General features: G+C 39.9%; 1 pseudogene; it reads left to right on the forward strand.

Moving 5' to 3' along the window:
- Window positions 1-3,877: 3,877 nt before the first annotated feature.
- LOC148017992 (uncharacterized) lies at window positions 3,878-36,629 on the forward strand (annotated as a pseudogene).
- The last annotated feature ends 35,460 nt before the right edge of the window (window positions 36,630-72,089 follow it).

Below are 72,089 nucleotides of genomic sequence, written 5' to 3' on the forward strand. Positions count from 1 at the left end.
AAAATCATGTTGCCACTTCTAACTAACAATAGTGTCCTCAAGACTATATCCACTTCCCAATACCATACTATCAAACGTGCTAGATCCAACCTTATATTTGTTATATTCAATGGCAATTGAAGTAGGAGATGGGACATGGGATTTTATCCCACCTCCTACTTGTGTAGACACCTCCCTCATTCCCACTCTAATGACATTGAAATCAAAGAGTGTTGGCATTCTATCCATCCAAGAACATGCTAACAACCCCTGGCTCTGATTATAAGCAAATCTACATTCTAACAGTCTATCCAAGAACATGCTAACAATCCCTTTCTTTCATCATAAGCAAATCTACATGCTAACAATCTATCCAAGAACATGGTAACAACCCCTTGCTTTCATTGTAAGTAGATTTACATGTATCTCATGGTTCTTGAAAGATTTACATGTATCCCAATTCAAGGTTTCAAGCAAGAGGGAAAATGAGGTTAATAGTAGGAATAACAATAACAATACTAAAAATGATAAAAATAAACAAAACAACAACGAACGTTTTCTGCTTCTTGCGAGAGGGATAGGGTTTAGAAAGCTATGCATTTCTACTGTGACATATTGGACAAAAAGTAATGCAGTGTCGGTAGCTATAACTGCCTTCCCTATGCAACCATGAAGATCGAGGAAGTGTAGGTCCACAACCAAGAAACAGTGGGTGGCTTCCCACACACACATCAAAGGCCTTGGTTTGAAGGTCGCCTCTCCCATCCCATTCTTGTTTCTGTTTCCTTATAAACAAATGTTCAACAAGCATACATACGTTTAGACTGCAAATTGTCATTCTATTATGTCCTACTTTGGAGTTCTAATTGTAGAGCCAAGCCATAATAGCAACCTTATTTTGCAAAAATTATGCACATGTCAGGCTTCACACAAGACATAAACTATTTTTTTCATTTCATTGAAACAAACGTTCAAACAAGCATACACGTGTTTAGATTGCAAATTGTAATGCTATTAGCCTTGCTTTTGAGTTGTGATCATAGAGCCAAGCCATTACACCAATATTATCATATAGGAATTATGCATGGCTGGTTTCCCACACAAGAAAAGACATAAATGTTCAACTATGTACAGACATTCAGACTGCAAGTTGTGTCCTGCTTTGGAGTTTTAATCATGTAGCCAAGCCATTATAACTATTATCATGTAAAGATCAGCACATGGCAGGTTTTTGATGCAAGGGACATTGCATGCATGTTTTGTTCCATGTTGCACGCTTGTGTGCTTGACTATCAGATGGACATGGCATGTTCCCCACACAATGAACGTTGGGTTTATCTTGCATTCTTGTGTGCTTGGATTATTGGCTTGGTTAGCCACATTTTCTTGCCAATGCTTGGTGCTGACATGCTAGTTGGTTTCACATGTTCTCAAAAACTCTTGTATGTTGCATTCTTCTAGTCCAGTTTGTCTTGCATACAAATTTTCTACAATATGCAGACAATTACATGTTCATAAGTGGTGCATGGCCTGAGTAACATGGTGTTTGGCTTGATACAAGCATGTGCGAAGTGGCATCACTATGTTGTCTTGTGCACTTTTGTTAAAAAAAAATCCATGTTTTAATAGTTTATGTCAATCTCATATACCCTTTGCTCAATCAAATGAGTTGATAGGATGGAGGGCTTGGTTTTTATGCATGTTGGCCCTTGCAAGTCATTTCTTTAGCTTTGATGCATGTTGGCTATTTTCAAGTTATTTCTTCAATGGTGCATGTCTTGAAGCTCTAAGGACTGGCTACCCATACCTTGTCTGCCGAGGCATTCGGCTTGAAAATTGGGTTCTTAAATGGTTCAAAAATTAGTTTTCGTATTTCACTTGAGTGAGGGGGTTTCGATAAGTCATCCTACAGCATTTAGTAATATCTAGAAGTGGTACTCTAACCTACTAGACCTGATCAATATAAGTTTAATTTCTCAACCTTAAGAGATTGATGTTGCAATTTGGCCACTGGTGCATTTGTGTCAAGTCTCACCACTTTACTATTGGGTCACTTGCATGCAATGGTACTTTGTGCAATCAGTATGCTCTTTTTACATGTAATGTGCTTATGTATACTGGTTGCTTGTATTATTGAAAAGCTTGTTTTTCTCTGTAATTCTCTTTAGACATCTTTACTTCACATGCCATATGGATGAATTTTGACATCTCTTTGTGTAGGCACAACTTAGATCAGTTGGTAACTATAGCAACAACTAACAAATTTGTAACATGCAGTTTAACAAATTTAATAGCCATGTAACTATTGTATCAAAGTTGAATGACTAAAGAGGTTGATGTTTCTTACAATCAGGAAGATGGAACAACTCTAGATCAAATTTTTTGGTTAAGAACAAGCTAGAGAAGCAATAGGGTTGGTGGTTGATATGATCCGGCAAAAAAAGATGGCTGGACGAGCACTACTTACTAGTGCTCTAGGCACACAAAAGACCACTCTTGCTTTGGGAATATCTTAGGACCTTGGAAGCAAGGTGAAGAATTTTTATTTTTGGACATTACAGAGTGGGTTTTCTACAAAATTTGTGTTATGGTAGGATGTTAGGGCTGACAAAATTAGTAAGAGTGCTTATTAGACTTCTATCTATTGAAAATTTGTTAGGTAGAATTTATGCAAACTTGTTACAAGAACTATTTACTTGCCAAACCTCTGTTTTGTAGTCACAGAAGTTAAAGAAAAAAAGGTTTGATGGCTTGGAATACATGTTCCAAAATGTGTTAGTTGTGTTGGAGACTCAAGAGTTGCGTTTTGAGGTGCATGGCAGGAAAGTTTCAACATGCCTTTGTTAGAGATCATTCCTTAGACACATGCATTTTCCTCTTTTAGGCTGTGTACATATGTATTTTCCAGTCAGGCAGCCATTCAAGAATCTTCCAAATCCGTTAGGGTCAGTTTGAGTGCCACATTAGCAGTAGGGTACCATGTCATCATTTTTGCGAGGTCAGCAGTCACACGTGTGATGGGAGATGCTATCGCAAATGCCACATGGTAGAGTTTGTGCAATCAAACAAATTTTTGGCATTTTTTAATGTAGTCGATTACATTTAATGCAGTATGCTGGGCATTGTTTTTTCCTATGCTATATATAGCCAGTCTCTTGCACACTCTCATTCATTCACAAGCACTCTCATGAGATCATGGAGATCAGATCGTGATCAAACCTTGTTGTCCTTGAGGTGTGCGTGTGTGATAACATCATCGATGAGGGGATACGCAGACATACACACTCTGCCCATGTACATATATGCATTCCTTTGTATTCAGCATACTTCCTACAGCAGATCTTCTTGTTGTACTATCTCTTTCTCTCTCTCTTTCTTCTCTCTATGTTCACTCTCTCTCTTACTCCTAGTCCCATGCTTTCGCATTGCTGCACTCTAACATGGTCTGAGAGCATTGAAGGCAGACTAATTGAGCGAAGAACCTACCTAAAGAGGAGATTTCAGCATGACACAATGCTACATTTCTAGCGTTTGAGGGTGAGCGAAAGGGTTGCACATCAGAACAAGGCTGAAGCAAGCGTGGGCGCACGAGAAATGAGCCCAATTGGTGAGTTTACTATTGTTTGTTGTTGTTTGAAGAGGAGGAAGGCTGCGTTTTTGGCCTTCAAGTGTAGGTTTTACCTGCTGAAGAAGGTTTGGGAAGTGGAGAAAGAGCCCTAGCAGGCTGCGTCTTCACAGTTAAGGGGACTGATTTTGTGTTTGTGGAGGCATTGTAGATGAAAATGTCTACAAAGAGTGATTTGGAGTTCCAGGCGATCATGGACCAGAAGGTACTTCTGTTACTGGCTCTTCCATCAGATCAGAACTCAATGGTGACAATTATTCCATTTGACGCGTGATGATGTTGGCCATCCTAGAGTCTTACGATTTGGCAGAGCTTGTGATAGAGGAGATTGAATGGTTACTGGTGAGAGATGAGTCTGAATTCTCTACAAATGCTCGTGCGGAGTTGACTAAGGTCCGGTCTCATTAGGACAAACTGAATGCCAGGATTGGTTCTTTTCTTTTTCTATCTTGTACTACAGCCATGATAGCTCACATTGAGCACTTAACAGTGGCTCAAGAGATATGGCTGGAGCTTGACTAGATGTAAAACTAGATAAACCTTGATGAAGAGGGTTTCTTTGGAGGTGCAAATACGGACCCTGTCCGTGAACAAGTCTTCTTCACTACAGGAGGACATCAACAAGTTGAGATAGCTTCAGATGTAGATTCACAATGCGGGGAAGCCGATCTCCTCCAAAGACATGGCAATCACTTTATTGTCCCAATTGTCACCATGATTCAGTGCCTTTTATTCCGCTCTTATTGCTTCAGGGCGGGAGTCAACTCTTCATTGGGAAGAGTTAGTTCCTATGGTCTTGGACCAAGAGGAATAGTTGAAGGGACATAATGCTTCCAAATCGAAGGCATTGACAAGTCAAGCCTCTCAAAAGAAGGGGAAGGAACAAACGAAGAAGAAGAAGGACAACAAACCAAAGAAGGAAAAGGAGAAGGAATTGACATGCCATATTTGTGGTAAGATCAACCATTGGAAGAAGGATTTCCCCAACAAGGACAAGAAGGACACTAAGAAGAATGACCTGAAGGATTCTACAACAGTGGTTGCACCCTCATTAGCTACTTTTCTTCACTTAGCAATCATTGAGGAGTCTACACCAAAGACTTCTAATGCTGTGATGATGGCCCCCTAGGCTTGAGAGTGGATTGTTTACGGTGGTGCCTAATGGCGCATGACTCCTTCTACCGTTGGTGTCGCCCATTTGTGACCTTTGCATGCGCAAATTCTCATAGGAGATAACTCTTCAGTGTCCATTACTACACGGGGTGAGATGAAGTTGATTCCAAATGGACGTGATCGTACCTGTTGAGAAACACTTCACCCACACTTTGCATTTTTGTGTTTCTGTGTTTTGCATTTAGGGTTTGCAGCCCCAAAAAGGGGCTCCATCCTACACTGACTGTGCCTATTTATAGGCCACTCTCTCATTCATTCCTTAAGGCTGATTCATTTAGTTCGTCACCTCTTCTCTCCAGCCTCTCCACTATCCGCACACCCCCTCAGGACGACTTTGCAATTCGTGGTTCATGGCTATCTTCATCATCTTCCTTGTGCTACAGCGCCCTTATTTCCTTGTATCACATTCACTCCATGATTTAGGTCTTCATCATTCCATTCATCATAGTTTCTTCTCTCTTCCCTTCTCTTCTCCACATTTACCGAGTTCACTCTATGTTCCTCCCCGCAAACCCTACTATCTCATTGGTACATCATCTTTTGACATGGTATCAGAGTAGGATCTACTCACCTAGCAAAACAAAGATCCTCCACTCCAGTCAAGGCAAAGACCAGTGGTGGGTTTGGCATCCCCTTCTCTTCTTCTTCTACACATCAACATCTCATTTTTGTAGGTTTCAAGTGTTTTCAGCTTGATGCCGACACCCCTTTCGTCGCAGAGGACATTAGAGTTTTAGTTGTCCCTTGATGTCATCTATAGTCTAGCGCCTATTTCTAGCCTTCCGTCCACATTTTGCAACTTTTTATAGCAAAATGATTGTTGTTGATCACTCTCCATTCAAAAAAAAATCTCGTTTTTCTAGATTTTAGGTATTTTAGCTTGCTGCCCACACCTCGAACGTAGAGGACATCGCGGTCCAAGCTGGCCATTGCTGTCTACAATAGTCTGGCACCTATTTCTAGCCTACCACACACTGTTTGGAGCTGATTGCAACATACTCATTGCTACTGCTAGTTTTTCCTACGTTTTTAGTCTTTCTCTCTCCTACAGCCTATGTTTTTAGTCTTTCTCTCTCCTCACTTGCATTTTTTGTGTTTCTCTCTCCTTCTCATCAGAGAAGGCAAAGACTAGTGGTGGGTTCGACATCAACATTTGATCATTTCCACTGTGCATTGGGAGATATCATTGTTTTCCCTACCACCCTCCCTTATCCAGTTTACCACACCGGTACTATGGCGTCTCCCCCGATAGATTGCTCTTCTACTAGGTGTTCCTACTACTGTGGCATGAACGATCATCCCACTAAAGACTGTCGACATCAACCTTTGCTCCCCCCCTTATGGAGCATATGCGTTTTCCACCACGCAGTCCTTGTGCCACGTCTCCTTTCTGGGCCACGGAGATCGTTCTGCATCGGCTAGTAGAGTATTATGCTCAAGGCAATAAGCTGCACCCAACGTGCATTAAGTCCTTTTGAGCACACGGAGGCTCTAAGACCTTACAAGGCAATAAGCCCTCATAGAGACCACTCCTCTGTGCAGAGGTTTCCCCCACCCACTTCTAGGTACGATGGCTTCCACGGCCCACATCTCCTCCACAGTCCACTTTCCTTAGAGCCCGCAACTGTTCCCCACCCTTGGCTCATCCTGAGCCTCCTCCTTCTCCACCCTCTTCTAGGTGCTTTGCGGCTTCTTCTTTCAAGCCCCATATACCTTCTTCGGCACAACGGGTAGCACTTCCTTCGTCATCAAATGCTTTTCAGTCCATGAGCCATGAGTGGTTGGGCTCCCTTTCTCTCTCAGACTGGGACTTAGAGGGGGATTTTCTTACTTCACCCTTAGAGGGGGATTTTCTTACTTCACCCTTAGAGGGGGACTTCTAGTTGTTCTTTGGCTTTAGAGGAGGCTCCTACTTCTCTTCCTTCAAATTCAGAGAGGCACCCTATGTGCCATGAACTTCTTCACATACCACCACCTTTCACTTTTCGAGGAGCGGCTCTCCTTTGAGTAGTCGTTTCCTCTACTCATACCCAGGATCTAGAGGATCTATTTGGATGGGGGCCCTTGGGTCTTCGGCAACAACTTGGTGGCTAGGATTTCGTATTCCTTCTAGCATGGAGTCATGGAGCTAGTGGCTTCTCTCTCGAGATTGATTTTTGGGTTCTACAGCTCATCTAGTCTCCTGACTATCTTCAAAGGTCTCCTTTCACGTGGTATTCTTTGATTACATGTAGGATCTTCTTTGTCCCTTGGTCAACATGGAGCCATCTCCCAGGAACAAGTCTGGGCATATCCTTATGGTTCTCAGCACCACATAAAGTTTGACATTCCTCCTATGCATTACATGTTTTCATCATCTTTGTACTAGGGCACTTGGGAAAGTGAGCAATTTCCCCACCAGGGACACTAAATGGCACTTGTTGCATGAGAATTCTTTAGCATGTAGCATTGTATCTCCACCTCACTCTTCTCTTATTTCCTTTCTGGGCCTAAGAGGGGGTGTTGAGAAACCCTTCACCTGCAATTTGTATTTTTGCATTTCTGCATTTTAAATTTAGGGTTTGCAGCTCCAAAAAGGAGTGCCATCCTAGACTGACTATGCTTATTTATAGGCCACTCTCTCATTCATTCCTTACAGCCGATTCATTCAATTCGTTACCTCTTCTCTCTAGCCTCTCCACTAGCCTCCACCCCTTTAAGAGGACATTGAAGTTCGTAGTTTGTGGCTGTCTTCATCATCTTCCTTGTGCTACGGCACCCTTGTTTCCTTTTATCACATTCACTTCATGATTCAGGTCTTCATCATTCCATTCATCAAAGTTTCTTCTCTCTTCATTCCATTCATCACAGTTTCTTCTCTCTTCCCTTCTCTTCTCCATGTTTATCAAGTTCACTTTGTGTTCCTCCCCACAAACCCTACTATCTCGCTGGTATGTCATCTTTTGACAACCCATACTTTCCAGGTGTTGCATGTACCAAGTTTAGGGTATCATTTACTTTCGATACATAAGATTTGTTCGCTTCACCTTTTGGTGAAGTTTGAAAGTGATGCTATCTGAGTCCTTGATCATTGATTAAGGAAGGTTCTCTCTCAGGGTATGAGGAGAACGGCATTTACAAATGAAGTCTTCTACAGCTCTTACTTCTATTCTTCTTACCTCTTAGACACAATCTGAGATATGGCATATCATTTCTTCACACCCCATGCATGCCCCTCTCGCTAATAGCATCCCATGTCACCCTGTAACGAGATAAAAGAGTACTTATTATGTGTGGATCATCATGGTCTTGTAAGCATTTAGCATACTTGATTGAGCATGATTTATTACTTGATTCTTCTTCGTCATTCTTTGGCTTTGTGGTGTTTACCTGGTTCACTTTCAATAGCGAGGCTTTTCCATATAGAAGACTTTCCTTGGCACATCCGTGTGAAGATACGCTGGGGTTTGCAAATAAAAACATAAAATGTATGACCATGATTGAAACAAAGCCTCTATTGTAACCTCAAAGATGCCTTATGCTCAAGCAGCATGGAAGATATATATGTAAAATTAATTGGTGTCCATGATGTTTGGGTATGTAGAGCGTTGGCTACTCTATCAAATTTCAAAAAGAGCTTATAGAGTGTAGTCCCCAATAGAGGCACGACTGTATGTGTTGAAGATTATCCTATACTGATGTAATATGAAGTATAAAAGACTTAATAGTATCCTTCACCTCAAAGTTCATTTTCTAGAGTTGATCATAGAGAGTCATAGCTCAAATGATCGATGGAGCCTTGTACAATACCTATAACTTCTCTCACACCTTCAAAGCTATATTGTAGGAGGCAATTGTTGGAAAGACCTCTTTAGAAATGCACCAAAGAAGCATAGAATAAGCATAGACATCATGTGTATCCCAAGTAAGAACTACTTCCTCATAGTTGTTGTAGTCCCAATCATTTGGAAGAGGAGTTAGAATCTAGGGATGGACAATAGCTCCTCAAACCATGTACCACATGCATTTCTGTACAAACCAAGTTGTCATGATGGAACTCTAGGTTAGATAATTAGGATCATAAAGCTTATCATAAGTTGAGCAACACGGAAGTGCCATTGGAGAGGATAAGATGTGAAGGTGAAGAAAAGAAGAGGTAGAGAGAGAGAGAGAGAGAGAGAGAGAGTATAACCAAAACACATCACAGACTACACTTGGCACGAGTTCATACGTAGTGAAGAGAACAAATGATCACAAAATGATTGCTATAACATCTGATAAGACATGAGTATCTTGTAATCCTTGTGCTAGCTTTTCATCTGCATCCTCACATTCTATAGTATCCATATCCACAAACTTTGCATATGGCATTTCTAATTCTAGTTCATACTTAACATTTCTAGGTATTTTACTATGGCCATTATGATGTTTATTTGGATATTTTATGCTGACTAAGCTACTCCATTTAAGGCATATTTTTGTTCTTTATATTCAAGCTCCTCCTCAGTCAATCATCATCACCTACAGGTTATGTTGGAGAGAGGGGGCCAGTGCCATTGCCTATGCAGCTAGTGACTCATTATTGTATGCAACTGTCTCGTGTTTGGTGTATGGATTCCATTTTTTGAACATTCTTCTAAGTTCTCTTCTTTGCAGTGTTCTTTTGTGTTGTTTTCTCTTTTGTCCTTGTGTTCAGCAATTTATCACAACATTTTTTAATCCTTCCATTGCTACATCCACTTTTGACAGGGTATCAGATTTTAGGATCCAAGTTTGTATTGTTGTTTTCTACTATTTCAGGTATGCATTTTGGCTTTTTTGTAGCTGATTGGACCTGTTCTTGATTGTTGCAACTAATTTTCAGCCTAGATGACCATCTTTTGCTCATTTTTGGCCTGGTTTCTGCTCTTTTCTTAGTGTTTTGTAGTCCACCATTTGTGTTTTAGGGACAATAGGCTGAGGCGACCTGCTTTTATGCTGGATGACTACATTTATTGTAGTTATTAACTGTGTTTTGACTCTAGCCTTTGTATTTTCATTGCTTGTGCAAGGTTGGGCGAAAGTATTTCAGGTTGATTTTTGCTATGCTTAATACGCATTTTTACCTTACCCATTGCGTGTGAACTCTGTCATATAGTCTGTGCTCTTGGTTTTCCTATACTCTCTTTCTCCTCCTCTTCTTTTTGTTCTTTTCTATTCCTATTGTCTCCAGATGGCTCCCCCCCTGTTGTTCCACTGATGAAAAATTACATGGCCATGATTATCACACATGGAGTGCTATTATGAAAGCTTGGTTTGTGAAAAAGCAGTTATGTTGCGTTGTATCTAGAGCTTGTGAGTGTCCTACTCCTCTTCGAGCTGATTTTGACTAGGAAATTTATGAAAAAGTTGTGCTCACATGGGATACTAATGATGCTTGTGCATATTCGACCATTCTTCGCTGCATTTCCAAATACGTTCTTCTAGCAGTCACCACCTACATGAATTCTCCTGTAATTTGGGCAAAGCTTCAAATATTGTATGAGGCTACCTTACCTATGCATGACATTACTCTTTATGGACAACTCAGACAGACGAAGGATATGATTTGGTCTTTCTTACTTCATGTCACATTGCTATTGGACTAGCTTCAACATATGCAATCCGCCCTTTGAGAGGATCATCTTGTGGGAAATGTGCTCTATAAGCTCCCTCTAGAATTTAATGGAGTGTCCAATGCTTTGTGGGCTCAAACAACATTGACACTTATCAGATTTCTATATATGTCCTCAATGCTACTTGAGCATGAGACGTCTTTGCGGTTATAGGAGAGGCTTCCCTCCTTGTCTGGTGGATCTAGTGAGGCCTTTATAGCTTCAGAGAGGAGTGATAGGAAGAAGAAGTTGAAGGCCTAGCCTAGTGATATCATTCTGGTAAGAAGGGACATTTGTGCAAGGATTGAAAAGAGTTAGCGGCTTCAAGGAAGGCAGAGATGAAGATGAAGTAGGATCTTAACTCCTCTGCTCAGTCATCCTCTTTCCCTGACTCTAACTCTGATCTTGGCCAAGGCCAAGGCCAAGGGGTAGACATGATCATCTTGTTCAGACCACAGAAAGGGCTTGGTAGCGCTTCCTGCTTTCTAGTACCGGTGATGCGGTCATTCCTCATGACTCTCTAGTGTAAGAGAGGGAGTGTGAGCGGGTGGTGAGATGGGGCAAGTATGTGAAAGGGAAGTAGAACCCAGGAGGAAGAAGCTTGGTAGTGAGAGCTATGGCAGATGGAGAGTAAGAGCCAAAAGAGAGAGAGAGAAAAAAGTGGAAACTCCAACAACCACAATATGTGGCCGGGATTTCCTTTATTCAAACTATCACTAAAAGAATAAAGAATAAGTGACTGTGACGGGCGCCCGCTACTTGCAGTGAGCAGTGGCTAGTATAGTAATACACGGGTGGCTAGGCGGAGGTGCCTTTACCCCCAACAACCTCCCAGTTAAAGGCGAATCTGCCCTAGTGAGAGAGAAAAAAGAAAAGACAGTACAACATGTACACATGTACAATAGGATGAGGAAAAAAACTTCATCGCATCCAATGCCCATCAATGTCTTAAGGAAGGCAAAGCACTCGGTAGTAAGGCTTTTTGTAAGCAAGTCTATAGGATTATGCGCAGTCGAAATCTTGACAAGGTCAACAAACCTGTCCTCAACGACCTTGCGAATGAAGTGATACCTCACCTCAATATGTTTCATCTTCACATGAAAGACCATATTCTTGGCCAACTGAATGGCACTTATAGAATCCGAATGCAACGTAGGCATAGCATCTGTCATACCAAGGTCTAAAATCAAATGGTCTAGCCAGATAGCCTCCTTGCAAGCCTCTGTGGCTACAATATACTCGGCCTCTATAGTGGAAAGAGACGTACACTTCTGCGCCCTAGACATCCAAGAGATAGCCCCTCCAGCATAAGTAAACACATAGCGAGAAGTGGACTTCCAACTATTTGCATGTCTTGCATAATCAGAGTCAGCGTACCCCACGACTCCTGTATCATGGCTGCCATAACAAAGACACATATCTATTGTGCCCTTCAGGTACTTCATGATACCCTTCACGACATCCCAATGTTTCTTGCCAAGTGTAGCCATATAACGTGCCACAACCCCAACTGCAAAAGCAATATCTAAACGGGTGGCTATCATGGCATACATAGCGCATGGCTGATGCACAAGGAATCTTGGCCATTTCGGCCCTTTGCTCATCGGTCTATGGACAATTGGCCTGTTAAACCTTCACATGAGAAGGTAATGGATAACCAATAGGCTTAACATCCTGCATGCAGAAGCACTGAAGGACTTTATGAATGTACTTTCCATGTGACAAATAGAGTAGTCCTTGAGATCTATCATGCAGAATGCCAAGTATTTGAGAGGCTTGTCCCAAATCTTTGCATCTCAAAGCTCTTCTTGAGCTGAGCCTTAAGAGCATCTAGCTCCTCATGAGCTATCCCTGTTAGAAGCATGTCATCCACATAGAGTACCAAAATCAGTAAAGAACCGTTATGGGCTTTCTACGTATATAAGCACGGATCCATCAAACTTATGGTACCATTCCCTAGGTGTTTGCTTCAAGCCATATAGACTCTTCTTTAGTTTGTACACTAGGTGTTCCTTGCCAAGGTCTGCAAAGCCCTTAGGATGCTCCATGTAAATCTCATCATGCAAGTCCCCATGTAAAAAAGCCGTCTTGACATCCATCTGGTACAAGTCTAGGTCAAGCTGTGTAACCAAGGCCAAGACTAAACATAGGGTGGATCTTGACCATAGGAGAAAAGACTTCATCAAAGTCAACACCATGCTCCTGCTTAAAACCCTTAGCAACCAATCAAGCCTTGTATACCGGCTTGGGGTATCCAGGGGTACTTTTCAGCTTGTATATCCACTTGCATGGCAAAGACTTCTTACCTTGAGGCAAGGAGACCAAATCTCAAGTGTGATTCTTATGCAATGAGTCAAGCTCAGACTGCATAGCCCTCTCCCAAGAGTGAAAATCACCCCTATGCATAGCCTCATCATAAGTGAGAGACTCTCATGCATCTATAACGAGGACATAATCCATAGTGGATGCAAAATGGTTAAGAGGTCATCTATCTCTAGTAGAATGCCTCAATCTAGGCTATGTTGCCTGACCAACATCCTGTCTAACATCAACATGTCTAACATCTAGGCCATGAGCATCAAGTGATGATGCGCGGTGTCTAGCTGGCCGTGGAGCCGGGCTGAACGGGAGTAGGTGGCTCCTCCTGAAAGATAACTTTGTGTACCTCAACCACTTTCTCAGGCTGTATATGCATTTTTTCCTCATGAAAGATGACATCATGGCTGTAGATTACTTTCCACGCTTGTGGATCATCCCATAGATGGTAACCCATCTCTTTTGCATCTCCATAGCCAATGAAAATACATTTGACACTTTTAAGATCCAGCTTATTGCGTTTGTCCTTGGGCACATGGCAGAATGCCTCACATCCAAAGACACAGAAATGATCGTAAGAGGGGGGCTTTCTTGCCCATACCTTCTCTGCAACCTGAAAGTCAATGCCACTCTAGGCGACCAGTTAATGAGATGCACTGCAGTAGTAACTGCCTCAGTCCAAAAGTGTTGCCATAGGTCAGCCTAGCTAAGCATGCTACGGACCCTTTTCTAAATGGTCATTTTCATGCGCTCAACCATACCATTCTCGGGATGGGTGTAAGGGGCGGTCAATTGATGCTTAATACCCTGCATTACAAAACTTCTCAAAAACACGTGATACATACTCACCCCCACTATCTAAACTTAGGCATTTGAGCCTTTTCCCAAACTAGTTCTCTGCCAATGCAAGCCAATGCTGAAATTTGTCTAAGACATTGGATTTTCTCTTTATGGGATAAGCCCAAACCTTACGTGAGTAATCCTCTATGAAAGTAACAAAGTACTTTGCCCCACCAAGTGACTAACAGGGTATGGGCCCACATACATCTAGGTTCACAAGAGCTAAGGGCTCACCCATGCGTTTCTTACCAGACTTTTTATGCGTATTTCTTGTCTGCCTACCATACAAACAATGATCACATGAATCAAAATGTGAAGAGTCAAAAGGCGGAAGATACTGTAAAGCATGGAGCATTTTCATTCCTTTAAAAGACATATGCCCCAAATGAGCATGCCAAAGGGATACATGGGGAATAGAACCCACAGACAAAACATGATCCAATGTAGCTCCAAATACAAGTAAGAGATAGAGGCTGCTAGACTTGGCACCTCTTGCAAGCACAAGCCTGCCATGAGTAATCTTCCATGTAGAGTCTCCAAAAGACACAAAATACCCTGCATCATCAAGCTTTCTAATTGATATAAGGCTGCAAATCAACGCAGGTACATGGCGTACATCATGCAAAAAAAAAAAGCTACCACAAGGAAACTGTAGCCTAGCATCTCCAATGCCCACAATGTCAAGAGACCAGTCATCACCAAGGCGCATAGAACCAAACATAGTATGATAGGTATGAAACCAATCTCTACATGGTGTCACATAAAATGACGCACCCAAATCCAAGAGTTAGCACTGCACATAAATAGAGTGTATCTCAGAAGTCTGTAAGGCATCACATGAAGAAGCTGCAAGTATGTATGTCATCTAAATCAGTGGCCTACATGACATTAACCTCTTCTATATTCACACTAGACTTTGCAGGTACTATGCTGCACTCAGAAGACTTTTTCTACACTTTATCTTTTTCCTTTTCCTTGTGCTTATCATCGCGCATTTTTTGGCACTACGGTCTAATATGTCATGCTTTCCCACAATAATGACATGTAATATCAAACTTCCATCCACGGGACTTAGTGCAACCATGGACCTGGACTTCTGAGAGTCCGTGCCCTTATGATCATTATTATGCCTACCATTTCTGCCACCTCTAATGGTCAATGCATATGAAGAGCAGGAAGAATCATTGTTTCTCCTGTTGATTTCCTCAGTCAATAAAACACTCTCAACATCTTTGATTTTCAACCCATCAAGCTTATTCGTGCATATGGCAGTACGGAATACATCCCATGATTTAGTAAGGGTGCCAAGCAGAAATAACGGGTGCAAGTTATCGTTGAAATCAATACCCTCTCACAACATATTCTTTATGATAGCATGAAATTGACTGAAATGAGATGATAGGGATGACCCCTCCTTCATGTGAAGGTCCATTAACTACTTCAGCCAATACATCTGTGACGTAGGACTCTACTGCGCATAAAGCTCCGGAATTTTCTCCCATATGTCCCATGCACTCTGACTCTCATCTTCAACAACATTATGATGGTTGGACCTCTTCTGAGAGTGAAAAAATAATGGTAGACTTGCATAGCTCATCAACTTTGATCGAAACATCATCATCCATATCCTTAGGTTTGATACCCTCAAAACGCAAGGGTTTAATATGCAATTTTTGCACCAAAACCTGCCATATTTGGGACTTCCAATAACCATAGTTGGTACCATCCAACTTAACAATATTAAAGAGAGTTGTATCTTTCAAATGACCAACCATACTGTCCCAAATCAATGCAAAATAGTAAAATTACATGTTGATGTAATTAGCAAAAAATGCACTAAAACCACTGGTAAAAATGGTTGAAAGAGTGGATTTCACCAAGAGAAGCACCTGTCCACCAAATATGACCAAGATAACATCAAATAGAAAGCATTACCCTCATAGAAGTGCTCAAAATCTACAGATTTTAGCTTACTGTAATAAATGATAGTAGTATGTAAAATTGTCCCGAAATGAAGCAATCACTGATACATATGTCACTACAACTAACAAGATACCTCCAACAGTGAGTTTCCAGGGGCAAGAAGGTACCAAGAACTGTCAAACCAATAACTTGTCAAGCAAGAGACATCTCATAGGTCCAGAAGTTATGTATGTAATGGGTCTCGGGGTAAGAGAAGAGACTGAGCACAAGCACAATTGATAGAGCAAGAAGCTTAATACATAACCATCCAAGATGCATACAAAACTAATAAACCTGTGACAGAGATAGGTTCTTGCCCCAATAGTCAAATCAAATCAGCCCACTATAGGCAGACTACAGACATAAAGCTCTCAAGAGAGAAAATGCATGTAATTGTCCCACAAGCTCAAGCTCATCTGTAAATAAGACTCAGTGTACATCCAAATATACCAAGAGGCTCCCACTGGAAGTGAAATCAGATGTAAAGAGAGCAAGCAACTCTCTAATATATCAAATACATAGCATTAGACATGCCAAATCCTAGTAGGGTACATCCGGAGCATAAATTCCAAGCTATCTCAGACCCATAAAACATAAGCCTGAAAGCATTCAAAGAGCATGTAACTAACAACCAAATGTAATGCCTAGTAGATCCAAAATGCTCAAATACATTGGAAGATGAAGCTCCAAGTAACTGTCAAGCATGGGCAAACCAAGTGGCATCCATATCTGACCAAAGCATAAATGTAGGAAGCCTAAATGTCAAGCTGTGAAAATAGGCATAGACTGGTCCAAAGCATGCCAATTGAAGCCAAATGCTAGTGAAGAACAACCAAGTCAGAGCTTAATACAAGCTCAAAAGCATTCCAAAACTAAGAAGAAGCATTTGACAACCTCCAAATACATCGGTATGATCATTCAAACCTCTAGTGAGCAGTGCGTATCCATGGACCAATGCATACACCAAGTAAATGAGCTTCAGCCCATCGTATTACACCAAGCAATTTAGTACTATATGAAGCTCAAAAAATGCTCAAATTTTCTCCAAATCAGTTCTAAAGCATAGACATAGCATCCCATAACATTCGGGCATCACCGGGCATCAATAGGCATCAAACGAGCAATGCCAAGAAGCATTAGACTGTAAATGATGCCAGGAGGCATATTCCACGGTGGATTCCGTGAGGTTTTACGGTGGATTCCATAAACTTAGATGATCGGGGCTCATACACAAAGAGGATTCTTTGTGCGAGAAGTTGATGGGGACGCCTGTCCTTTTCGGGCGTTTCATTAATTTAGTGTGTACATGGGTGATTCCATAGCGGGTGATTCCGCAAAATGCATATTAAATTAATAAACGTTTATGAGTTTAGAGTGCGCACTCGTAATAAATTAAGGTTAGGATTTATTTCTAACCATTTGATTTATTTATGTAGCTGAAGACTGCTAGGTATTCACTTTTGTCGGTTTAATTGTATTATTTTACTAACGATTGTGAATGCTTCAGTTGATGTGTAGAGATAGTAGCAGTGGCGGAGGAAAGCATTGGAGTCTAGCGGGTATTCGACATTTGGACTATATTTTGATAGGCGCCACGCCTATATTTTGTTATGTCTATTGAGACATCGATTATTGATTATTATTTTGTATGCGCTTATGCGCCCGGATATGTTATTTCTAGTTGGATATTGAGATTGGGCGTGCCAGACTCTATGGGCACCGTCCATTAGCTTTATTTTCCTATTTTTGTAGAAAGCAAACTCAAAAGCTAAAAAGCTTGTCATATTTTTGTAATTGGGCTATTATTGAGCATGAAGATTGGAAATATACATAAAATACATGCTTTGTGAAGCGCTCACACAAGGCATGGGGGAGATTGAACCCAATTTGTCTCTTGCCTCTTGTCGTGCATGCTTTTACATGGGTTTTTGTGCAAAAAGGTAGAGTACTTTGTTCTTGGGGACCTTCCGGGATTCACCACGTGAGCTATCTGCGACCGATCTGCACACCAGTGGTATCAGAGCGGAGCAGAGATCAAGGGCTTCCAATCGCTACCAATCTCGGGCGAAGGCGGAGCTCCAGGAACAAACGGGCTCTACAGTCAATCTCGTCGCGAACCGTCGATACAGGCAGACTTCTGGCGATCAAGAACCTCTGTTTCCACTGTCAGATCGCGAAGGACCAGGCTCTGTAGGCGGAGGACCACTCCTACATCTCCATCAATAAGTCGTGGTTATCCAGTGAGCAAACTCTTAAACTATCTTTATCAAAGCTTAATTGTTAAGCTTATAAGCTTAAGAAGAGGCTTAGTACCTCAAATTTCTAATCGTGAGGTCTCTGAGGACCTCCGATTTTTCCGCGCGGCCAAAAAACGGCCCCCCCCCCCACGAAAATCAGGCGACAGTCAGATTAAGCTCTCCAAGCTTAATCCCTTAAGTCAAAGCTAAATTACTGCAGTCACACAGGGCAGACAAGTCCATAAACTCCAGGTCTCGCACTTCTGAAGTCAAGTTCAGCAAGTCAATTGAAATCAAGTTCTGCAAGTTCTGCAAGTCGGCCTAAGTTCATCAAGTCAACAACTCTGCAAGTCTGCTAAGTCTGCAACTCTGCAAGTCAAACTAAATCAGAACTGACTAGTGCTTAAAACTCATAGAAGACTTGTTCGTATGCAAAAACTCTGAACTGGAAAGTTGTTCGCAGCAAGCTGTTCTACCTATCTACAAGTTTGTTGAAGTACTTTCAGCAAACGGAGACAGAAATATTGCAGAATTTCTGAAAATTGAAGAAGAAATACCCAAAAATATATAGCCTTGTAACCCCAAATTTGAGCTACGCTCATCCCGCTAACTGATTTTGAGTGAGAAAGGTTTGTTGAGTTTTACAGGATGACTACTCCACATATGGATGATCCTATGGCTGAAGATGATCTACCCGAGCCTACCATGGAACAAAAGCTGGATCTAATCATGCTACAATTGGAAGAAGAGCGAAGAGCTAGGCAAGCCTTGCAAGCGCAATTGACAAAGCTACAAAGAGCGTCCACCGATAAAGAAGAACCTCAAACTGAAGATTTGATTCGATGTACCATCGACGCCACTCTTGAAGCACAAACCATTCGCAAGGAATCCAAGATAAGTAAACGAAGTTTCAAGTTTCGCACTTTCAATGGCATAAGAGAAGGAAAGACTATTTTATCATTCATTCGCCAGTTTGATGACTATTTCCATTAGGAAACTTATCCCGAAAAAGATAAAATCAAGTGTGTTACTAATCATCTGATAGACAGAGCATCACTTTGGTGGACTGTAGTCCGCAAGAGCATAGAATGTCTTGCTACATGGGAAGATTTCAAGAAGAAGTTCATGCAAAATTTCCTTCCACCACAATTTCATGAGAAGGCTATCAAGCAATGGGATTTACTACAACAGCGAGATCGTGAGCCTATTCCACAGTATATAGAGCGTTTTTGGAATGCACTCTTACAGTTACGCATGCTTGAAGACGTACCAGAGACGACACATAAGCGAAAGTATATGTCTGGACTTCTTGGACATTACTACGCTGAAGTGAACATGTTCAAGCCTGCTACCCTTGAAGACGCCATCTCCTTAGCTCACGACACTGAAGATAAATTACACGGAAGAGATCGACGACCACAGCCATTCCAAGCCAACGGTAATTATGGATCTAAACAATTCAATTCCAATTTCAGAAGGTTTAATCCAGGTCGTTTCTCATCACCATCTTTCCGCAAGAATTGGCCTAAACCACCTGCATTACCATCCACTCTCAATCCTAAGCCTATTCCATAAGCAAATCCAAATATACCCAGACTCCTAGCCATTGCAAATAATGTAACCAAAGCCAAGCCAATAGTATGCTACAAGTGTCACTAGCCAGGGCATCTCGCAGCAAATTGTCATTCAAAGAAGCCACCAGCACATATCAACTATCTTGGAGCTATGGATGAAGACGAGCATGAGGATATGTTAGATTTCACTGAAGAAGAAGATGATCCTACTACTACTTCCGACACTTTACCAGGTATGCCTACTTCACATTCATTGTTGACTATGAAATGTATGGTGCATGGAAAAGAAAGAACTATATTGCATGATGACGGTAGTACCCATGACTTTATTTCAACAAAATTGGTAAAGGAATTGAAATTGCATACTGTACCTATGCATTATTACATAAAAGCTGCATTTTTAGGCACTAGGTACAATGGCACACAAGAAGTACAAGATTTAGAAATTCAAATTGGTCCATACATTGAAAGAAGAAATTTCTTAGTTGTCCCATTACAGTCAAGCGACATTATTCTAGGAATGCCATGGAGACACCAACATAAACCCAATATAGATTATTCCACGCACACAATGAATATTAATTTTCAAGGAAAATCTATTACATTATTTGGTATGCATGCATCTCATATTTTTCCACTGCTTTTGCATACTCAAGAAAAACGTGCACTACGCAAGAATACTAAATCATATCTCATTTGGGTAAATGAATTGCACGCAAAGGAAAATCATATGCACCCTAGGCATAAGGAATTTCTTGCATATTTTAAGGATTGTTTTGCAGAAGACCTACCACCAAGTTTACCTCCATCACGTCCAGAAGACCATAAGATTGATCTAATTCCTGGCACACAACCACCTTGCAAAGCACCATATAGGCACAATCAAATAGAGCAAAAAGAAATCTAGAGTCAAGTTGAAGAATTACTAAATAGAGGCCTAATTCGACCTAGCAGTTCTCCATTCGGTGCACCTGTGCTCTTAGTCAAGAAAAAGAATAATACTTATCGTATGTGTATTGACTACCGAGCATTAAATAAGATCACTGTTAAGAATAGGTATCCTATACCTAGAGTTGATGACCTTATGGACAAACTGCAAGGATCTTCTATATTTAGTAAAATTGACCTTAAGTCTGGATATCATCAGGTGAGGTTAGATAGATCCGACATATTTAAGACTGCATTCAGGACACAGTTTGGCCATTACGAATTTTTAGTCATGTCATTCGGATTGACCAATGCACCTGCTACTTTCAGTAGAATGATGAATCGTATTTTTCTGAAATATCAGTATTGTGTGATTGTTTTCTTTGATGATATTCTAGTGTTCAGTCAAAGTGAAAAAGAGCATTATGAGCATTTATCATTAGTTTTTCAATTACTGAAAGAAAATCAATTGTTTGTAAATCCTGAAAAGAGTGAATTCTTTAAGACAGAAATAGAATATCTAGGTCATATTGTATCAAAAGAAGGAATTAAAGTTGATCCTAAGAAAATTGATGCAATATTGCATTGGCATGTTCCTAAAAATGTACATGAACTATGCTCGTTCCTTGGTCTTGCTAGTTTCTATAGGAAGTTTGTACGTAATTTCTCATTACTTGCTTTATCATTAACAAAACTTCTTAAGAAAGAAATTGTTTATCAATGGACTGAAAACCAGCAGAAATCCTTTGACTTACTGAAACGTGCATTAACCAATGCCCCTGTTTTACAATTGCCTGACTTTAATAGACCATTCTTTCTAGTTGTGACCGATGCTAGCGGATCAGGAATAGGAGCCGTATTAATGCAAGACAACCATCCAATAGCATATTCTAGTTCTAAGCTGAAACCCTCTGAGATGAAATATTCCACTTATGACAAAGAACTATTAGCAGTTGTACAAGCATTAAAACAATGGAAGCATTATTTAATGGGTTCAGAATTCATGATAAAGACTGACCAGCAAAGCATTAGACATCTACTTAGCTAACCCCAAATTTCTGACCGTCATATCAAATGGGGTTCCTTCATTCAAAGTTTCCATCCTATCATTCAATACCAACCTGGAAAAGAAAATGTAGTTGCTGATGCATTGAGTAGAAGACCTGCAATTCATAATATATCTATCATATCTTTTGATTCTTTTATTGCTATGAAAGACACATATCACCAGGATATTACTTTTCATTCTGATTGGCAAAAATTAGTTCAAAATAATTTCATTCCTGTTGATTCATTGTCATATAATGATGGATTTATGTTCTTTGAAAAGAGACTGTGTGTTACTATTCCATTCTGATCTTTTGTTTTGAATGAAATTCATTGTCCCCCATATCAAGGTCATAGAGGTATCATTTCTACATTACGCATGTTAACTGAAGATTTTTATTGGCCGCATATGGATGCAGATGTATCTAACTTCGTTTCTGAATGTTTGATTTGTCAAAGAATAAAGAGACATCATGGTAAACAGTATGGATTATTAATGCCTTTGTCTATTCCATCTAAACCTTGGGAACATATATCTATATATTTCATTACTGGTTTACCAAATACTAAATCTAACCATGACATGATTTGGACAATTGTAGATAGATTTAGTAAGCAAGCATATTTCATTGCATGTAAGAAAACTTTAACAGCATCACAAGCAGCACAGTTATTTTTGAAAACTGTTTTTACTAACCATGGATTGCCAAAAGTGATTATTTCAGATCGAGATTCTAGATTTTGTAATAATTTTTGGATTACACCGTTTGCAAATCTAGGCACAAAGATTGATTTCTCATCTACATTTCATCCAGAAACAAATGGACAAACAGAAGCCACAAATAGCACCATTTTAGATCTTTTACGTGCATACACTATCTCTAAACCTCAGACTTGGGATACTCATTTACATTTATTACAGTTTTCTTACAATAATACACCGCACACATCTACAAAGAAAGCACCTTTTGAAGTTATTTATGGATATAGATTATCTACACCTATTGCATCTTTGTCTAATAGAATACAGAGTGCTGATGATATTGCTGTTATGCATAATAGTATTTTTGATGAGGTAAAGGATATGATTGCTAAAGCCCAACAATCATATACCAAACAAGCCAACAAGAAAAGACAAGCTATGAATTTCAAAGTTGATGATTATGTTTGGCTTAGAATAGAAAAGCGTAGACTGCAAAGTGTAGATAGACATCCAGTTGTCAAATTAGCTCCTAGATTCTATGGACCATTTAGAATCATTCATAAGATTAATGATAATGCATTCAAGTTAGAATTGCCATCTCATTGGAAAATTCATAATACATTTCATATTAGTTTATTGAGACCATTTAGAGGCTAATTACCTATCCACCCTGTCTATGAAAACCCACCTTTATTAGAGGAAGAGACTGAAATACTTGAACCAGAAGCCATCATAGACACTGACTACATGACCACTAGAACTGGCCGAAGCTATTCTAGATATCTAGTGAAATTTAAGAACCATCCTGTAGAGGAAGTACAATGGATGCACGCTAGAGACTTAAATGCTTTCCCCACTCTGTTAGCTCCACATTGAGCTAATAGCAATTGAGGTCAATTGCTATCCCACCCCGGGGGTATGATGCCAGGAGGCATATTCCACGGTGGATTTCGTGAGGTTTTACGGTGGATTCCGTAAACTTAGATGATCGGGGCTCATACACAAAGAGGATTCTTTGTGCGAGAAGTTGATGGGGACGCCTGTCCTTTTCGGGTGTTTCATTAATTTAGTGTGTACATGGGTGATTCCATAGCGGGTGATTCCGCAAAATGCATATTAAATTAATAAACGTTTATGGGTTTAGAGTGCGCACTCGTAATAAATTAAGGTTAGGATTTATTTCTAACCATTTGATTTATTTATGTAGCTGAAGACTGCTAGGTATTCACTTTTGTCGGTTTAATTGTATTATTTTACTAATGATTGTGAATGCTTCAGTTGATGTGTAGAGAGAGCAGCAGTGGCGGAGGAAAGCATTGGAGTCTAGCGGGTATTCGACATTTGGACTATATTTTGATAGGTGCCACGCCTATATTTTGTTATGTCTATTGAGACATCGATTATTGATTATTATTTTGTATGCGCTTATGCGCCCGGATATGTTATTTCTATTTGGATATTGAGATTGGGCGTGCCAGACTCTATGGGCACCGTCCATTAGCTTTATTTTCCTATTTTTGTAGAAAGCAAACTCAAAAGCTAAAAAGCTTGACATATTTTTGTAATTGGGCTATTATTGAGCATGAAGATTGGAATATACATAAAATACATGCTTTGTGAAGCGCTCACACAAGGCATGGGGGAGATTGAACCCAATTTGTCTCTTGCCTCTTGTCGTGCATGCTTTTACATGGGTTTTTGTGCAAAAAGGTAGAGTACTTTGTTCTTGGGGACCTTCCGGGATTCACCACGTGAGCTATCTGCGACCGATCTGCGCACCAGTAAATGTCAAGTGTTGCCCTATTTTGACAGTCCTGGAACTATGTATATAGCAAAGGGCTGAAGGGGGAAGCACTTGAATCGATCACCGAGAGCCAAGATCCAATGTCGAGGAGTTTAAAGAATATCTGGAAGGTTGCAAACAATGCCGGGAAGCCGGGGAAGGAGCTGGAACTTCCAGGAGTGGATTAGCTCAGCCCCCTAAAAATGCATCGCATTTTGTGCTGGCTGCTCTTGGGGGTTGGGGGATCTCCTACAGCCCTTGGGGGCACTTGGCAATGAGGAGGTGGCTCCGATGCAGCCCGGGAAGAAGCTGTTGAAGGTTCGAAAGCTTGGAGAGGAGGTGGAAGATCAAAACATACTTGCAAATGAAGATGCAATGGCTGCCATTGAAGCTCGGGTTGAAGCACTTCAAATCCAGACTGAAGAGAATGCCAAGCAAGCTCCAACGCCTTCGCTCTGATACCAGTTGAAAGGGAAGTAGAACCCAGGAGGAAGAAGCTTGGCAGTGAGAGCTATGGCAGATGGAGAGCAAGAGCAAGAGAGAGAGTGAGAGAGAGAGAGAGAGAGAGAGAGAGAGAGAGAAAAGTGGGAACCCCAACAACCACGATGTGTGTCCGAGCCTTTCTTTATTCAAACTTTCACTAAAATAATAAAGAATAAGTGATTGTGACATGTGCCTGCGACTTGTAGTGAGTAGTGGTGGGTACTGTCAATGTAGTAATACAGGAGCGGCTAGATGAAGGTGCCTTTACCCCCAACAATACGCCTCATTTATATAGGTATATAGGTGTGAAGGTTCCAGAAAGGGACGTCCCTGACACATAAACTAAAGTCTAACAGGTTTTGAAATCTTGGAGTTAGGGTTGATGTCTAGGTTCATGATGGGCTGTTATTTGATAGAGAGCGGTATTGGCTCCTATTTCGAGCTCATATGAGGTGACACTTTGGCGGTCTTGACCAAAGGCAAGAAAATCATGGTCACATATGTTTAGAGAAGTTTTTGATAGGATGGTCTTTTATTAGACACTTGACATCGATACTTAGGTTCTCTTTGAGGCACCTTGGTGGTGGATTCATCACCCAATACTTGGGTCTCCATGGTCTTATTTTGGTGGTCTTTGTTGTATGGACTATGATGAGTCATTATCATTGTATCATTCTATTGTATCATATCACCCATGACTTGAGAGAGGGTGTTAGCAGTCTGGTTAGCTCGTATGAGTCTAGTTCATACTTGATATTTCTAGGTATTTTGGACATTTTATTGTGACCATTATGATATTTATTTGAGCATTTTATGCAAGTTGATCTACTGCCATTTATGGCATATTTTTGTCCTTTATATTCAGGCTCCTCCTTCTTGGTCAATCGTTATCACATACATGATCTGTTAGAGGGAGGGAATATCCATCTTAGATCATAGTGAAAATTCCATGGCTAAAGTATTGCAGCATCATGCTTTAATTTGAATTATATAGAAGGGTCCATAAAAATGCACTCTCTTTGAATTTTAGATTTATAGAAGGGATATAGCTATTGCCTCTGAAATTCAAAGAAGGGGTATATAAGATGGTGTAAAAATTTTAAAAAGGGGTTTTTAAACCATCATTTGAACACATTTGATATAGAGGGATTCTATACGGTAACCTCCCCTATAATAAAGGGTACCTCATCAAGAACCACACAACAATGATAAATCTCATCCACACCTTTCTTATATAAAAGAATTGCTATTATTGAAAACTAAAATACTTGCTGCTTAATCTTCCTCTTCTTAGATTTAGAAAGAGTTTTTACCAGGTTACCTATTGATAGATAATGCATAATGGATGTATACCATGATGGAATAGAGGCTCTATTAATTTTGCATAAGTTCTCGCACTCATTAGTATAAACCAAATCTTACTTAGGCTCACCAAAATCTACTAGACACTCTAGAATACCATGTAGCTTTGGTGGCTTACTCCTAATGTCATAATTGAACTCTTGCAAAAAAATCAACCACTTGGCTAGGCAATCAACGTGTTGAAGCTTATTTAGTAATAAGTGCAATCCCTCTACCTTAGTGAGAAACACCACCTTCTCATGAAGAATATAATGTCTCAACTTCTTCGTGGCGAATACCATAGCCAAGAAAACCTTCTCCAAATATTTGTAATGAAGTTTCGAAATTCCCAACTTTTGGCTTGCAAATGCAATAGGATGATAAAGCTGTACCTCCCAATGGATAATAACTAGTACTAGACCTTGTCACAACTGTGACTATATAGAAAACCTCACCCCTTTTTGGAGCTTTCAAAGCTAATGCTTTGGATAATTCCATTTTAACATCTTTGAATGACACTTTGCATGCTTCTATCCATTCAAAAACATGGCTGTGAGATAATGACAACACATACAACCAATGCTACTATTGCAAAAAAAAGAGAGTAAAATTGTACACAATTGGCACATTGTTACCAACTTTTTCCATTAATTTAATGTAGACGCGGTGCTTGTTGTTGCTGTTTTGGGAGACTGTCTTTGCAGTCTCGCAAGAGATGTCGATACAAGGAAGCTTTTGTATAGGAGAAAGGTGGTGTTGTGGATAAAATCTAATCCATAGTATCCTTGTCCGAGCCACCAAGCCAAAGTGTTATAAGCTATGAGTTCATTGTGAGGATCATTTGACACACCCTTATTCTTTTAAGGATTTGATGCATGAACCCTCTACAGATACCTCGCACCTAGTCTACTCACAACTATATATAAATCTAATGACTCTATGTGATTTGATGGTCAACAATGTGGGATTGTACCATTAGATGTCAAAGCCCTTAAAGACGTCCATTCTAAGATTTAGAGGGAGGGGGAAAGGAAATGAATTGGAGGAAAATTTGGAAATTAGGAAAGAATGAGGCTGTCGCATGATGTCAAGAGCAAGAATGGGAACATGTCATGGTTTTTAAGACAATATTCTTTAGAGGAAAAGTTTTCAAGCAATGATCTATCTAGATTATTTTGCTAAAGCCAATGCATGATTGTTACAATAGATTTGGAGTGGTGAGTTCGTTGATCACATACCACATGGGCATGGAGTTTCTAACTATACAAATGGGGACACATTTGAAGGTACATATGACATGGGAAAGAAGCAAGGGTATGGTGTCTACAAGTTTGCAAGTGGGGCGATTCATGATGGACAATATAGTAGCAATCTTAAGAGAGGTCTTGGAGTACAAAAGAAAATAGCTCATATGATGGATCTTGAAAAGTTGGTTTAAAAAAAAGGGGATATGGGATTTATACATATGCGAATGGTTATAAGGGCCCCTTTGGCTTACAACTAGCTTAATGACATTTGGAGGAGTTAGAAACAAAGGCACATTTTACATCATGCTTCTCTACCATTGAAGTTGGTCATAGAAATACTAATCACACCTTGATCTCCACTTACCAATTCCAAATTATTTCTAGGACTAAGGCTTGAGTTTAAATTTTGCCTCAATACGTAGGCCACTTGTAAGCAGGACTCTATTTCCTCTACTCAAGTTATAATAGTATCTACATCTACTAAAGGGACACCACTCAACTACACGTGGATATTGAAGTCCAATCCCATGCAAGAAATATTGCAAATAAGCAGTAGTCAGAATAGAAATAAAGGCTTGCAACTTCTAAAAATTTCTCTTTTATCTTCTTGGCATATGCTCGGGCATTATCATGGGGCTCTTGGCATGTTACACTTAGAACATGTAGCCAACACTAACCACCTCTTTCCAGGGAAAAATCCCTTCAAACGGCTGCAAAGAATATATTGATCGTGGTTATGGTACCTACTTCTAAGCCTTGATACCACTCCCTTTCAGAGTCATATTAAAAAACATCATTAGATATCTCTTTTCCTAAATTTGATAGTTAAACATGAGTTTTGGAACTCACTAATACAAAGATCCATGTCCTCCGCTAACCCATTGAAAATGAGTAGAGAGTATCCTAAAGCTAGCAAATCTAGTGTTCCTACAAGAATGGCAATAGGTTGCACCATAATGATGATCGTATTTGTTGTGGAAGGTTTTGATGATGTGATTATAACTCCACTTAAAGTGTACTAACTTACTGGGAGAAAGGAAGCACCCGATCTTCCTCCTCCTATAGTAAATTTTTTGTGCCAGTAGGGTCACTAAGACCTCTCTAAGGGTATCGAGCTGCCAAGTTGAGCAAAATACCTCCTAATTATTTCTGCTCATCGTCTAGCCCTTTCATTTCTTTCTTATTTTTGGATCTCAACTTGACACTATTTATTAGGAAATAATGGGTCAATATTAGTGCTCTTTGGCATAAACTAACTGAGTAGTCCCTATTCAACCAAGATTCAAAAATTGCCACTTATTGGCAGCTCTCGAAAAACGCACCACATGTCAAGACAAAAAATGGATTTGACACTAGCTCTAGGGCTCTAACTTAGTATGCTAAACTCATCAAAACAAACCCACAACCTCACGAGCAGGAGCGTATGGACACCCCCCTATCGTTCATGATTTTGCATTAATCCTTAGTAGGTGTAAATAGTATTTTTAATGTGTTTTTCATATATGGAAATCAATAAGTATGTACTATAACATAAAGAATGGAAAAAAATTGAGGCTAAACCTCATTCCTTAGCCCCACCATATGTTCACAAACATATTCATAATTTTATGTAAATTTTCCATGTGTAAAACCTATTTTTCTTGATTTTTTCTTGATTTATCTTATTATTTATTATTGGATTTTCTAATTTTTAGACATGTAGAGCTTGCATGAACCAATAAACAACAGTATACTCCATATGATCCCATATGAGTGCCAAAAGAAACCATGAAAACTCATAATACTCTCAATTTTTCCAAAATCTCACAATTTTTGCATTGCGGATTTTCTCAATTTCCATTTTTATTATAGGAATAGCAAGAACCAACTAAGAATTTTGATTTTTCAAGAACTAGAAATGACATGGAAACATTTAAAACCATTTTCTATATGATGTGCCAAAGATTCATCATACTATGTGCGAAATATAAAAAATGAGCACTTATGTAATTAATTTAATATGAATCGGCATGCATTTCAAAGTCGAGAAGCCCGCCTGCCCCACTGACACTCTTCCATGACCACTAATGCATCCCCAACCTTCAACTTATGCTCCATAATACTTCATCATCATCACACATTCAAAATCTATCACTTCAGTCCACCCCCTCTCACATAGATTAAGCCATGGGAACAAGGTGTAGAGATGAGAGAGAAAGGCTAAAATCAGAGATTTTGATTTATTCCACCATTTTGTGTGTAGTTTGTGGCGACATAGAGTGAAGAAAATCTTATTTTCAACCTCGAGATCATTCCTCTTCATTCCCCCGATCAGAAGATTCATGAATCGATGGATTTGAGGGGGCGCAAAAAAATTGCATCTTGTTCCCCTCATGCTGAATCTTCTGATAGCACCACATGGAACGACAAGATTTCCATGGGTAATATTCCATAAGGAATCATCAAAAGAAACTACATAACTAGCATCATCCAAAGTGCCAACAAATGTAAGACTCTTCGTGAGAGCCCATATATGATGTATAACATGAAGAGTAAATATGCAACCTGAATGGATATCACCAATACCAACTATCTTGAGTACTAGGTCATCACCCAAATGAAAAAATGTAGCCATACACTACAGTAGGAGTAAAATCACTCTCTATGAGGGTTCACATAAAAAAAGCTCCTAAATCTATCAACCAACACTGAGTATACCCTGAGACATCATCAGTGAACTATGAAGTATCAAGAGAAGAAATTAAAAGTATGAAATCGTCATCAAAATTAGTTTGCACAATATTAATCTCTTCAAACTAAATAATGGACTTGCTAGGGACAATGCTACGATCATCATTTTTTTCATGTGCTTTATGCTTTCTCTTTTCTTTGCGCTTGTCCTTGTGCATCTTATGGGACTATGGCCAAATATGCCCTACTTTTCACAGTAATGACAACTCAATGTGAGGACTTATGGCCATTATACTTACTATGAGACTATCTATATGACTGAGAGTGAGACTGGTAAGACTCTCTCCCATGGTGGTCATTACCACCCCTACCATTATTGCCTCTAACTACAATAAAGCATGGGAGGTGTGGAAAGCATTGATGTTCTTTTTGTTAACCTCTTCAGTCAAGAGTTCATCCTCTACATCCTGCAACTATAACCCATCAATAGTTCTATTTGCACACAAAGCAGTAAAAAATGTATCCCACGATTCATGCAGTGTAACTAAGAGGAACAAGGGAAGAAGACTGCCATTGAATTCAATCTAGAAAAATGATTGATAATGGAATTTAAAATTTAAGTGAGTTGACATAAAAGTGTCCTCCTTCATGTGAAGGTCCATGAGTTGATTCAACCAATACATTTGAGAAGTGGTATCATAGACATTACAAATCTTTTCCCATAATTCCCATATGGATTGCCCATCAAAGACAACCTTATAGAACATATGCTTAGAGAGGGACAATATGATGGTAGACTTACATAGCTCATCTAATTTAGCCTAATCATCAGCACCAATAAGTTCGGGTTTAACACCCTTATGTTTCAAAGGCTTAACTTGCATTCTCTACACTAAAACTTACCAAATTTGGGCCTTCTAGTAGTTGTTATTGGCGCCATCCAACTTGTCAATATTAAAGATAGCACTATCAATCGAGCCATCAAACATCATAATGAAGGCAAACAAGTACACAAACTATTAAAATAGGCTATTGTAATTATTGCAAACAACCCTAAAACACTACTAGACCAAGCTAAAAACAATGGGTACTAACCAAGTAATGAACTGCCCACAAACTCATTACAAAGAATTGTAAAATGAAGGTGACTACTTGCATAAATAATACAATAAACTACAAGAACAATATGCTAAATATGAGGTAAAACATTAAGAAATCAATATGAAAGAAGGATAATCACCTAATATAAGAGAAACTGCAACTACTAAGAAGGAGGAATAGCTCCAACTAGTAGTGAGTGAAGATGTGACGAGCATCGAGAGCTATCAAAGGATTTGTGTGTTAGACTGAGATACATCCCATAGGTATAACCACCATGCATAGAGCGGGTCTCACAAGTAACAGAAGAGACTAATTAGAGGCAAAATGGATTGAGCAATGTAATGGAAGCTCAGTACATAACCAACCATAATATATAGATTATTGATAACATCACAACAGATATAGGTGTCCACCGAAAAGTAATGTGAGATCAGCCCACTAGGCATCAACTAAGTACATAAAGCATGATAAGAGCATGTATCTATCATCAAGTCCCACGATCTTAGTGTAAGACCCTCATGCTCAATTGCATAACCAAATACTCAATGTAATATGTCAAGAAGTGGCTTCCATTGGAGAACAAAATTCAAATGTGAGACAAGCAAATACAACTCAAAATATCATGTGGAAGGCATTCATACATCCAAGATCCAAGTAGCATATATCCAGGAGCATTCGACCCCCCAAGTAACTTGCAAAGCTCTTATTGGAGCATCAAATAACCATAAATAACAGTGAGTGAAAATCAATGTCAAGATACAAAGCTCCAATCTCAGCTCAAAGGCAATCCAGAAGCATAACCAACCATGTAACATGAACCTTAAGTATTGCTACATCACCCTCAATAATTGGTAAGTACTTGGGAGAAATAGGCATATGCTTTCACTGATAAAATAAACTTCAATCCTATTATAAACAACATAAAAATTTCTTTCCAAACTAAGTAATGGGAGTATTCTAATCAGCATAAAGTCATCTCACATCAAAGGCATATCATGTATCAATGTGGTATCCTCACATATAAGCATGGATAGGTATCAAATGAGCATGCCCAAGTGATTAATAGATACTCAAGATAGGTGTTGCACTATATATTTTAGCATGATGCCATCAACAATTTAAGGTAGATTACACCAAAACAAGTGCTCACAACTGAGTGAGTAATGCCCAAGAGGGTTGCTAATAGCAAGAGGCAATGACCAAGTCCAATACTAAAGTGATGAGTAGTTGCTAGAGATCAAAATGAATTATATGTAAGCCTTGGAAATGCAAGCACAAATAGCATGCTAGTTGTTTCTAAGTATGTTGATGATGTGGCCTATGATAAGGTATTTGTAAAGCTCCAAATCATCCTTACTGAGCTCAAGGAAGAGGTCTCAATAAGGTCTGATGAACTTGGAAAGGAAAAGGCCCCGATACATACCACATTAAGTTGTTGCCATTGAAATTGTGAGAGCTAAAGCTTTTCCACAAGTTGAAGCAATGTCAAGTTGAGCTCCTCAATTTACTGTAATGGTTCTGGTACGAATTGAAGGGATGGAGCCCTAAATTGGATGCACGGAGTGGAAGCAACACCTATAGTGGAAGGAGCAAGAGCAAGAGAGAGACAAACACAAGAAGTGGAAACTCCAACACTCATAATGTGTGACTGACCTTCCCTTTATTCATATGTCACTAAAAGAATAAAGAATGAAGTGATAATGATGGGTGCCTACTACCTATAGTTTACAGGTATGTGGATATGATGGTATTGTCAGTGTAACTAATACACAGGTAGCCACGCATATGCATATTTATCTCACCAAGACTCAAAGGCATTAGAGACATACTCACCCCTATTATCTAACCTTAGGCATTTCAACCTATACCTAGACTAGTTCTCAACCAAAGTAAGCTAATGTTGAAATGTGTCCAAAACTTTTTTGTCCTATTGTGTAGGATAAGGAAGTGGGTGTAGATTGGCATGGCTCTAATTAGCTCAGCAAAGCCATAGTTGGCAACGAGTTCTCTAGTAGTTTGGTATTTCTCCACCAAGCTCTCCAGGTTTATTAGAATACACAACCATAGGCGGCCCACTCTCCACATGCTTACTTCCATATTCATTTCTTGTGTCCATACTGCTTGCAATGCAGATGAGAGGACCAGGGCCTATACAATTGCCATTTGGAAAAAAGGGAAAATCCATTAGGCTCATTTATCAAGAAAAAATCAAACCTTTATTTTACCTACCTCTTTTGACATTTACCATAAATAATTGCTACTTCAATTGATTGTTATGGTCTACATGATTATGACTTTTTTCATATGGAGGTTAAATAAATCAAGATCACTAAGTTGGAAGAATTAAAAGGTTTTGGTAAATGAATAATGAAAATTTTATTGATATTTACAATAGGGTGGTTTTACTTATTTATATGCAATGGGTTATTGGTGAATCCAGCAATCACAAAAATTTGGAAGGCTAAAGCTGAGCAAAGGTGTACAAGTCTATAAGTTCAACCATTAAGACATACATCTAAGATGTAATGTCATGAGTAGCAAGGGTTGATTTAAGCAACTAGCAACATGGAGTTTCTCTTCCATTTGTGTCTTATCTAGTAGTGGGTGATGAAGCAACTCTTTCAATGCATGGATTTTTCAAGACCAAAGAATAGATCGTAAGGATATAGATTTGCAATACATGGGGTCACCTTTTAGCAAAATTAATACATGAAGTCATTTAGTTGTGGTGAAAAGGTGACCCCATGCATGGATTTTTCAAGACCAAAGAATAGATCGTAAGGATATAGATTTGCAATACATGGGGTCACCTCTCCCTGCCATTTTGTGATATAGATTGGTGCAATTGATAACAACTCTACACAAAATGGCAGGGAGAGGTCATACAATAATCACATAAAATTAAGAAAGGAAGAAAGTGTACTGATATAAAAAAACATGATCTCCAACTATTGTCTATAAGATGTAACCTGCTAAGCTATTTTGAGATTACTCAATGAGGACCAATAATTTGGTGCAAAGATGAGACAAAAGATAATTTGGTCCAAGATGATAGACAATAAATTTTTAAAGTATTCTACTAGTACCTAAAGAGCTATGTCCATTATTGGACGAGCCAAGGGATCTAGTTGAGCTAGCATGCACAAAGATGCATATGTTCATTAAGAAACTTTTGAAGATAGAGGAGCAAACTAAGAGTAGGGAAAAAATACAAAAGTGGAAATATATGTTCGATCAAATACTTTATCTGTGGGCTTTGTATATTTGATTAACTTACATCACTCGTTGAATTTATTCTTTTACTTAGCATGCTAATTGTTATAGTTGTGTAAGTGTACTTTCTTGTGGAGTTAATCACATTTTATGTAACTTGGTTCATATTCTTCATGTGCTATAATTGAAGTATTTTATTAGTTATTATGAGCCAAATATGTCTAATGAAGCTACTTGCTATCTTGGTCATTCTTATAAATTCAGTCTCTATGGTGCTCTTTGATTTTATCTCTTGTACAAACTTTATTAGAAAGTTTGTACATCTTACAGTGATGGATAACATCTAGTATCTTCAACTTATACAAAGAAGTTGTATAAAGTTTGTAAATGTAGCATGATCATGACTACTAGAGCTATGGAACACTATAAGACTCATGGCATATCTTAAAGTCATGGATAGTGTCCAATATGTTTATCGTATACAAAGATGTTAGAATTTGGAATATTTATGCTACATTGGTCTTATGTTATTTTATACATAGAGTATGTTATTTTCTATATAGACTACTCATAACTAGCAAAATATAAAGATTTCAAAAACCTACATTGGATAAGGATCTAGTCATAAAGACAAACATGAGTTCTTTGTGTAAATATATGATTATCTACCTCATCAATAGTGTAATAATCTTTTATTGTCAAAACCATTTTAGCCTCAAGTAAACAACATCCATGGTGTTTCATTGTTTGTTCTTTTATATTAAAATATGCAAACATTTGTGAGTATAAAATTTTTGATATTGACATACATTCATGTAAAATTAATTTAAGTGTTAGAAAAGAAACATTTTCAAAAATATGCTTACTTTTTTAATATTAATATTCTAAAAATGTCTAAATTTTATGATTATAGATTAATTTTTTGCTAGTTTTTAAAAAATAGATTTTTTAAAGTTTCTTTTAGGAATATCCTTAGGAGAAACTTGCAACTTATCGAAAAGGTTTGCAACTATGTTTGCGTGTCGAGGCCATAGAGGGTTGAGAATCTAAGTGGCTAGGTGAGAGCTAGCCTAAGTATGTCATAGGTCAAAGAGAACTTTCGAGCTCATTTATCATGTGAGTGGCTAGGTGAGAGCTAGCCTAAGTACTTCATAGGTCAATGACAATACCTAGAACCAATGCCTAATATTGCAAAAAAAATTAGCAAATTGTACACAATTGGCGCATTATTACCAACTTTTTACATTAATTTAATGCAAATGAAGTCTCGGGTAAGTTACTATATGTATGTCATCTACATCACATGTGTTCAAGGCCTATTTATAAATATCCTTATTTGTGAATTTTTTGGGAATAAAATATAACCCTTTTCTATTCAATCTGTAAATAACCCCTTTATATTACACCCTTTTGTATGTAAAAAATGTATAAAAATGATATTTTGAAAATATCTTATTTTGAACCCACATAATGCACACATATATTCATGAGTAACTTACCTGAGGATGCGGTGTTCGTTATTGCTATTTTTGGAGGATTTGTCTCTGCAGTCTGTTGGCCAGAGATGCCGATACAAGGATATTCTTGTATGAGAAGAAGGTGGTGCTATAGATAAAATCTGATAGATTTCCTTAGTGAATCTCAACCATGACCAATCTAAAATTTTCCCATAGGAATTATTATCATCTAGAGAAGATAAGATTTTGTCTTCTCTCCCATGTGACTGCCATGTTTCCAACACCAAATTTGATTTTGCTTTAGTGAAAAGAGGTAGGTCTTGGAGCTTTGTGGTGGTTCGACACATCACTTAAGTAACAATTCCATGCCCCTCATAACCCACAATGCAAAGCATAGTTCATTTGGGGGTAGTTTCAATGTCAGTAGATTGGTTGCATGACGTCGAGTTCTTCAGCAATGTGCTAGCAATCTTTGAAGCTTTCCAAAGAAGTATGTAGCCACTTGAAGATGTGATGTTACTTGCACTTGTTATGCTATTTTTCTATTTATTGATTGGACTTCACTTCTTTGGGTCAGATCTTGCATATAGGTGTATAAGGCAGATAGATGGCCAAATGTCCTACCCTATAATATATTGTTCACATTTCTCAAATAGAGGACTTAAGTGCCCAAGAAATTTAGTATGCAAGAAAATAGTCAAAATAGTGGTTTGCAAGATGGTTTCTACATCTTGATGTCATGGCCGCATATGAGTACAGTTTTATATGGAATTAAGACCTTGATGTCAACAACTTTGATGGTGAAACATAAATAGAACTTGTTAAAAAAATATGGCCTTGAGATATCTCAACCTACTTCAGAGCCAAGTCATAAGGTGACCTGGAGAATGAGAATGCGCTTAAAAGAATTCCAAAATTCATAGAGTGACTATAGAAAGCTATGGCCGATGCAAAGATCCAAAAAAGCCTCCATGCAGGGGGTTTGTCGAGATAATGGCTCTTGTGCTTTCAAGAAATGCATGGAAATGTGTTTGGCATTTGATCTAGAATGATTTGATTCATGGATGGGGTCTTGAATTCGCATTAGGAAGGTGTGTGAAGCCTGCGTATGAGAAATTGGGAGTTGTGGATACTCAATGGATAGTCCACAAGCTTCTCCCATCTTTGGGTTTCCAAGGAGAATCAATCAATGGAAAGGCTCCAAGGGAAGGGGTCAGGGAAAGATGTCAGTATGAGTGGAACTTGTTCCACAAGCATGTGGAAGAGGCTGACCAAGAGGCTCTCAAGGAATCAAAGGGTCACTAGAAACATGACCTGGGGATATTAGTATGATACTCACTTTGGCAACTCACTGAAGTGTTGACCTAAGTTTGCAAGCATCATTCGTTATATGTTTGAAGTAAACATGGAGATTGTAGGAAAAATGAGGTATAAGAAACATGATTGGTAGAGATAATAGTCCAACTAACATTAAGGACTTGGAAGGGAAGGAAATGAATTAAAAGAAAAAAATGAAAATTAGAGAAGAAAAAAAATGGTCGGAAGCTATTGGAGATAGGAGGGGTCGTGAAGAGAAGGGGGGCGCCATCTTCTACATGTTGCCATCCATGCACTACAACGCATTGATGTATTCCACTAGAGAGGAGATGGCAAAGAAGTCATCCAGGAAAGGGAAGAAGGCATGGCAGACTAACATCCCCTTCAAAGATGTGGATGACTATGCCGATAGAGTTGCTCATGATGAATGCCATGGTGGCTCCTTGGATGCTCTCTTTGACCAAGCAACTCTTCTTCGTCGATAAGTACGCAAGCACTTGAGAGAGAGAGAGAGAGAGAGAGAGAGAGAGAGAGAGAGAGCATAGGACAATGTCAAGGCTCGCCCCGAAAGTTTGTTATAGCATTGTGATCATTCATGATCCAACAAGGCGTTAACTGTATTATTTTTTCAAGGGACCAAGCATTTCTCAAATAGTGTGGTGTTGAGAGAGAAAGAGAGAGAAAGAGAGAGAGAGAGAGAGAGAGATTAAAGTCTTTCCGTCACTTTCCTTGTCATCACACGCATAATATAGCAACTTGCAATGACTTCCCTGTAGGAGCGTATCGTTAAAATCAAATGAAGGGGCCTCCACGTGTGTCTTTCCTTGCCTCACCATCCTTAATGCCTGTGTCATGCACGCATGAAGAAGACAGAGATAGAGGAAATAGAAGAGAAGAAAAAGGAGCAAGAGGAGGTTGGCAAGGTTATAGCATTGTTGACCATGATTACATTGCTTATCAATTTGAAAATCTTAAATTGTTGGGAAAATGAAGTTTTAGGCAAGTGGTCAAGTGTCACAATCATAAATTCAGGGTAATCATAGTGATAAAATTTGTTCCAAAAAAAAAAACATCAACAAGCCCTTATTGAAGTTAGGATATTACAACATCTTCGAAGCAAGTGGCCTTAAAAGCAATATGGAAATTGACTTATAGAGCATGAATGTGTACTAGGATGGGAAGAGCTGATTGATTGATTTCCTTTGCTGGACTACTATGGAGACACAACCTTCAAAAGTGCAATTTCGACTCGTATTATCAAGTAAGCGTCTTATCTCATTTAACAAAAATAAATGGTGTGACATAAATATTTTCTCAATTTCTATTTTTTTATAAAATGACTTTGAATCTTATTTTCAAATTTAAATGGTTGTTTGTATTTATGTATGTTTGATTTTATATTTTAAAAGTAAAAAACAACAAAAAAGCTATAAAATGGCATATGTGAATTTTTATGAGATTTTTGGTTGCATATTATGAGTATACTATTTTTTAAAGAAGTTTATAATGTTAAAAATTTACAGAATTTTTTTATAATATTTGGAGACAATCTAACATGTTGAAAATGTTTAAAATCATTATTTTTTAGTAAAATTTTCAAATTTTATTTTAAAAATTATGTTTTGCATCAATAAAAATTATGATCTTTCCATGGAAAAGTTGAAAGTCAACTTTTTGATGCTTTATTAAATTTCTTTAAAATATTAAAAAAAGTTTAATGTTATGCTTGTTAAAGAAAAGATCCGTATAAACATGGTGTTTTTTATTTGACATAATTGAGAGTATACGTGGTGTGTTAATCTACGACATGGAGAAGAAATATAAGGGTATTTTATGATAGTCTCTAAGTTAGAAAAGAACAACAATCCTTAATTGAATTATAAACAACATAAAATCAACAATTTATTTATATGATGGCCTGAGGGGATGTCTCAGTGTCTATATTAAGCTTTTACAAGTTATTCATTTAAAAGAAATGTTTAGATGATCTTTAAGATAAAGAGTGGAGGGCCATTAGGATAATTGATAATTAAGGGGAGACATAGGATTTTAAAATAAACAATGCATGTGTACACATAAGAGTGCAAAAATAGCTTGTTTTTATCATGATCGATGTTTAGTAATGAAGAGGAAAGACGAATGTTTACTGATTAATAAATAATGAAAGAAATTTATTATATAAAGGCAAAGAAGAGATCATTTAAAAAGAATTTAAATGGGGATGTGTAGATAGATCCATTGGATCTATGCTGCCCTGAAATTAATTCCCTAAGGGAAAAACATCATAGGTCTAGTATTTTAGTGTCCAATATAGAGATCTAGCCGTGAAGAGTTAAGAGACAAAGTGCAAGATTAAGCAAGCTTATTGATGTCCTAGACGTTAGATTAGTTGAACTACTATGAATGAGTGTCGTAAATATAGAGGAAGGCTAGATAAATCATAAGAATTAGTTACCAATATCACCTATTCAGTGCAACAACTCGTAAGAGTTGGCTTGCAACTCGGTTAAAAGTGGCTCTCGATATTTGGCCAGTCATGTTTTGGTGCATTTGCCGGGATCCAAGTACACTCAAATGGGTGATTGATCTCACTAGGATATTTAAATCCTAGGTATTTATGAGTGAACATGAGGTCTCTTTTCCAAGGGACCATTTTCCGAATTTGCCCCAAGATTCCAAAAGGAGGATATTGGATTGGGCAAGAGACACCGACTTAGTAGAGGGGGGCAAATATTTTGGCCCGCAATTCATTGTAGACGTAGAAAAATTATGTTCTTGGAGTTGGGGCTATAAGGATTGTGCACAAACAAAAGTTTTATTAGTAATGCACTTTGGGCTAATAGATGTAGTAGAAACAAATACAATCAATGTATTCTACTATTTCGATTGGTATTATCGTAACGCTTATTGAACTTTTAGAAGAGTGGTATGGGATGATGTGCTGCCTTGGATACGTGTATCTAGAAGTTTAAAAGTTATTTTTGACACAAAAGACATTAGAGAGGTCATTGGAATTATAGGCCTAATCCGTGAGCAAGAAGAAAAGTTGCCTTATGGAGAGATAGACCCAGAGTTACCAACCATTCTAAACCTTCTAAGTGAGCATGCAAGCAAAAACCTAACATTATAGCTTCAAACAAAACGTGTGAAATTTTGGAGTATGACAATAATAGCTATTTCATTAATAATGGACAAATTCAGAGGAGAGATGGAGACATCAAAATGAAGCTCAAGATCAATGAGCTAGAGAACGTGCGAAGTGCGACAGGAGGCTTCGCTATTAGAATAGCTTGAGAGGGTGAATGCATTATTGAATCTAGGGATAGGTGCTATGTCTAACTTAACCGTAGAACCTTTTAGGCCTAGTATATCATTCGATAGAACACCATTGAAGGAAAGTGTAGTAGAATCATATCAATGGGATCAAGTTGCCTCAAGCACTAGTAGTGCCACTTGGAAAAGAAGTAGACAAAATAGTGGAAGTAGGGTGAATGAAGCTAATGCTACAATAGGGAGTATTGAACCACCCTTTGATTGGGATTTAGAGGTAAATTTTGCATTGTGCCAACTATTTAAGGAGCCTAAGGAACCCATGTGGTTGGATATTACCCAAGATTTAGGGTTAGAGATATTATTTAGAGAAACAATGGCTCACAACCCAGTCAAATTAGCTGACTTCACACAATTTAGGGGACTACAGGATGAGGATCTCGATGTGCATTTGCAGAGATTTGAGGTGATCTGTGTCACCAATGAGATAGTAGACGATGACCAAAAGCTTCACATCTTCCATGCAACATTAAAAGATGAAGAAGCAAGGTGGTACGGGAACTTAGATGCCCAACATAAAGTGACTTATGCGGCCTTATCAAGAGCGTTCTTGATAAAATTTCAATGGCAAGGTTTCCAAGATAGACTAGCCCTTCAATTGGATTATTCTTCCCAAGGAACAATCAAAAGTGTTAAACATTACATTGAACATATGGAGACAATTATTCGAAAGATGAATCGAGCTTACACAAAAGTGTAAACTCATTGATGGGCTTAATCATGAAGTTCATCAACATATTCTTTGTAATTGTAGTGCCCAAATAAACCCCTATTTTCATAATGACTCTACATCGGGGGTCTTGAATAACCATATCAAAACTTGCATTCTTAGCAAGTCCTTGTGAAACTCCGTGACAATACAAAGTATAGACCTACGATTTATTGATACGCCACATCATATTGATTATTGTACTCGTACTTATGATATTCAAAGTTGAGTTGACAAAGAGGATCTATGATAGGTAGAATCACTCCTTCCTTACTAAACTCAATAGGACACTAGTAAGAACCCTGGGACAATGATGGCAGTAGACCCTAATATCCCAAGTGAAAGATTCATCTTTCCGCTCAATAATATAATAACCCTTACTCAACCCGATCACTCAACCTTTGTGGTAATGTTGGTCTAAATACAGATGTTCAAGATAAGAAATGATTCTGCCCGTCTAAATTCCTTGGCACCTACTACAAGTACAAATTGGATCCTAGAAGACCTATAAAGGTATCAAGTCCAATGTCAATCCCTATACATAGTAGGACTCTACCCCTTCTAAATCTGCTAAAAGGACTATAGATCTATTCTTTCCTATACAAATGATCTTATAAGGGCCATTCCATTTGGGTTCTAACTTGCTAGGAAATAGCTTGTGATGTGCATCATAATATACAACCAATCGACCCTTCACAAATTTATATCTTTTAGCATGAAGGTCATGAAGTGTTTTTATCCTCTTCTTCCCTACTTCTTGATGTTACAAAGCTTGCAATTTGATCTCATCAAGATGTGCTAGGGAGGTCAACCTTTCCTGCAATGATTCCTGCTCACCCAAAGAATGGTTCAATGCAAATCACATAGTATATGTAACTCAATTTCCAAGGATAAGACACAGATTTCCCCATATACCAACTTAAATGGGGTTTTTCATGTTACTCTCTTGAATATCATATTATAAGCCCAAACAACTACATAAATTTTCTTGTCCCAATTACACTTTCCCTTAGATATAGTTTTAGATAAAATCCCCACAAGCTAGTACTCTTTACTTAACCATTTGCTTATGGACTATATAGGGTGGTTTTATTATGTTTAATCTTTAGGGGCTTCATTTAAAGCTTCAATAACCTTGTTCAAAAAATATGTCCCACAATCAAACACCAACTCTCTAGATAGGTAGACCGAAACAACAATCTATTTCTTCCATAATGAAACTAGTTGTTTCCTTGGCCTTGTCCTTCATCATAGCTCAAGCTTCACACCATTTTGTAAAATAGTCACTCACCACAATTATATAATGTGTAATAACCCATCGCCATTATGAGGACCCCCCTCTTTTTAATCAAGTAAAAATGAAAAAAATTTAATTACGTCTCCCCCCGTCAACATGGTTGGTTGGAGGAGGGAGGGAGAGTTGAATTTAGTGTCCATGTAGGTGAAGAAGACGACGACGAAGGAGGAGATCATGACGGCCGAAAGGAGTCAACATGGATGGAAAAAGAACTACTGAAGATCATCAAGGTGACGAAGGTTTTGATGGGGGAGGGGAACATGTGTGCCACCTCCAACCCCCACTATCCCTCCTTCTCCTAGAAGTCATAGTTTGCATGTCGGGAGGGCAGAGGGAGGGGACCCCGTGTCAATATCCCCATAATGCCCTTCTTTCCTCCCCTTATAAAAACCCCATCCTCCTTAAGAGGGATGACCATTCTTCTCTTCCTTTTCTCCCTGACTATCACCCTTCTTCTTTTGTAAATCTCCCCCTTCCTTACCACCACAGACATGCTATTCTTCCTCCCCCCCCCCCCCCCCCCCCCCCTTGCTACCATCTTGTGAAGAAGAGAAGGAGAGGGAGAGGTAGTAAAGGATAGAGAGAGAGAGAGAGAGAATGCATAACTTGAATAACTTGAAAGGTAGTTGAAAGGGCTTAATAACCATGAATTGTAATGAATAGATTAAGCATCTATAGGTTGTCGTAGTAATTAAGTCAAGTATTAGGTTTGAACATTCACAAATGCATCATAGATTGCTGGTGTATAAAAATATTCCATATAGATCAATTGCATCCTATAGATCATTGGAGCAAATTAACTCGCATTTACAACAAACCCAGGTACACTCGCATTTAAATACTCAGGTCACACCTTATGAATTGCATAAATGCTCTAAAAGAAATTTTCATGAATGGGGATCCTGCATCGTAGACTTGCATCTAGATTTGCATGATATCATGGATAGCCTCAGTTGCACCACATAGTAGGGATGCATCTAAAAAGGTATATTTAAGATGTGCATGTGAAATGTTAAGCTTAATTGCAAGGGTCGGTTTAGTAAATGAAATCTTGCATGATAAGTGAAGCCAAGATTTAGTTCAACTCAATTAGGACTTTAGTCACAAATAGGTCAAGTTGTCTTTACGACCATATTTAGACTTAGAGTCAACATGCTCTTTGGTCTATATCCCTAAGAAGGGTCCAAAAACTCTTGGGAATATCATTTTCAAAATATGATATATCTCAAAGCTAATAAAAGAAAACTATAATGCCATATCCACAAGAAGAATGACATTCGGCACATTACATTCAATGCTGCAACTATTTAAGGATGGTAAATGGGCTTAGGTTATTGCTTGACTTGCAAAAGGAATGAACAAAAGTTACTACTGTCCTAAGGGAAGGAAACCTTAAGGTAAACTTAGAATCCCGATAAAATTCTAAGGTGGGAAAATGGTTACTAATTGACCAATTGAAATCCTAGTTTGAAACATGTAAGACTTGGTGGACCTTAAGGTAAGAACCAAAGGTTAGCAACTTAGGAAAGTTACCATCTGAAAACTATCAGATATAAATCCAATAGCATAATTGCTTGCTCCTATTACATAGGAGTGAGGTTGGAAAGAGGGTATTCTCTATCTCTCAGAAGATAATGGAAATTGACGCCAAGGTAAGAAAGACCCAAGAGGGGCCTCGCTAAGCGTTTAAAGATGGGAACTCCACCTTAGCAAATGTCCTGAGCACTCACTTTCATTGTTGTTTGTGCTTGTAAATCTAGATACAATGTCTATGAAAGGAATGTATGACCCAAGCTCATAAAAGAAATTTGAATAATGAATCAGGTTGAAATCAATATGGAGGGCGCTCCAAGCTATCCCCAGTTGGCTGCCAACCCTAGCCAAGGGGGTTCCAAATAACTATGATGGGAACGTGAAACAAACCCGCCATGAGAGGTATCTGCATGGGTTAGTTTGAATGTAGGAGGATGGTTGGATACCAGGGGGACTCTACCTATAAATTCCTTGCCTTCGAGTCCTACTCAAATGATCTATGTGACTTGAGATATATTTTCTAGGCCTTGTTACTAGTACAAGGATAGAATCTTGGAGGAAATAAGACGCATCCTCACTGATGCAGAATTTGTCCTTTTTGAACAAGATTTGTATCTTGGTTAAGATGTTAATATAAAGTTTGCCTCCAAGGAACATGTTCGATCTGGTTTCATGTCAGTACCATAAGTTACGTGAATGAATCCTATTCCCTAAAAGGCTTAATTAAGGAAGTTGATTTTAAATGTCACACATAAATGTGATATGACCTAATCAAATAACTAAAGAACCCCAATTGAGAGAATTGGGTGGGCGGAACGCCTGACAGGTCTGCCCTATAAAAGGGTGGTCCTAGAGAGATGGGAGACTTCTCACAATGCTCTATAGTCATAGGACCTTTAGGTAATATTAGATTAGAACCCGATTCATGCCGCTTTAGGGGACCAGAATGGGGCCATGCCCTATGGGCAGAGAGGTTGAGCAGTGCATCCCTCTTGTTTCCTGTTCTCTTTGAACCAAGTGTAGTATGGATTTGCTTTGGCTTGGGTATCTCTATATAAAGTAGGATGTCTAGGATCTGACGCTAGAATGCTGTTAGGAGACCTTGGCCACTAGGAACCTAGATTTCAAGTCAATCTTAGTGGGTTCAACCGCGAACGTTCCGTTGCAAGGCGGACTCGGGAAGCCCTAGGTGACAAAGCTCAAAACATTCCATGGGAGTGCCGGTGGGCAGCAACGCTTAGATTCGATTCTCAATGGACCGTTAAGAAACGTGCTTGGAGAGCCATTAGGTGGGCACGTTATAGTTGGTATCAGAGCAAACCAACAAATTAAACAACTAAGATATGAATAAATCAGGAAGACAGAAGTGATGTTTTTCACTACAAAATATTTTTTCTCTTACTCATTTGTAGATTGTTTCCACTTCCAGACTTAGGAGGCATGGAAAAGGTTCCTCGTATTTCACATCATATTCAAGACAACTATGAACTCCTCAAGTTATCGACGATGATCCGACATGATGGGGATCCATGATGGACTTTATAGCCCTTCACTGTTGTATGTGGAAAGGCATTGGACTTGGAGCACATGATACTGCTACATAGATGCCGATCGACTTGCCTACTTTCAAAACAATCTGAAAAGGCTAAAATGGTTGGAAGACTTGAATATTATCAAGTTATTCCTCTTTCATGAGGCTCGTGTAAATTTGATCCTACACATCAGATGTCGGCAAGTAGAACAAAATTGCTACATCTATGAGGAGTTGGTCAAAGTCTGCCAGCAGACATAATTAAAGTAATGGGGCAAAATGAATGTCATGGCTATCAAAAACAAGGACTTCCGGAACTTCCCATGACTTACCACTTCCTGAAAATCCATTCTCCCAATCCATATTACTATTTTGTCCCTAGCTGAATCCAATAGAGAATTATTAGTCTGGCATTGACGTATCTTTTGAGAAGAAAATCATCCTAGCCAATTTCTATCTATACCGGAATAATTGTACTTGATGCTTATGCTTATTTATGGATAAATAAGAATTTTATGTTCATCTGATTTGTTTTATAGTATTAATGAAAAATAAAGTGCGCATTGAGATAGGTTGTGAAGATATGTGTAAATGTAGTCTTAACACGAAAGTTTTAATTGAAAACCAGATACAACCCCAAGCGCAGAACCAGAGTCTTGTTTCCACACTAAGCCCAGCAGAGGCACAAGAGAAGAAGTTTCTTCTCAAACAGATTAAACCACTAGAATTTGATAGAAAAGAGAAGTCTGTTGAAGCTGATGTTGAAGTATGGATTTAATCTATGAAGGATTACTTTAGTACAAGAAGAATAATACCTGTAAACCATGCTCTAATTGCAAAAATCAAGCTTACTGGTGAAGCTAGGCTTTGGTGGAAGCAATGGTGTAAAGACCGAGCACTCCACTAAAAGCACAATAACTTGGGATAAACTAAAGGAAGGAGTGCAGGGAAGATACATGCCACCTGCATACAAAACTCAAAAGATGAATGAGTTCTTCAAGTTGAAATAGCTGGGCCTGTCTCTAGAGGCGTACTACTCAAGATTTGTCTCCTTGTTGAAATACGCTCCAATAATGAGAATTCCCTAACAATTCTCAAAATTCTGTGATGGGCTAAACCCACCAATGAAGCACTTAGTCGGAATTAGTGCATCCTTCGGATTTGCAAGATGCATTGATAAGAGCGGGACCTATTTCCCAAGAAGTCCAGCCAAAGCCCACAAATAATAGACCTTGGTCTCACAAAGACCACAATCCAAGAATGTTAAAAGCTCAATTCAAAAGGACACAAGGACAAAGTCAAGGCCAATGGAAGAAGTCGAGGGCAAATACAATCAGTGAGTTTGTCTCCACTCAAAAAAGTGATCAAAGCCTGCGATTTTTTCACTGTAATGAACCTGGACACTTTAAAAGGGAATGTCCCAAACCTGGCAGAGATGGTTGCCAAGGAAAATTCAGTGGCGAAGCCATAAGAGTTACCCATGGCCACAAACGTGCAACAATGGGAAGGGCGAAAACTTCCAAAATCTCCACTAAATCTCCACTAAGGGAATCAACAAAGAAGAAGACCCATCCATGGAAGTTGAGATTGAGAGGGTATCTATTCATGCTACTCTCCATGAAAAGGGCCCGAATCGCCAATTCTTGATGATCCAAACACCATCAAAACCCTGATTCACTGTGGCAATACTCATTCTTTCATTTCACTGGCTTGTGCAAGAACGTTAGGGATAGCCACTTTAGATGCACATACTTTTCTTTTCAAACTAGCAAATGGGTGAGAAATTACTTGCACTAAACAAATTGCTAAGGTGGAATTTCTACTAGGAAACAAGACCATGTCTGTTAAATTTAGGATAGTGAATCTAGGGATCCATGAATGCCTACTAGGGATGGATTGGCTAGTCCCCAACGATGCTTACATTCGTTGTGGGAAAGGACAAGTCTCCTTTCATAATCCTTAAGGTGAGCAGGTGATAACACAAGGAAAGCGGGTAAACCAAAGATCTAGCTAGATAAGGCAATGTGAATAGTTCAAGGAATAAGGAAAGGATTGCCCCATCCACTTAATCAAGCTAAAAAAACTAGAATAGGTAGAGGTCACCAATGAAGAACCATCATGGCTAAAAGAGTATACGAATGTGTTTCCAAAAGAATTGATTAAATTACCACCTCCTAGGGAAGTGGATCATGAGATCAAGCTAATACCAGGAGCTAGACCAGTTGCAAAAAGGCCCTACAAGATGTCCATTCCTAAAGCTATTGAGTTAAATGAACAACTCAAATAGCTATTGGACCAAGGGTACATACACCCTACAAGTTCTCCTTGGGGGCCTCCAGTCTTGTTCCAAAAGAAGAAAGATGGTACACTTCACCTTTGCATTGATTATAGAGGCCTAAACTAAGTAACCATCAAGAATAAATATCCTATCCCAAAGATAGACGAGTTACTTGATTGATTGCAAGGAGAAAAAATATTTTCCAAGATTGATTTGCGGTCAGGATACTACCAGATGCGCGTCAAAGAAGAGGATATTCCTAAAATGGCATTCAACACAAGATATGGTCATTTGGAATTCACAATAATGTCTTTTGGATTGACCAATGCCCCTCCCACCTTTAACAAGAAAATGCAATACATTTTTAGCCCATATCTTGATGATTTTGTGCTTGTCTTCTTTGATGATATCTTGGTTTATTCCAAGAAAGAGGGGGACCACGAATCCTAATTCTGCATCATCCTTGAGACCATGAGGGCTCATAAGCTCTATTCTAAGAGGAAAAAGTGTGCCTTCCTCAAGAGGAAAATTAAATACCTTGGATTTATTGTGTCAAATGAAGGAATTTCTATAGATCCTACAAAGGTCAATGATGTCAAAGAGTGGCCTCCACCAACCATTGTTAAATAAGTGTATAGCTTTCTTGGATCAATAGGTTGGTACATGATCTTCATAAAGGACTATGCCTTAATCAGAGCACCCCTCACAAATTTGCTGAAAAAGCAGGTTGCCATAGTGTGGATGCCCACTCAACAGTCAAGTTTTGATCAACTCAAGCATAGCTTAGTGATAGTATTGATTTTAAAATTTCCCAACTTGGGCAAGGAATTTGAAGTTGCCAGGGATGCTAGTTCACTTGCACTAGGTTGTGTACTAATGCAAGAAGGTCATCCTATAACCTATTCCTAGAGGAAGCTAAAAACCCATGAAAGGAATTATGCTACCCATGACCTAGAGCTACTGCCAGTTATTCATGCTCTCAAGCTTTGGCAACACTATTTTCTTGGCAACAAGTTCTCTTTGGTCACGGACCATAAGAGCCTTAAATGGATCTTCACCCAGATTGACCTCAATATGAGACAACGTCATTGGATTGAGGTTCTACAAGAATGTGACTTTGAGATCAAGTATCAGCATGGCAAAGAGAATGTAGTCACCGATGCCTTAAGTTGCAAAGTGTTCCTCAACTCTCTTATTATGGAGGAACCGTTGATGGCAGAATCATTGGCAACCATGGTGTCAATGCCTAGAAACCCTGTCCTTGAATTAGCAAAGGAGGAAGCTAGCCATGACCTAGAATACTTGAAGATGATCAATGAGATTTTGAAAACGGAGAAAGACCCTAAACTTAAGGTCAAGGATCAAGAGTTTTTAGTCAATGAGGGACTTTCCTATTTCAGGACAAGATTTTTGCATACCCTCAAGCAAGAAACTCAAACAGAGAATACTTTGGGAAGCACATGACTCCCCCTTTTCAGGCCATCCTAGATATGTCAAAACCCTCAACACGGTAGCTACCATTGGGAAAGACTTAAGGGAGACATTCTCAAATATGTCACGGAATATTTGTCTTGCTAGTGCATTAAGGAAGAACATGTCAAGATGCTTGGGAAGTTGCAACCTCTTGACACTCCCCAGATGAAGTGGGAATTTATCAGCATGGACTTTATTTTTGGATTACCTTTGGTCCAAGGAGGATACAACTCAATTGTGGTTATACTAGACATGCTCACCAAGGTGACACACCTCATTCCAATCAAGAAAAACTATAAGCTTTAGATATTTCCAGACTATTCATCAAGGAGATATTTAGACTCCATGGGTTGCCTAGAAGGATCATTAGTGATTGTGATTCCCTCTTCACATCTCATTTCTAGAGAGGGATATTCGAGGCCATTGGAACTCAACTCTATGTCAATACAGCCTATCACCCTCAAACTAATGGCCAAACGAAGAGAGTCAACCAAGTTATTGAAGACATTCTTAGGGCATATTGTTGTCGCGAACCCACGAGATGGATCCAATATCTACCATTGGTAGAGTTTGCTTATAATGCTTCCTACCAACAAAGTATTCAAATGACACCTTTTCAAGCATTGTATGGGCATGATTTCCGTACTCCATTGAACTCTTGAGATCCTACCTTGAGGGTAGAAGCTTCCAAGAAAATGCTTGAGGAGATGGATGAGCAGGTCAACGCCATCAGATAAGACATTACAGCTGCCAAGGATAGGCAGAAAGCCTATGTAGATAAAAATATACAAGAGTGAATCTTCAAAGAAGGGGATATGGTTTTTATTCGGGTACGACCCAAGAAGAGCTCCTTATCATTGGGAGAATTTAGGAAATTGATTCCAAGGTATTGCGGACTCTACAAGATCCTCAAGTGCCTAGGGCCTAGTGTCTACAAACTCCGACTCCTTGAGAATGTAAAGGTTCACAATGTATTCCATGTTAACCTAATAAAGAAATATGTATCTAATCCTAGACATGGACTCGATGATCAATAAGTTGCAATACCAAGCCAAGGAGTCCTTGAGCTCGGGCGAGATAGAATCCTAGACACTCAGGAAAAGAGATTGAGGAGTGGAACCCTCAATCTCATCTAGTGGAAGGACTATCTAGAGGAGCATGCCACATGGATTGACGAGAGTACTCTCAACCAACAACACCCCTAATTCCTTTTGAGATGAGGACATCTCAATTCCTTAAGGGGGGGAAGGATGTAATAACCCGTCACCATTATGAGGATTCCCATCTTTTTAATCAAGTAAAAATAAAAATAAAATAAAATCGTCTCCCCCCTTGTCAATGCCATCGATTAGCAAAGGGGGGGGGGGGGGTTGAACTTAGTGTCCAGGTAGGCGAAGAAGACGACAACAGAGGAGGAGATCATGATGGTGGAAAGGAGTCAATGTGGTTGGAGAAATAACTATTGAAGATCACAAGGGCGATAGAGATCTTGATGGGGGAGGAGCACATGTATGCCACCTCCAACTCCCACTATCCCTCCTTCTCCTTCTAGGAGTCATAGTTCGCATGGTGGGAGGGCGAGTCTGGCCGCTGGGGTGGCAAAGGCAGAGGGAGGGGGACCCCTTCTTCCTTTGTAAATATCCCCCTTCCTTACCACTAACACACTATTATTCTTCCCCCCCCCCCCCCTTTGTTACCATCTTGTGAAGAAGAGAAGGAGAGGGAGAGGTAGTGAAGGAGAGAGAGAGAGAGAGAGAGAGAGAGAGAGAGAGAGAGAGAGAGAGAGGGAGAGGGAAGGGAAAACATAGAGAGAAAGGGAGAGAGAGAGAAGAGACTCAAGAAAAAATCCTTTCATGGGTGAAGGCTTGAGTACTATCTCTCCCCATCATGTGTCCCGTAACCTCTCCATCAATTTCCTCTAGTTGACAACGAGATTGTGAAAGACAAGGCAAGGCATAGGGAACTTCGGTACCAAGGAGTCCTCCGAGAGGAGGGAAGGATGTATCCCAAGATCCAAAATGGCCCTAAAGCATAAACTCTCATCTCAAGTAATTGGGAAAGCTGCGACTACGGAAGGAGGATCAAGCAAAGATGCCACCACCAACATGAATGGGTTATCGTAAACACTAATTCGACACTCCAAAACTAGGTACCACTACTGTGTCTAGTACTACAATTCGAATATTTAAGCATGGACATCATTAGGAAGAGGTCATACCTTGCATCACGTAACTTGAATAACTTGAAAGGTAGTTGAAAGGGCTTAATAACCATGAGTTGTAATGAATAGATTAAGCATCTTTAGGTTGTTGTAGTAATTAAGTCAAGTACTAGGTTTGAATTTTTGCAAATGAATCATAGATTGCCGGTGTACATAAATAATCCATATAGGTCAATTGCATCATGTAGATCATTGTAGCGAATTAACTCGCATTTACAACAAACTCATGTACTAAAATGAATTTTTATGAATGGGGATCCCGCATTGTAGACTTGCATCTAGATTTGCATGACATCATGGATAGCCTCAGTTGCACCACATAATAGGGATGCATCTAAAATGGTAGATTTAAGATGCACATGTGAAATGTTAAGCTTAATTTCAAGGGTCTGTTTGGTAAACGAAATCCTGCATGATAAGTGAAGCCAAGATTTAGTTTGAATCAACTAGGACTTTAGTCGCAAATAGGTCAAGTTGTCTTTACGCCCATATTTTATCTTAGAGTCAACATGCTCTTTGGTCTCTATCCCAATAACCAACTGCGAAGGGTCCAAAACGTTCTTGGGAAAATCATTTCCAAAATATGATATATCTCGAAGCTAACACAAGAAAACTCGAATGGCATATCCACAAGAGGAATGACTATTTGCCACATTGCATTCGATGCTTGCAACTATTTAAGGATGGTAAATGGGCTTAGGTTATTGCTTGACTTGCGAGAGGAATGAACAAAAGTTACTACTATCCTGAGAGAAGAAAACCCTAAGGTAAATTTAGAACCCTGATAAAGTTCTAAGGTGAAAAAATGGTTACTAACTGACCAATTGAAATCCTAGTTTGAAACATGTAGGACCTGGACCTTAAGATAAGAACCAAAGATTAGCAACTTAGGAAAGTTACAATCGGATATAAATTTAATAGTGTAATTACTCACTCCTATTCCATAGGAGTGAGGTTGAAAAGAGGGTATTCTCCATCTCTCAAAAGATAATGGAAATTGACCCCAAGGCAAGGAAGTCCCAAGAGGGGTATCGCTAAGCGTTTAAAGATGGGAACTCCACCTTAGCAAATGTCCTAAGCACTCACTTTCATTGTTGTTTGTGCTTGTAAATCTAGATTCAATGTCTGTGAAAGGAATGTATGACCCAAGCTCATAAAAGAAACTTGAATAATGAGTCAGGTTGAATTCATGGAGGGCACACCAAGCTACCCCTTGAGGTAGCAGCAAACCTTAGTCAATGGGGTTCCAAATAACCATGACGGGAACGTGAACCAAACCCGCCACAAGAGGTCTCTCCATGGGTTAGTTTGAATGTAGGAGGATGCTTGGATGCCAAGGGGTTCTACCTGTAAATTCCGTGCCCGTGGGTCCTACTCAAACGATCTACGTGACTCAATATAGATTCTCGAGGCCCTGTTACTAGTACAAGGGCAGAAACTTGGAGGAAATAAGACACATCCTCATGGATTGCAGAATTCTTTCTATTTGGGCAAGATCTATATCTCAGTTCAGATGTTAAAGTTTGCTTCCAAGGAACTTGTTTGATCTGGTTTCATGTCAGTACCATAAGTTACGTGAATGAATCGTGTTCCCTAAAATGATTAATGAAGGAATTTGATTTGAAATGCCACATATAAATGTGATAGAACCTAGTTAGATAACTAAAGAACGCCCATTGAGGGAAGTGGGTGGCTGGAACCCCTGATAGGTCTATCCTACGGAAAGGTGGTCCCAGAGAGCTAGGAGGCTTCTCACAAGGTTCTATAGATGTAGGACCTTTAGGTAATATTAGATTAGAACCCGATTCATGCCATTTTACGGGACCAAAATGGGACTATGCCCTATAGGCAGAGAGGTTGAGCGGTGCATCCCTCTCATTTCCCATTCTCTTTGAACCAAGTGCGATATGGATGTACTTCGGCTTGGGTATCTCTATATAAAGTAGGATGTCCACGATCTGACGTTGGAATGCTGTTAGGAGACCTTGGCCACTAGGAACCTAGATTTCAGGTCAATCCTAGTGGGTTCAACTGCGAACATTTTGTTGCAAGGCAGACTTGGGAAACCCTAGGCGACAAACCTTGGAACATTCCATGGGAGTACGAGATAGCGACGCTTAGATTTGATTCTCGATGGACCACTAACAAATGTGCTTGGACAATCGTTAGGCAGGCACGTTACATAATGCTTCTACATAGTAGATGAAGAATGTACAGGTTGAACAAAATCAATGCCCTACTTCTCAAAGGGCAAATTCACTACAATAGAATTAAGTGGCCGCTTACAATTTTCCCTAGCATTGTGTCTCTGAGAGATATCACAATACTGAATATATGCAAAAGCATCTTGGAAAACAATCAACCACCAATAGCCAACACGTAAATATTTCTAAGTGGTGAGCCATCCAACAAAATGGCCTCCACATGCTGAATCATTATATTCTTCTAGAACAAAGGATATCTTATCAAGTACCACACAATGATGATAAATCTCATCCACACTTTGCTATATAAAAGACCTGATATTGAAAAGTGAAGTGCTTGTTGCTTAATCTTACTCTTCTCAAATTTAGAAATAGATTTTTCTAGGTTGTTTATTGATATATAATGCATAATGGATGTATACCATGATGTAGTAGAGGCTGCCTCAATTTTGCATAAGTCCTTGTAGTCTTTAATATTAACCCACTCTTCCTTAGGCTCACTAAAATCTACTAGACACTCTAAAATACCATATAGCTTTGGTGGCTATACTCTAATCTCATAATCAAACTCGTGCAAAAAAATCAACCACCTAGCTAGGCGATTACAAGGTTGAAGCTTGTTTAGTAATAAATGTGATCCCTCTACCTTGGTTAAAAACCACCTTCTTATAAAGAGTATAATGTCTCAACTTCTTGGTGGCAAATACCATAGCCAAGCAAACCTTCTCCAAATACTTGTAACCAAGTTCTGAAACTCGCAACTTCTAGCTTGCAAATGCAATAGGATGATAAAGCTTTGCCTCCCAAATTTGGGATAGACAACAACTAATACTATGCCTTGTCGTAGCCATGAACATATGGAAAACCTCACCCCTTTTTTGAGCTTTCAAAACCAAAGCTTTCGATAATTCTATTTTAACATCTTTGTATGCAACTTTGTATGCTTCTGTCCATTTAAAAACAAGGTTATGAGATAAAGGATTCATCAAGGGTAATGAATGTTTAGCCAATGAATTAATGGTTTGATGATAATATCCCATAGATGTGATGAAATTGTGAACTTTCCTAGGGCAAGTGGGTAGGCTTAAGGCCACAATAACAATCACCTTTTCAAGGTCTGTGGCAATGCCAATCGCACTCACAACATGACCTAATAGAAAACCATGAGGCACCCCAAATACACACTTTCAAGGATTCATTCCTATATGCAATACTCATAATATCACTTAAAAAATGTGTTTAGAACAATCAACTGTCTATGATGAGGCATGGTAACTGCCCCCAAATCATCTATGAGAAACTTTAGCTCCTCACTGGATATACTGGCAAACATCTTGCAACCATTCTTTGCCAAGACCTAGAAGAATTACATAGGCCAAAAGCCATCACATGGTATGCAAAAGTACCAAAACTTTTAATGAATATAGTCTTTAACTCACAAAAGAGTCCATAAAAGAGTACATCTCTTGCCCTTCTAGGTGGATCTAAAATATGATCGATAAAGGGGGAAGGGTAATAGTCCTTCATCGTCTGCTTGTTCAATTTCATAAAATCAACACACAAGAGGATTTGCTTATTCTTTCTCTTTCTTATTACTAAAAGTGAGCACCATTCTGTATGTTCAATGGGAAATATCAGACCAACCTTCCTTAAACACATAAGGTCCTCAAAAAGAGGTTCTCTCAGCTCAAAAGGCATACATCTAACCTTTTGCCTGACTGGCTTACTACCTTCCTTCAATAGTATTGTATACTAGCAAAGAGGGTGAGATAACTACATGCAAATATATCCCCAAACTCCTGTAGGAGTCCCATATAATATGTACTCTCATTGGCAGACAACATAGTGCCAAGTTTAATGGGGTGAGGATCATTAGGAGTCCCAAGATCAAGTTGTATCACATTAGCATCACGGATCTTGTCCTTTGCCTCTATTGGCTCATTTAAATACAGTTGGTAAACCTCCTCAATCATTGTTGTAGAACCCTTTTCAAAATTGTTGGAACTTGAGGGTCCCATTCTATAGTGAGAGGTAATACCGATTCTATAGTGATGAGAGGTAATGCCCTTTCATCCAACGGGCGCTCAGGGTATGCATCCAGAATTATTCTCTTTAACCCATGCCCAGAAATTAGTCAACTAGCTAGGATATTCACCAAAAAATAAGATTCTAATATCCATGGACATCCAAGCAACCAACTGATAACTTGGGCTTCCAACAAATTGGATGACATGGAAATCAAGGACACACTCAATATTAACAACCATCACATGCACTTGTGTTACCATTGCTTTAGGTTATCTTAGGCTATCATCATCCATTTTTAAAACCATCGTGACATCCTTTTGAATTGGTAAACCTAGCCTCTCCAACAAATCCATATTCATAATGTTTATGGATTACTGGAAGAGAAGAAGAGACAGAGAGTGGAGCAAAACCCATGAGGATCAGCTCATCTTCTTCTTCTTCTTCACAATTCTAGTATTCCATCACGTAGTCTCCTAACTAAAAGTGAGACCTAGAATAGTTTTTACACTAACCATCATGTACCTATGGTTAGATCAAGTCTATACAGACTTATTCAATGTCACACACATGTACAACTATATGAGCCTACAACAATGACTTTATTTAAGTGATCCCACTCTCATCATCTCCAGTAATGATTAAATCATCGATATAGACAACTAGAATCACATAGCCATGATCTGTCTTCTTCACAAATAAACGATGATCTACATCACCCAATCTAGATCCATGCTACTGTAAACAACTGCTAATTTGAGCATTCCAAGCTTTGGGTGCCTATTTTAGCCCATATAATGCCTTTTTCAGCTTGCATACATGTGTCCAAAAATTCGGATGCACATAGCCTTCAAGCTGTTCCATATAAACTTCTTCCTATAAGTCACCGTTCAGAAATGCATTTTTTACATTTGTTTGCCATAACTTCCAACCTTTAGCTATTGCCAATGCAATGATTGTTCTGACTATTGCCATTTTAGCTACAAGGCTAAAAGTCTCCTCATAGTCAAGGCCATACTACTATGCATACCCTTTTGCGATGAGCCTAGCCTTATAGAGTTCTAATGACCCATCTGACTTGCATTTAACCTTGTACACCCATTTGTAGCCAATGGGGACTTTTCCTTCATGCAATTGAACCAAATCCCATATTCTATGTTCAACCAAAGCTGAATACTCTTCATCCATGGCAGCACACCAGTTCTCATCTACAATTGCCTCATTAAATTTAGTGGGTTCTTTGAAACGTGTCACCTTAGTCATATAGGCATAATGACAGGTTGAATATCTAGTGTATGTAATTCTGTCAAATGTTCTTCTAACTCTCTCAGATCTCCCCAACTATGGCTCACTCTGAGCTTGCCTTTGATGAGGTGGTACATACCGATTCTACCTTGCACCAAGCATCATAGCAGAAGGAATCCCCAACTCACTGTCTAAGCTATCACTACTAAACGAATCATAACCTGCAATAAGTGGACCTATTACATCCTCAAACATTTTTTCTTTTCCCTTTTCCAATCTCCCTCTCACTAACATGTTCGTGTCAGTGGACGTAGGAGTGTGATTCTGAAACGGTCCTGATGAAGGACTCACTATAGATGACACATCACCTATCAGACCACTCATATATGTAGTAACTACATGGGTATTTTCAACATTACTTGTGCTAGCTGATCCATCAGTAGCCACTACAACTGGATTTCCATACTAAGAAGCTAGTTTGTCAAAGAGAGCATCTTTGCTTTTATCAACGTCTCATGAGTAGACGACACATAGCATTAATAAGATTTTCTTTCCTGTGCATAACCCAAAAACACACTCTTGACAGCTTTAGGATCCAATTTCTTCCTCTTTTCATCCAGAATATGCATGTATGCGATGCAGCCAAATACCTTTAAGTGTGTAATGTTAGGCTTATGACCATACAACCTCTCATAAGGTGTTATATCATGAATCCCTACTGTAGGAGTTCTATTCAGCACATATATAGTAGCCACCATTGCTTCAGTCCAATAAGCATTAGGCAAACACTTTTCATTCATCATGGCTCTAGCTGACTCCATCAATACCCTATTTTTTCTCTCTACTACACCGTTTTGCTGTGGTGTATAGTTGCAAGTAAGTTGTCTTCTTATCTTGTACTTTGCAAGATATCTATTTCTTTAAAGACATTCTCCACCTCCATTTGACCTAAGACAAGAGATATAGCAGTCCAACTCATATTCAACATGCTTCTTGAAATCTCTAAATGCATTAAACACTTCATCTTTATCTTTCAATATGTACAGCCAAGTGTACCTGCTGCTGAAATCATCAATGAAGGATACATAATAACGAGCATCTCCGAACAAAGCATTATGAGACAGACCCCAAACATCAGAGTGTATCAACTGCAAGGGTGTCGAGCTATTCTTCACATGTCTCATAAATGGAAATCGTGCTTGCTTTCCAAACTGACATGCAGGGCATACATGGCCAATGTCATTATACTTGAATTTGGGCAATCCAAGTACTACTTCCTTCTGATGCGTAGATTTCAGCATTTAAACATTAATATGGCCAATCCTCTTATGCCAAATCTCAACATCCTGTATAGCACCCTCATCATGTGCAAACATGTCTACCTTAAGTTCTAGAATAGATGCGTCCAAGGTAAACATCATGCCATCCCTTCTGCCTTTGGCAATTAATTTGCAGCCATTACCATATTCTTCAATAAAGAAACCATCTTTAATGAATCTAACTTATAGATTTTGTTATGCTATCTGTCCCACTAACAAGAGATTCTTAATTATTGATGGTACATGCAATACATCATGGAGGCTCTTTTTATTGCTGTCGAGCATCATCAACAAAAAAACTTATGTGTGATGAATATCATGTTGAGTGTCATCAGTACAAATGTAACCATGTAAACCTGCAGCCAACTCATCAAACCACTCTCCATGGGGTCTCATATGGTTAGAAGCCCTAGAGTCAATGTACCATCTCTCATCTCTATTCTGTCTAGGTGCATTCTTGGACACATACTGCATGGCAAACACCCTTTCACCCTGCTCATCATGAGTACTGCTAGAAGATGCATAGTTTCCATGTGTTTTACTCTTAACATTCATATATGTTTGCTTCTTATGATAATCATTTGCAATGTGCCCATATCTACCGCAATAATGATAGTCCTTGTCCCTGTTGGACTGATCATTCAACTGCTAGGATCCACCATCTCTGCCTCAGCATGATCTCCCCACCTCTAAAGCTGCCACATCCATGTTGACCTTCTGTATTCGTGCCATGCCAATTACTCTATTGTTGCTATCCATAGGTCTTTCAAGTGTCTCCTAGGCCTCTACTGCTTCTGCCATGCTAGCTAGAATAAAGGATAGTGTCTCTGATTTGAGATGAGCTAGAACTTGTGTTCAACCCAAGCTTCACTTCTTCATGCAACAGCAAAGCAACCAACTCATCCCAATCAAGGGGTTGAGATCTAAGAGAAGTAGATGTATCAAATGCTTTATATTCATTGCCAAGTCCATTCAGAGTGACAACAATCATATCATCCTCACATACATGTGATCTAATAGTGGCAAGTAGATGCACTATGGTTTTAATCTTTGTCATGTAAGCTTGGATGCTTCTGCCATTCTGTTGAGTGTTGAAATGACTTGTTTTTTGGCTGATTTTTGTTGTTTTTGAGAGCTGAATGGTTGATTTTATGAGATTATTGATTGATTTGGAAGTGGTTTGAGAGTGTTTTGGATGATAATGATTGGGTTTTGGAAGTTCATGATGTTTATTGGTGGTTCTGTGATGTTCTGATAGGTTCTGATTGGTTCTGTATACATTTTGTTTTGTTCTGTTTTGGTCTATTTTGTTCTGATTGTCTTCTGTAAGGAGGGATGGAGTATTGATTGATGAAGATTGAGATATTGAGAAAGCTTATTGAATGGTTTGTGAGAGTTTGGAATGGTTTGAGAATGAGTTATGTGGTTTTGATGATCTTCTGTAACCTTCTGTAGGTCTTCTGTAGAGCCTCTGCTTCTGTTTCTGTTCTGTTCTGTTCTGTTCTGGTACTGTTCTATGACTGTTCTGTATGTGTTCTGATGGATGAGAGCGTAGCTTGGGAAAGTTTTCTAGCCTTGTAAAGAGGTGAATACAAGTGCAAAAGAGCTGAAAGAAGTGGAAGAAGTAGCTGCTGAAGACTCAAGTGAAGACTAGAGTGAAGTGACAGTAGTGAGTTATGAAAAGACACTGTAGTGGCTCTGGTGACTTTTCATATCAGACATACCTCTTGGGAGGGGTATCCACGACCTAAGAAGGATTATGGAGAGTGATTTTGAGAGATTTTAGTGAGGATATGATGTATTATTGATGGAGAGAGAGAGAACGAGTCAGAGATAGCCAATTCTACTGAAACAAAGTGATTGTATATGAGAGATTGAGAGAGAAGACTATGAATATATTGAAGATGAATACTATGTGATGTATTTCCATTCAAAGATGGTGTATTCCTTTGCTTTCTTTGTTCTATAGATGGATTTTGTGAAGATATTGAAGAATATGGTTGATTCTATCAAATCCGTGGGAGATCTACATGATGCTGTATGAAGATTTGTTGTGCCTGGTGTTCTTTTCTTCATTGTGATCATATGAAACATGATAAACAAGCTTGTTGATGTTACAAGATAGATTTTATTGCAAGATAATTCCTTTTCCTTGGTGTTCCTCTTGGGGCTCCATGTTTTTGGTGCGCAGCCGGGGAAACTTGCCATCAACAAGCACCAGAAGAGGCTGAAAATGGAGGAAATGGCATTGCCAAGAAGAGAAGAATTTAGTGGATGTTTGTAAAGTTCCTTCTTCCACTGAAGAGTTGGAATTACTCATAATCAAAGCCACTTTCCACAGGAAGTTCATCCCACAATGGCGGAAACACATCACCATCATGATGCATGCTCTATGTGGTGGACAGTTTCCTCTCCCTGTTGAAGCAGCAGAAACTTGCATCTTAGTAGCAAACTATTTGGGAACAAACTGAAGAGCAGAAACAGAGAGAATGACCATCCATGGAAGATTTGGCATTCATTGAGAAGTTTCCAGACAACATCAAGTGGGAGATTGTGAAGAGGCTTCAGGAGTCTTGGTCTGTAGAGGTTCACAAAGACAAGAAGGAAAAGAGTTGGAATTTGTTCGTGGATGCTCAACAGCAAGATACATGGGATGCTTGGTGTACTGATAATCTTCTATTTGTTCAATTAGCAACCCACTGGAAGTTGGTGGACAGAGTGTTTTTCACAACATACACTGTTGAAACCATCAGAAGCTGGCATTACTATGATGATGGCACCACCACAATGCTCAGACGTATGCATTTTGACACCTTCAGAACCAAATATCTTCCTTTGTGCAGTGGCATGAAAGCAGAATTCAGGGACATTGAAAAGAAAGAAGTAGAAGAAATGTTGGCAAGAGAGTCCTCCAGAGACTGAAGTCTTCTATTAACCCTCTGTGGAGCACTAACAACATAGTGGAGCCAACCCCCTGATGAATGACGCAATAAAAAGGCAAGCGTTAGAACGAGTCCAGAGGTACGTGAGAAGAGAGAAATAAAAAATCAGAGCCGAGAGCGAGCTCGCAGCAGAAGCCGCCTTTGACGCCCTTGCGGAACTCTTTACAGAAGTCCCAATGGCACATCAAGCCCTTCCTCCTCCTGTTGGAGGTCCACTTCCAAGCCAGATCCGTCCTGGAAATATTGATGACAGGCCAGCGAATGTAGTCCCATTGCCAGTTTTTAAGGGAGAGTACAATGAAGACCCCGATCTTCATGTAGCAGAGTTTATGGTAGCATGTGTGGCTAACAATGCCAGAACCCCTGAGCATTGGTTAGCAATATTCCCCGCCACTTTCAAGGGCGCGGCATTTCAGTGGTATGAGAAACAAGCAGCAGGAACTTTTGGCACATGGGACGACTTGAAGTTGGCATTCCTCACTAAATTCAGGCGTGAAGGTTTTGAAGAGCGGATGCGAGAGGAATTTATAAACCTAAGTCAATCCTCTAGAGAAAGAGTGGAAGCTTATGTCTCACGAATGGAATCCATCCTGAAGAGATGGACTAACCATAATCTAGATGATGGCATTCAAAAGGGGGTGTTTCTCAGAGGATTACAACCAAAAGTCCGTAAGTTTGTGGAGCTGCAAAGACCAGCCACACTACAAGCTGCAACAGAAGGTGCAAGATTGTATGATGAAGTGGAAGCTAGATTAGCGATGAATTCAGGAAGAGGAGTCCTACCTCCTCTGATGCCAGGAATGATGTATCCACCCAATGCAGTTCCAGGGACTGTTCCCTATCCCTACCAACAGATGCCCTCGGTATCACAGTACAGTGCACCAAATCCACAGTGGCCTCAATCCATGCCTCAAATGGTGGTTCAACCACAACAACAATGGTCCCAACCAATTTCCTCAATGCCAAATCAGCAGCAACAGTGGAATCCTACCAACTGGAGCCAACACCCAATAGTTCAAACAGGAGCTCTGAATCAGAACCAGAACAGAGACCCCTTTGTACCAGCCCAACCCTTTATGCAGTGATTGCAAAGACTCCTCAAAACCCTCCTACTAGTACCTCCGGAGGAGAAAGCTTGAAGGATTACTTATCCAACTCAGTTGCAAATATCAAAAAGGAGTTGATGGATGTGATTACAGAACAACTACAGACGTTGAAAGTGAATATCGCTAGCCTATCCAATGTTGCAGGAGTAGGAAGAGATGTGATGCGGTCAAATACTTGGTGTGGTAAGTGTCATCAAGCAAGCCATTTAACCACTGAATGTACACAAAAACCAACCATTCCTAGAGCCTTCTGTTCCTACTGTTTGCGGAAGAACCATACAGAGGACATTTGCTCTCTGAAGGAGATGCATGATAGGAGAAGGAAGGAAGAAGACGCAAGATTCAACTTGCTGGAATCCAAAATGACAACACAAGATATTGGACCCAAGCCTAGAGAGTTTGGTCCTAATTTCGGACCCAGAAGATTTCCTTCCCAAAGTTACAGAGGAAGACAGTATGGCGGTGGTCAGAGATCAGAAGTGGAATGTTACAGATGCGGAGAAAAGGGACATATCTCACCAAATTGTCCAAATCCTCGAAGGTCAGTGGATTACAAGCCCTTATATAGTCGATGCAAAGGAGAAGGCCACACTACAAAGGACTGTCCAAGCCCAGCCCTAGTGAAAAACAGTGCTACTGATAGTCCGTCCAAGGCCCAAGAGCCTACCTCCAATTTAGTGGAATTGGAAGTTGCTGCCAACACGCGTGCAAAGCAGAAGGAACCACCTATCCAGAAAGAAAATAACCCTCTAGCCAGAACAGTGAAGTTCAATCTTCCACCAGAAAAACATAACAGATTAGAGCCTAACAGTGCCGTACAGAGCCCTACAGTGCCACAGAGAGTTACAGAGACAGTTACAGAGACAGGATTAGAGGTCCAGGATACAGAAGAAGAGGAAGTGCCACAGGTGGCAGAAGAAGTTCCTGTAATTCCTCTGTTGGAAGAAAGAGGGAAAATGAAAATGGGTGTTGCCCCATTTCCTAATCGGTTAGAGAAGCCAATCAATCCTATTAAGGAATACGATCTAGTCGGAGATCTAGATACTTTTAAACCAAACCTCACATTCTGACAATTATTGATGTTGTCTCCCAGTTGTCGGAAAAGATTCAAAAGTATACTGACAAAAAGACGTGGTTTAAGGATTGCTCTCTCAATAGTGACAAAGTCCAACAAGACTCCAGAGCCTGTAAAAGAAGTGGATGTGGCTAACGCTTTCCTAGATCCGGGTACTCCAGAGACTGGCGTATGGATAGAAGGTTGCTTTATTTCAAATGCACTGATTGATGGTGGTTCATCAGTGAACATTATGACGGATGTTACAATGAAGGATCTAGGCTTACAAGGTGTGCAACCCACCCAATGGCTCATCAGACTGGCAGATTAGAGTAGAATCAAGCCTTTGGGCATTCTCCCATATGTGAAGACTACAGTGGCTGGAAAAGATTATTGGCTAACCTATCTGGTCGTGAAGCCAAACTCTTATGGTACATCCTATCCTCTGTTACTGGGCAGACCATGGCTTTTTGAAGCCAGAGCAAGGACGGATTGGTTCAAAGGAACCTTGACCTTGGGCAGAGGACCCAATAAAGTGGTGCTGAAATTGTATGGCTCTCAAAAAGGACATGGATCCACCTCCTTGGAATTATCTTTTGACTCCCCTAATGAGGCTTCAGATGGAGCATCAGCAGACGAAGATGCTGTCAAACAGATCCTTCCCAAGAAAACAGTGGCACATTCCTTAACAGTGGATACTGTAAGCCGACTTCCAAAAGATGCAAAGCCATTATCAATGGGTGAATACTTCCTGCCTGAACCAGGAATGACTTCTGAAATCACTTATGACAGTGAGATAGAAGCATGGATGTATTGCTCTCCCTGTTACATGGCCATAACAGAGCGTGAGACAGAGGTAGAGGATGAAACAGAGAATCTGTTCTTCTGTTACAGAGCGCCTACAGAGACAGAGACAGAGACAGAGACAAAGACAGAAGCAGAAGCAAAAGCAGAGACAGAGACAGAGACAGAGACAGAGACAGAGATAGAGACAGAGAGAGAAGCAGAAGCAGAGACAGAGACAGATAGAGAGACAGAAGAGGATGGATATGATATGGACGAAGAAGATTATGAAAGTGAAATGGAAGAGTCTATCCCAGATGAAGAGGATACATTTGAAGAAGAAGTTCCAGAAGCATCAGAAACAAACGAGCTCATGCTATGGGACAGAATGGTGATGGTACCATTTGGGTTGGTAAATGGATCTTCTCATATACAAAATCTTTATAAGACGTGGATTAAGAAGAACAAGCCGTTTTTTAGCAAAGGTTCATGCCGTTCTAACCCATCTTTGCCAAAGAAAGATGATGATGATGCACAGTGCCAACAAGCACCAGTCCCACCAATCCAACAGGCATCGGAGGGTCCCTGTTATGTGACGTTCTTGAATGGGTCATCTTCAGAAGAGGAGTCTTCAAGTCAAGAGGTAATTAATCTTGAAACCAAACCCGGAACGGCTCTAATTCCATTTCAACATCTTAAGGAGCAACCTAAGTCTCCACCAAAAGAAGAAGTTGGTTTTAGTGGGACATCAGAAGAGGATACCACTCCCTTGAAGGAGTCAGATCTATATCCAGAAGCAGTCCTTGGGACCTTCATCCGTGAATTAGAAGGTGAAAGGCAGTTAACCTTTGTGGATGCAGAAGGCACTAAACGCCACTTGAAGGTGGGTAGCAGTCTCCCAGAAGAGGAGTTGTCAACCTTGTACAACTTGTTGAAAGAAAATTTGGACGTGTTTGCATGGTCCTACAAAGACCTAAAGGGGATTGATCCCACAATATGTCAACATCATATTGACTTGGAGCCTGATGCCAAGCCAGTACAGCAACGACAGAGGCGAATGAACCCGAATTATTCCACATTGGTGAAAGCGGAGCTGCTGAAGCTTCTGGAAGCCGAGTTCATCTATCCAGTGGCTAATAGTGAATGGGTTTCACCCATCGTGGTTGTACCCAATAAGAATGGCAAATTGCGAATATGTGTGGATTTCCGAAAGCTTAATTCCAAGACAAAGAAGGATCACTTTCCTATCCCTTTCACAGACCAACTGTTGGACACAGTGGCAGGACATGAGCTTTATTCCCTTCTGGATGGATTCAGCGGATACAACCAAGTCCAAATCGCAGAAGAAGACTAATCCAAAACAACCTTCACCACAGAATGGGAGACCTACGCTTACCGAGTGATGCCGTTTGGACTCTGCAATGCCCCTGCTACTTTCCAACGAGTCATGATGGCTGCATTTCAAAATCATCTGCACGACTTTGTTGAGGTATATTTGGATGACTTTTGTGTCTATAGTTTGATCCGTGAACACTGGGAACACCTGGAACAATGCTTTGACCGATGCTGGGAGTATGGGATTTCCCTTAACCCCAACAAATGCATCTTTGGAGTCTCTTCCGGAGTTCTGTTGGGCCACATTGTCTCTGCACAAGGGATATCAACAGACCCTGCAAAGATTGAAAAGATCGCAGCTCTGACAGCACCCAACAACCTCAAACAGTTGAGGGGATTCTTAGGCCATGTGGGTTACTACAGAATGTTCATAGCCCACTTTGCAACAAAGGCAACCTCCTTGCACAAGCTCCTGAGGAAAGATGCAGAGTTTACTTGGACGGAAGAATATGACAAAGCCTTCCACACTCTGAAGCAGTGTCTGATAGAGGCACCCATTCTGCAACCTCCTGATTGGACGAAAGAGTTCCATGTACACACGGATGCATCAATTGAAGGTTTAGGTGCTATCCTCTGCCAAAAGGGCTCCTCAAAGTTGGATCAACCGATCTATTACGCAAGCCGAAAAGTCACTGATAGGGAATGGAACTATACAATGACAGAGCTGGAGTGCTTGGCAATGGTGTTTGCCCTAGAGAAGTTCCGCCATTACCTCCTATCCACCCATTTTAAATTTTATGTGGATCATGAGGCCCTGTCCTTCTTGATGAACAAAGCAGATGTGAAAGGACGAATGATGAGATGGCTCCTTTTATTCCAGGAGTTCGACTTTGAGGTGATTACTAAGCCTAGTCGTTCCCATGTTTTGGCTGATCATCTGTCGCGTATCCCACAAACTGCAGACGAGGAGCAGGACGACCCAGACCTCCCTGATGCTTCCCTATTCTTGGTAGAAACTATAACTCCCTGGTATGCAAACATTGCCAATCTGCTGGCAACCCGACAGTATCCTCCTGGTATCTCTAGTCGGGAAAGGAAGAAGCTTATGCTAGAATCAGCCCCCTACACCCTGTTAGGCGGTGCACTGTACAAGAAAGGCAAAGATGAAGTGCTCCAAAGATGTGTTGCAGGAGATGAGATTGGGATTGTTCTAAAGGCTTGCCATGACGAGCCATGTGGAGGTCACTTTGCAGGAGAAGCTACAGCCAGGAAGGCTCTGCTAGCAGAATATTGGTGGCCTACCATCCACAAGGATGCCTATGATTACTGTAAAAGATGTGATGCTTGTCAAAGAATGGGGAAACCCACGAAGACAAGTGCCATGCCACTGCAACCTATTCTTCCTTTGAAGCCGTTTGAGAAGTGGGGCATTGACTTCGTAGGTCCAATTGATCCTCCCACCAGAAGGAAACAGAACAAATACATCCTCGTATGTACGGATTATGTTACAAAGTGGTGTGAAGCTAAAGCCCTAAAGTGGGACGATGGTAACAACGTGGCCCTGTTCATGTACGAGAATATCATCACCCGTTTTGGTAGTCCCTTAGAGCTGGTAAGTGATAGAGGCACTCATTTCCTTAACAAAGTCATGGAAGAATTGATAGAGTTGTATAAGATCCGCCATCGCAAGTCTACTCCTTATTACCCCAGAGCCAACGGCCAAGTCGAAGTCACCAATCGCATCCTCTGCTCGATTTTGACAAGAACAATTGCCGCACATCGTCGTGATTGGGACGATCGACTTATAGAGGCCCTCTGGGCGTATAGAACCTCCCATAAAGCAGCAACAGGACAGACACCTTTCCAGCTGGTATATGGTACTGAAGCTGTTTTTCCTGTTGAACTGGAACTACCCTCTTTGAGAGTGGCTATCAAAGAGCGTTTGGGAAACGATGATTTACTGCAACGCTGTCTCCTGCACTTGGAATGTTTGGACAAAATTCGTAGGATGGCTCTCCGGTGCATGGAAGCCACGCAAGCTCGACGCAAGGCTTACCATGATAGCTTCATCAAGCACAAGGAGTTCAAAGAAGGTGATTTGGTCCTAGCCTATGATTCACGCTTTGGCAAGTTTCCTGGCAAGCTCCAACAGCGGTGGATGGGCCCCTATAAGGTACTTGCCGTCAACCCTAATGGTTCTGTCCAAGTGCAGACCGTTGATGCCTCTGATGATCCCTTTCTGATCAATGGATATCGCCTGAAGAAGTACTTTCCTCCTTGGGGATCTTGACAATTACAGTCACTTGATCTTTTCCCTCGTTGGCACGGCACTGTACTTCTTATGATGCTACTTCTGATAGCCGTTCTTCAGTCACTCCTGATGAAGTGGACACAACCCTCTATCCCCTCAAACCCCCCTTCCAGCCTTGATCTCTTATCCTCTATTTTCCACCAGCGACAGTGGCAAGGTTGGTCTTGACAAATGGTCTTTCTACTATTCCCTTGCTCAATTCGAAAAGAAAAAAAAAGAGGGAAAAATATACATATCGGGCATGGGAGAAAAGGACTTAGGTCCCTATCATGCCGACCTACTCTTCGAGAAAAGGTGGAAACACCCTCGGGAATAGGGGAAAACAAGAAAAAGAAGAAGAAGAAAAAAAAAAACAAATCTATTATGAGAGAAAAGGAAGCAATTCCCTGTCATAGCAGGCCTCGTTCCAAGAAAAGGTGGTAAACACCCTTGGGCGAGAAGCTGGCTGTGAAAAAGGTGGTAACACCCAGCAGTCCAGAAAGTGGATTCATTAATTGATATTTCCAGGATCCAATTCCGAAGCTGCCTCCCTTGGTACGCTGCGTCCTGGGTCTCTCTGCAAAGTGACTACCTGTCCTCTAGCAGACGACATGTTCCTGTCCACTACAACGTTTGATTTGGTGGCTACCTCCCTGGGTATGCCTCTTCAACAACTGATGACGCAATCTTCATCGACAAACAATCAAGTGACGTGAGCTTTCATCCTAACCGGATGGGGAAGTGAGTATGGTTGCCCTCTATAATTATCAACAGAGAGTGAGATAGAGGGTAGGGCGAGAGACCAGTCTTTTCCCTTTAAATCAAATGAGAGGTGAGTAGCGTGAATGAAGTGTTGCACCCACGGGATGGGCCTCTCAATGCACAAAGCACAATTTGTTCTGTCCACTGCACTATAAGGCTCCCTGGCCTTCCTTCTCGCACCGTATGCCGGCACAGGGCGGGATGCACAGTTGCACCATCAAATGCGTACAAGGCATACAATCTTTGCACAAGTGACTGTGAGGATTACATCAATGGGTTTCAGGAAAAGGCTGCCCTCCTGTATCTATGAACAGAGCGTGAGACAGAGGGAGGGTTGAGTGTGACTGGAGTTTCTTCAATCAATTACCGAGAGGTGAGATTGAGGGACGTTACGACACTTGGAGTCAAGTATGTTCCCGTTTTCCTATGCACCCACGGGATGGGTCTTTGCCGTCAATCACAAGACACGTCACCCTGTTCTGTACATTGCACTCTAAGGCTCCCTTGCCTTCCTTCTTGCACCTATGCCAGACGGGTTGGACGCACTAATGCACCCTCAATTGTGCACCCTGGCATACTCCTTCTGCACCATTCCCCTGTTGATTCCTCAACCAGGTATGAGATATGGGTTTCAATCATTCTTCCTCGAGTGATATTAGTCATGGGGCGAGTGACTGTTCTTTCATTCCAATTGAGTGACTGCGAGTTGAGTGTAGTATCCCTCATCGTCGACGGATTTCCTGCGCTTCCTTCCATCAGCTACCTCCCCGGGTGCTGCCGCGTGGTCCCTTCCATGACGGACGTGTGTCGAGAAGATGCCTTGGTCCCTCCAGCACCGACAACCACACTGGACGTGCCATCGACACTCAACCTTGATTCTTGACGAAACGGGCCAAGTTTTTCTAACCCTACACCTTCTGTTTCTTCGTGACAGTCATGTTTTAAGTGTGGGGACGTTAGTGGATGGTCTGTGGCATGGTCCTAGGTCCCTGTTGCTTGGTTAACCCTATCCGTTAAGGTCTTAAGTGTGGGGACGCGTCCCTGCGCGTCTACAGTGCATACCTTTCTGCATATGCCTTACCCTGTTCATGCATGTATGCCATGACTTGCTTTGACCCTCATGGGATCCCTTCCCACCCATCCGATTATGTTCCACCCACCTTTGGGGCTGTTCCCTTCCAGTTTTCCTTTATTCCTTGATTTGGAGGTCCTACTATGTGAATGCACCCTACGTTCCCCAAAGTCCACATCCAACCTCATAGCCCTATTCCTCTATTTGCCCTGACCATTTTTCCTTTTTACCTACCCTTGTTCCGGTGCACGGTTTTTGAGTTATTAATTTTTGAAGCATTTTGTGCAATTTAGCCGGTTTTCCATGTGAACGTGCTTTTCTTGCTTGGGAACCATGCTCTGACGTCATAGCCCTGCCAACCACTTTTCCCCAGACATTTTTCCTTTTTCCTCCTCATCATTCCGATACACAGTTTGTCCATTATTAATTTTCCGGTTTTTTACACATTTTTCGTGCGTATTTTTGACATTTTTCCATGTGAACCTGCCCTCTTTGCATTGAAATTCCAATTTGATTTGACAGTCGTGTCCTCCATTTCTTCCCCTACCTTTTTCCTTTTTCCTCCTCCCTCTTTCGACTTTCGTATTTTTACTTATTAATTTTTAATTATTTTTTCGAGAGTATTTTTGGTGTTTTTCACATGTGAACCCTCCTATTTCCACCGGAACTGCGGTTTAACGTGACAACCATGTGCCTTCCTCCGGACATTTTTCCTTCTTACTGCATGTTATTCCGGCGAACCCTAATTAGCATTAACTAACCATAATTAAGTTAACCTAACCATCATTAACTAAACCTAACCCTAATTGGCTTAACCTAACCCTAGTTAGGTTAAACTAACCCTAATTAGGTTCATTAACCCCCCCCACCCCAGTCAACTAACCCAACTTTAGTTAGGTTACCCCCCCCCTAGTCAACTAACCCTAATCTAGTTAGATTAACCCCCCTAGGTTAACTAACCCCCCTTAGGTTAGTCCCCACAGACCTAACTTAGTCTACTAACCTAACTTAGCCTACCCCAGACTAACCTGACTTGCCTTGCCTTAGTCTATCTACTTGACTTTGACTAACCTAGACTAACCTAATCAACCCTGACTAACCTGACTTGACTTGGGTAGACTTATTTGACTTACTTCTAACTGATTTATCTGATTAACATGATTTATATGATTTAATTAATTTCTAAATTAATTTTTCCATCCAAATAATTCAAAAAAATTTCTAAAAATTCCCTTTGTTTTTTGCCAATTTTTGGGAGTTTGTCCGCTGGACATTACCCACCCTAAAATTTCTAAAAATTACACATTTCCCAATTTAACCCCCAAATTCCCAACAAATGTAGAAAATTCATTTAAAAATAGTAAAATATTCTTAAAAAATTCTAAAAAATTCTCCAAAATTCCCCTCACCCCCCTTGACCATTTTTCATTTATTTTTCACTTTAAAATATTATCATACATGGTACCCCTCTTGTTAAAAAAAAAACAAAACATAAACAAACTAGACATGTTGTTAAATTATTGTTTCAGCTGAATCTTTCGTGCATGCATTATATTTCCATAGTTCTTCATGAGTATGTCCCAAGCATCCTTCAGGGAACCACATCTAGTTATCTGTATTTCCATAGCATGAGTTATACATAAGAAAAACTAATGTAGCACTTTGCATGCTCTCTTTGTCCACTGTTTATAAGCTTTTCTCTAATCATGTGTTGGCTGTTCAAGAAATGCAAGTTCAGCTTCATCACTAGTGCATAGGTCCCAATATCCTTTCCCAACCAAAAAATTCTTCATTCTAAATTTTCACAAGGCAAATTTCTTGTTATCCAACTTCTCACCAACAATCTGGGTAAAGTTATCAGTGCCCTATCCATTTGCCATGTTGCACAAGAAAATGTCTTCCTGACTCCCTGCACCCTGACCAATGCACCAGACAATGTCTGGTGACACTGTTTGACCAATTGACGAATATTTGACAATGTTTGGTGACATTTTCTGACCAATTGACGAATATTTGACAATGTCTGACATTGTGTGAAATTGTTTGACCAATGCACTAGACAATGTCCAATGTCTGACTCCCTGCACCTAAACAATGTCTAACTCCCTACACCAGACAATGTCTAAATCCCTGCACCAGAAAATGTCTGACTCCCTGCACTAGACAATGTCAATGTTTGACTCCTTGCAAGCCAAGAAGTCTCACTAACCAACTGCATTCCTTGACTATTTATGACAGTTTTATACAACAACTTCATTGTTAAAACTAGGGTATTTCAGTCCCATCAACATCTCAAAGCCATTCACAAACATGTGGTATAGCTCGTAGGCACATCAATAAATACATAGACCATGTAGTTTCTTTAATTCTGTCTCATGCAACCTTACTGCAGTCAAGAAAACATGCAATCTGAGTTTTGTAGGCTGTAAATGACTAGCACTTGATTTACAGCCAAAATCAAGGTGCATGCATGTCATACATGTCTCAAAAGCTCACAGACATCTACTAGTACATATAGGGTTCCATACATGATCATTCGAGCACATATTAGTGCATATTCATCAAGTACAAGTGTCAAAACTCCTATTCACAAGTTGCAATCAACAAATACTTAGCAAAACAAGGTTTATCTAGCTCCAAAATGTCTTCAAATCACTTCATACATTTGTTTCAGTGTGTCAGGGTCAATACATGACCATACATACAACCATAGACACTATGTCTTCCAGAAACAATATCATGGACTGCATTCCTTGCTTGTAACTAGCCAATACACTTTAATTGCATTTGTTTTTAGCTCCAAAATTTAGTTTTCATAAGCATTTAATGCTTGTCTTAGTCCTCCAAACACTCAGTTGACATATCCCAAGCCATACATTTGATATGAACCAAGCAATGCCATGTAATGCCTCGGGAAAAGACCGTGCTTGCTGCTCATAGACTTGTGACAGTTTTTAGCTTGTAAAAGGCTCC

Source organism: Lygodium microphyllum, chromosome 21 (assembly GCF_053477565.2).
Source record: "Lygodium microphyllum isolate KBCC chromosome 21, Lygodium_microphyllum_v1.1.10, whole genome shotgun sequence".
NCBI classification, from domain to species: Eukaryota; Viridiplantae; Streptophyta; class Polypodiopsida; order Schizaeales; family Lygodiaceae; genus Lygodium; species Lygodium microphyllum.